General features: G+C 42.0%; 1 protein-coding gene and 1 long non-coding RNA gene across 2 annotated transcripts; one reads left to right on the forward strand and one right to left on the reverse strand.

Moving 5' to 3' along the window:
* The first annotated feature begins 4,745 nt into the window (after positions 1 to 4,745).
* Positions 4,746 to 41,715, forward strand: LOC140844248 (uncharacterized). Its single transcript, XR_012122395.1, has 3 exons — positions 4,746 to 4,969; positions 40,320 to 40,477; positions 41,607 to 41,715. It is a non-coding gene; the product is annotated as an uncharacterized lncRNA (long non-coding RNA).
* On the reverse strand, positions 38,918 to 42,900 carry LOC108409322 (calcitonin gene-related peptide 2-like). The gene is made up of 5 exons (XM_037026698.2): positions 42,793 to 42,900; positions 41,689 to 41,783; positions 40,841 to 40,972; positions 39,813 to 39,994; positions 38,918 to 39,266 (listed from the first exon to the last, which is right to left on the reverse strand). Exons 2-4 carry the CDS (start codon positions 41,772 to 41,774, stop codon positions 39,835 to 39,837), a joined length of 378 nt encoding a protein of 125 aa, XP_036882593.1. The 5' UTR covers positions 41,775 to 41,783; positions 42,793 to 42,900; the 3' UTR covers positions 38,918 to 39,266; positions 39,813 to 39,834.
* Positions 42,901 to 72,089: the final 29,189 nt, after the last annotated feature.

Here is a 72,089-nt window from a genome sequence, read left to right on the forward strand (position 1 = left end):
GACCCTACTTAGGGCAGCACAATCAGGTCAACTACCCTCCCGCGGTTTACTTACAGATTTCCACAGCCGCGGTCAGAGCTTGGAAGACCTTACAAGGCACAGGGGATCTACAGGGTCAGCTTTCTAAGGTGTTGCAGGGGCCTGATGAGCCCTATGCAGATTTTCTCGCGAGGTTGATGCAAACTGCCGGTAGGATCTTTGGAGATGCAGAAACAGCCATGCCCTTAGTCAAACAGTTAGCGTATGAGCAAGCAAACAAATGGTGTAAGGAAGCCATTTGGCCATGGAAAAATAAAGACTTAAACACCTATATTAAGGTATGTAGAGACATAAACGATAGTGTAGTTCAAGGGCAAGTGATGGCCGCTGCAATAACTCAAGGACTGCACAATGCGCGCGGCGGAGCCACCCCTCCAGGGGCATGCTTCTATTGTAAGCAGCCAGGTCACTTGAAGAGGGACTGCTCCAAGCTAGGAGGACCAGGAGGTAATGCCGCACCCATCAGGCAACCTCGACTGTGCCCTAGGTGCAGAAAAGGGAACCATTGGGCAAATGAGTGTAGATCAGTGGCCGATGTAGAAGGATGCCCACTGCCTCCACAGCAGCCAAAAAACGGGAGGCAGGGCCCCACACCTCAGGGCCCACAAATGTATGGGGTGATTCAGCAAATCCCCTGAACACATTATCACCTGACCGATCAGAGCACTCACAAGGAGGCGGAGAACCAAGGAGAGCCACAACAGGGAGTGCCAGACTGGACATCTGTGCCACCACCCACCTTGTACTGACCCCAGAAATGGGAGTTCAAGTAGTGGAGTCCGATTACAGGGGGCCCTTAAAGAGGGGGGTGGTGGGACTCCTTTTAGGCCGCAGTTCCACCACTAGAGCAGGCTTGATAGTCCATCCTGGAGTGATAGATCCAGATTTTGAGGGAATAGTAAAGGTGATGGTCTCCTCCCCGCGAGGCATTACCGCCATAAATCCAGGAGACCGCATCACTCAAATTCTCATGCTTCCCAGTAACCATGACAATTTTGACAGTAAGAAGGTCATAAGGGGGACCTCTGGCTTTGGGTCATCCGGGGCTCCACTAGCTTGTGTCACGCTAGAATTAGGGGACCGGCCTATGTATGTAATCCAAATTAGAGGCAGGGAGTTTGTGGAGCTGTTAGATACCGGGGCAGATCGCAGCATCATCAGGGAAGAAGAGTGGCCTAAAGACTGGCCTCTAAATCAAGCTGCACAAACACTGAGAGGTCTGGGGATAGCCCAGGCACCAATGTGCAGTGCAGCCACACTGCCATGGAAGGACTTAGAGGGGCATCACGGTGTTATTCAACCATACATCCTAAAAATGCCTATGTCCCTATGGGGATGAGATGTGTTAACACAAATGAATTTTAAACTAACCACAGAGACTTTTTACAGTGAGCAGTCTAATGCCATAATGAAAAAACAGGGGTACGTGGGCACTAGAGGACTAGGGAAGGATCTCCAAGGGAAAGAACAACCAATCCTTTTAGCAGGGAGACCACCCAAAGGGCCTGGAGGACCAGGATTGGGTTTTTCTTCGGGGCCACTGAGGGAAAACAGCCTATAGAAATAACATGGCAGTCAAAAAGGCCCGTGTGGGTACCTCAGTGGCCCCTCACCAAAGAAAAGAAGGAAGCAGCCCACACTTTAGTACAATAACAGATAGCAGCTGGTCACCTCCAGCCCTCTACCTCGCCATGGAACACACTTATTTTTGTAATTAGGAAAAAGTCTGGCAAGTGGAGATTACTCCATGATCTCAGGGCAGTGAACAGACAGATGGAGCTTATGGGACCTGTACAATTAGGCCTTCCTCTCCCTGTGGCCCTGCTCAGAGGATGGAATTCAATAGTGATAGATATCAAAGACTGTTTCTTCTCCATCCCGCTTCACCCCAGAGACTGTCAAAGGTTTGCCTTTACCGTGCCAGCAGTGAATCATAGTTGTCCCGATGAGCGATATGAGTGGATAGTATTGCCACAGGGCATGGCTAATAGCCCCACCATGTGTCAGATGTATGTAAAGAAGGCCTTACAAACTGTCAGGAAACAGTTTCCCCTGATAATCATCTATCACTATATGGATGACATTTTGCTGTGCAGTGAAGAGGAGAGACAACTGGAGTTGTCTCTCTGTTTCCTGCAGGAACATTTTGAGGAGTGGAACCTTAAAATAGCCCTTGAAAAGATCCAAACATCCAAAGTAAAGGAATATTTAGGAATGAGATTGGGAAACACAATGGCCAGGCCATTAAAGGTAACCATAAGGACGGATCACCTGAAAACTCTAAATGATTTTCAAAAACTGCTGGGATTCGTCCATAATTGGGTTCGTCCATATTTGAAACTCACCAATGAAGAGCTAAGTCCCTTATATAACCTCCTGAGGGGAGAACCTGATCTGGCCTCCCCTCGATGACTCACTGAAGAGGCGAGAAAAGCTATAACATTGGTTCAGTCACCCTTGCAGTTAGCGCAAGTCGAGCGGATTGATTACTCCAAACCAATTGCCTTCATAGTGCTCCCTAGCAATCATAGCCCCACAGGCGTACTGTGGCAAGAGGGCCCTATGCTATGGGTCTACTTGGCACATTCGCCCGGGAAGATCCTGGATTGGTATCCCCAGAGTGTGGCCGAGCTGATCTTGAAAAGTGTCAGGGTATCCACAGAGACGTTCGGTGCCCCTCCAAATACCATCATTACCCCATATACTGCAAAACAAATTGAATGTCTTACCGCCTGCTGTGATGCATGGGCTATCGCCTGCACCATATCTAGTGCCACCTTCGATAATCATTATCCAAAATCCCCCTGGCTCCAGTTTTGCCTAGCTAACCCGATCATTTTCCCTAAAACTACCAGGAGGGAACCCATTCCTAGGGCTAAGGTAATCTTTACCGATGGCTCTAAGGATGGCACCGCCGCAATAGTTACCAATGAACAATCATGGACCCTCACATTCCCGGCGACATCCGCCCAGCAGGTAGAGCTGCTGGCAGTGGTGCAGGCCTTTAAATTATTTCCCCACGAGACATTTAACCTCCTGTCAGACAGTCAATATGTAGTTAACTCAGTTACCATTATAGAAAATGCAGGGCACGTTAGACAGACATCGCCGGTCGCCGGAACACTTAGAAGCTTGCAGCACCTTATCTGGGATCGGGTCCATCCTTTCTTTATTGGACATATCAGGGCTCATACTCCACTCCCAGGCCCGCTTGCCGAAGGAAATAGGAGAGCGGAGTAGGGAGAGGGAGCAGGGCAGATTTGGTGACCCTTACATTTTTACTGAGATCCAAGATCCATTGGCCTATTTTTGGATGCAGTGGTGGGCAAGAGTCACCCCAGGTCTTTTGGTATGTGGAGCTGGGTGTCTAACTAGTTGTTAAGAAAAACTGAGAGAAAGGGGAAATGTCTTTTGTCACTATGAAGCTAATATACTTTTTCTTTTTTTAAATGTAAGCATTTACAGCTATAATTTGCCCCTAGGCACTGCTTTCACCAGGAGGCCAAACTCAGGGCCTGGCAGACAATGGCAGAAGCCGCCCTGGCTCCTGGCTCTGATTAATTTATGGCAGATAGTCTCCCTTTCCTCCACAGCCCAGGCTTCTTAGCCAAATGCAGGTGAGCAAGTGCTGCAGGAGCAGAAATGAGCTGCCCAACTGGAGCAGGGCTTGCAGCAGCCCCAGCAGCCACCGAATTGACAAAGCCTAACTAAGGCTTCAAGTCCTTGTAAACTAACTACTTCCGGTGGAGGAGCTGTGGCAAAAACCCCTGCAGACCTGAAGCTGCAGGCTTCTGGGTGAGTTCCTGGGGATAAAAATGAAGGTTCCTGTAGCCAGGAATCTCACCTAGCCCTGGACGGCTAGCTCAGTACACACGTGTGGGCAATGCATTGCTATTGACTCTATATAAAGAGCCTTGCCCAGTACTCTGGGCGACACGGTGGCAGGGCTGCAAGGCTGCAGGAGAGCAGAGCAGAGGCTGGAGTGGTGGCAATGCTGAGGCCAGAGGCCAGAGGGTGGCTGTGTGGGTAGAGAGGCCTGACTTTCTGCACACAGACTCTCTCTAAGTGAATTAGATTTTAGTGATTGACCTGCCACCATGGAAATAAAGTTGGGCATAACCCTTTCACCCAAGAATGTTCTACTGTCATTTCTTTGGTCACCTTGAATCCATAGTCAACTTGCCCAGGGTGGAAACCCATTGGCAAGACAGTTCCCAATTAGGAAGGGCCCCACAGGATGTGAAGGAGGGATTCCCTCTTCCCTGATCACTTCCTACATCCATTTTCTCCTCCCTTTCCCCCACCTTCCTTCCCCCATTCTCATTCCTGCTCTCCATTGTCTCCTAAAGATTCCTCAGAGAGTCATTCCTACTCAGTTTAAGGGAGAAATTCTCACCATTCCAAACTCTTGCTCTGAGCTTAGGTCTCTGCTGCACAAGCATATGGGGGATCTGAGGACTAAGATGCCTGACACCAACTCTCTGGTGCCTTCCTAGGATGCAGGACTCTGAGTGAAGAGAGGAGTCATCCACCTGGGAGCATTTTCCCACATCCCTGAACTTTTCCATCTGGAGGGGTGATGCACACACAGGACTAGCTTACTTATCCATTATTAATTTACTTCTTCAAATAATTTGATTTTCACCATAAACAATGTGTCTCTCATGTTTCTTTTACAGGTTGTGTCCAGCCCAGCAGCAGAAATAAAGATGTGCACATGGCAGGACACTCCCTGAAGCTGCTCAGAGGTCACAGAGATACCACCTCCACCTGTCATTATGAATGAGTTCCTGTTCATTTGGTCTTTGGAGGCCATATCCATTGCAGCTGCTTGGAGGAGACTGATGGGAAGAAAGAAAACTGAATGATGGCCGTTCCCCTAGTTATGTCCAAACACATTGCCTGGGACTTTCCTGGTCTATATCAGAAGGTAGGAAAACATTATGACAATGAAAATGGTGGTGGAAGTACCCAGAAATGGACTGGGCTCCAAAGATTTAACCAGCAACAAGAAACGTTGCTTCTGGGAATAGTGTGCTGCTGGAAATAGGATAATCTCAAACTAGCAGCATATGTGCACATGGGGGAAACGAAGGAGGAAGTGTGTGCACAGAACTCAGAGCTATTACAGGAGCATATTAAAACTGAATGTCAGAGCAGAAAATCCCCTAAGCACTGAGGAACAAGACACCAGTGGCTCTCCATTGCCTGGAACCATGAATTAAAAACGAGGCAGGCCCACTCCCCAAGAGGAAGGAGGGTTTCATTCAGCCCCCATAGGAAACATTACTCATGCCCACACTGCAGCTGAGAAAAACAGCTATGGTGACTCATGTTTACTAATGGGAATGCATCAGAATTATTAAATGTGTGCTCACAAAAAAGTTGAGATATTATCCACAGGTGTGGATAATAAAGTCCAACTAGAAAAGCACATAAGGCTCCTCACAACTAGCTTCGACCTACCTTTTATCCTCCTATCCAGCTCTAGCCAGTTTTCTCCCGGCGTCCATCCTGTTCAGGATCTATGTGCTTTGGGTGAACTGGGTCCCCCCAATTCCCTGGTAAGGGTGGTTGTGATAGATTATAAACCACCACAAATTCTTAGAGATCTTCCCCTCAAGAGTTGGGGACTTCCTTTGTCCAATATAACATGGTAGAAATTATTTCACACAAACCAGCAGCTGGGATGACAAGAGGCCTTACAGCTTCTGTCCTCACCCTCGTGGAAGGCTGTGTGCACGAGGACAGCCCCAACCAGCTTGCTGGAGAGGACACACAGAAGAGAACCGAGGCAGGCCAGATGCCAGCAGATCTGTGATTGACAACCTTCAGGGCCAGCCGCCCACAGCTGATATGCCAAGTAACCTGAAATTCCTGAGTGAGCATGGCCAGTGCCCCATGGGAGGGAGGCAGCCATGCCAGCTGAACCCACAGAGTCATGAGCGAATGCACTGTTGTGATCTGAGCCACTATATTTTGGGAGCGTTTTGTTGTGTAGCAAAGGCTAATGGGAACAGTGGGCTACGGCAATCAGGGTAAACCCTGCCCTCCTGTCACAGTGGCTCCAGAACACAGGCCTAAGTCACCAGTGCAGGTCAGGGGCGGCCCAGTTGGTGATGACCGAGGCCTTGACTGGCATGACCTGGTCAAAGCTGTAGTTTCCCCTCTGCAGAGTGTGCTGTGAAGTAAAGCTGGAACTATGGCAGCCCCTTTGCTGCCTTCCATGGAGGAAACCTTCACATAAGAACTTCACAGGAAACTGTAGAGCAATGGGGTCGGAGCCTTGACCGAAGTCTCTGTCAAATTGTGCTGGAGTCTCACATCACCCCCAGATATGTATAATTATACAATCTGACAATCCTCACGGGTATTTAAGACATTTGGCCGAAGCTTTTGTTTATTTGCAACTGCAAGTGTTCAACTGATACGCTCTCAAAGCTCTATAACTGTGGCTTTCATGGTCATTTTATCAAATGAAAATGGTGGCGTGAGTACCCAGGAATGGACTGGGCTCCAAAGGTTTAACCAGCAACAAGAAATGTTGCTTCTGGGAATAGTGTGCTGCTGGAAATAGGATAATCTCAAACTAGCAGCATATGTGCACACGGGGGAAACAAAGGAGGGAGTGTGTGAACATAATTCAGTGCTGTTACAGGAACATATTAAGACTGAATGTCAGAGCAGAAAATCCCCTAAGCACTGAGGAACAAGACACCAGTGGTTATCATTTCTTTGATAAAATGATAAAATGCACTTTTCAAGAAAAACCTTAGGCAGAAGCATAAAATGAAGACTGTGTTTGACATAGGAGTGGGCAGTCCAGAATCCTAACAGCAACTTCTTAAATCCCTGTGTTAGATTCCCAGCGCTGCCATATCAAAGTACCACAAACTGGGTCACTTAAAACAACAGAAATTTATTGTCTCACAGTTCCAGAGGCTGGAACTCAGAAATCCACGTGTCCACAGTGCTACACTCCCTCGGAAAGCTGACGGGGAGCTCTCCCTGCCTCCTCCTGGCTTCTGCCGGTTGCTGGCATCTTGAGCGTTCCTTGGCTTGTAGCTCCATCAGTGCGTCCCCCATCCTCACATAAGGTAGTCCCTGCATCTCTCCTGTCCTCTCCCCTCTGTGTATGTCTGTCTGTATCCATATTTCTCCTTTTAGTAAGGACACCAATCACATTGGACGAGGGCCCATCCTACTGACCTCATTTTACCTTGATTACCTCTCTAAAGACCTTATTTCCAAATAAATAGCCTTCTGAGGCGGCTGGGAGACATCAACCTGTCTTTTTGGGTAACACAAACCAACCTACAGCGCTCCTTCTGGCAGCGGTGCCCAGGGCAGCCACACAGGGCATCAGAGCTCTGAGGTACACAGTGTGTTCATTCCTCTGTGCCATTTTACATTCTGAGCCTCTTCCCAAAATGTCCTTCCTGCTCTCAGATTTCAAGGCTCAGATTGGACAGCACCTACTCTTTGTGCTTCTCCCTCCAAAAGAAATAATTCTCCCCTCTTCAGTGTCTCATAGGATTTGCTTGTAAGTCAGACAAAACACTGTCAACACCTCTGAGCTGACATCTGCACATGTGTGCCGCACTGGACTGTGGGTGACCTGATGCAAGATTGTCACTTACAGTAGCTTAGTGACTAGCATATGGCACTCAGTTAAGTGTTGGATGAAATAAAATCATGTGCATTATTTTTTATTAGTTGTTAGAAGGCATTATTTACTAAATAGGAAAATAGGTTTTTTCACCTAGATCCCTGTAAAAGATAATGACTTGGCAAGAGACTCAGGATTTAAGGCTTCAGGCTTATGATATCAAAATGGTCTTGGGAATGTGTAGGAGGAGGGATTTGCAGGTCGACTTTAAGTCACCCTTGTCCCAGATTCTACCTCTCCATTCCACTTTCCTCCAGTGCTGGCAACTTCATCATTAGAACACTTAGTGCCTTATCTTATGTTTTGTTTTTTAGTCTTCTGTGGTACATAATTTTGGTCATTGGTGCTTCCCTACTATTCATGTAAGGATTGGTGTTAAAATGGTAAAATATCAAAGTCCCAATGAGCAAATACTCATTGTGTTAACGTCTGAATCAGCCACACTGCTTGCACCTGTGTTGGGTAAGGGGTGAGAGACAGGATTCAATAGTGACAGGAAGTAATCCTGAGAAAGGCCCACAGTTGACGAGTTGGATGGGGAAGGGGAAGGAGCATTCACATAGGAAGTTCTCTTCCAAGCCTTTCCATTTATTGGCTGCCCTGGGATCAGATTTGTGTTTTGCTTACAGGAGCTTAGGAAATAACTCCAGATCCCTCTTCATGCTTAATGGAGTCCTCCTGCTACCTTGTCTGCTCTCCAACCAACTAAATTTTAGGACTGATTTACATAGTAACTACTATGCATAGCCCAGTAGGCATGCAATGGTCAAACACTCATCAATCAAACAAATATTAATATCTCTCCCATGTAAATATCATGAAGGTTAATGGTATAAGTATTTTAAGAGCCTGGCAACTAATGAGTGCTAATGCATGGTGGATTTTAGATTGGAATATTGTTATCAAATCTTCCCCTGAACCCTGTAATAGATTTACATATTTGAGACCTTCACCATGTGATTGTTCAGTGTCTCATTTTTTTAGGTTGGAGTGTATAGCCTTGCTCCAGTAATAGTGAGCTTGGCTTACTGACTTGCTCTAACCAATGCAATGTGAATGGTTATGTCATGTCAGACTGAAGACTTTAAATGGGCTTGAATGGTTTTTCTGGCTTCTTGGAAGCTTCCACCCATGAAAAGAGCATGTACCAAGTGATCATTTTTCCTTCAACCTGGTGTGGGTAAAATTGCAAAATTTCCGGAATCTCTTGCCTGGCTTTAGTACATTCCATACATTAGGTGTTTCCATGGGGTGGAGAGGAGTAGTTCATCTCCATATGAATAGGTAATTGCAGGGCTTATCTGGACCTGAGAGGTTGAGGGGAGAATTCACTGCTTCTGCCACAGCAGGAGAGAGATGTGGGATGATTCCTTGTAAGCAATGAACAGGTTTTAAACTTTATTCGTCCCTTTGACTGATTTCGGTTTCAAAGGTATTTGCCTGGGATTTTCCCCCCCTGAGTTACACCTGGGTTCAGAATTGGACCCAATAAGTGAAGTATTCTGAGCCTAAGCCGAAGTCTGGATTTCAGTGTGGCCAGGCAAACCCGACTAAAATCAGCCAAACTCTGCAGTCATCAGTGTTAGGGTCCAGGCTTCCGAGGCTTCCCCAGAGAACAAACTACACAGGCATAGAGATGTAAATTCAAGCAAAGTCTTTATTCAGCCAACTAGTTGGGGTCCAAGTCAGCCCGACGCAGCGGGTCTCAACAAGGACCCTGAGCACTCAGAGCCAAGGGTTTATATAGCAATTTCAAAGCACTTAACTCATAGCAATTTTCTATAACTATACATTATTCTTGCAAGACATATATCCTGGGGTTAAGCAAGGGCAGGGTAAGACTACTCCTCAATGGTTAGGGAGGTTCTGCACGATAAGCTTGGTATGTAAGATTTACTGACCAAGGTTAGCTGACCAAGGGTCACAGCTGCCCACCACCCGGTGCTCATGATTAACTTGTTTTTCAAGGCCTTACCCAGTTCCAGTTTTTCTTTCTAAGTCACATACTCAGAAAATGGCTTCTAGGCCTTTAAGATGGCTATGCTTATGCTAACCTATTTCTATTCTTACATTCCCCTCTTCTTCTTGTATCTATTTCAATCATGAAATTAGGGGTCATCTGTTTGGTTAACACTCTGATAGTTCTGTCTCAACACTATGATTTGCACGGTGCTAATGCGTTCTTTGATAAAGGTAACACATGGAGTGACTCCGGTTTGGCGGGCCTACTACTTGTTAGAATAAGCTGGGGTGGTGCTGATTACTTCTGTCTTGTTGTAGAGGGAGGTGTAAGTTTTAGGAACTCTCTCAATGCAGGTTCTTTGCCTACTTGCAGAGGATAAAGTGAGTCTCGGTCTTTGTCTTCTACAGATAGGGACTCTAGCTGCTGCTAGGGAAAAGGGGCGATGACCGCTCTGGCTGCTTCGTGCTGAGAAGGGGGTGCAGTAAAGGGTGCAGCTAGGTCTCTATTACTGGTCAGTTGAGAGGGCTTCAGAAGGCTGGCGCTTCTATTACTATTTGCAGTTTTGTGGCTTCTAGGCAAGATAAAACAAATTGTGTTATTAGGTTATGTAGCAACATCTGGAGTTGGATTTTCTATTCTGGAGGCTGCAGTTATTGAAACAATACTTTTCTCTAAAATCACCCTCATTTTTATTAGAAGTAACCAGGTTAAGAAAATAATTAACAGCTGGCTTGATCATTTGCACAAGTGCAGCAAGAAGAGCAATTGATTACACAGGCTCTTTTAAATATGCTTTGCTGGAACTTTTTGTAAGGAATTTCAGATTGAACTTTTAAAGGCCTCTTGAGGCCAGACAGCCAAGCTAGACTTGCCATCAGGCTTTGCCTGCAGTACCTGTAGATTTGGATGAATTCTTCTCTTCTCGAGGTCTCTGAACCTGCCAGGAAGTGACCTTCTTTACTCACCTGGTAAGGCTGCTGGGAACTCTGTAAGCAAGGTACCAGGCCAGTTCTTCCAAGGGGCTTTGTTGGCTTTATAAAGTCAATCTTAGTTCCTTAAAGTTGTTCACATCTGAGTCCATGCACATGTCTCTCAGGTATGACATTCCAGTCAAAGCCCTGGCAGTATAACCAGTGTTCTTAAGTAGTCTTCTCACAAGGAAAGCAGATTCTTATTGAACTCATGCAAATAAACATACTGCCATGGAATACAAAAACAGTCACTGGAAGTTTTTAAACTCTGGAGGGATCAGGTAGAGAGAAGGAAGTTTCAATTCTGCTCATAAAGATAGTCATTTACTAAACTGTTGTCAGTTTAAGAGAACAAGGTTAAAACACTTTATCAGCAAGATTTGAAACAAAAAGACACAAAATCATTTTCTTTAGTTTATGTAATTTTATGTAACTAATACCTGTTCTGCTGAAATCTAGTTCTTTACCAGTTTAGGGATAATACTATAAAGACTTACAAATGACAATGGTTAAAGATCTGATGAGAGCTTACTGTAAGACAGTTGACATAAGGAAATTCTGATATTTCTGTAATACAAAACATTTAGTAACAAAGTTTAGCATCATTCTCTTTGACAGTGCTTTCCTGGTAAATAAATATATATATATCAGATAAATAAGCCAAATTAGTCAAATACTTTCTCTAATGAGAAAAAATTCTTCTGACATGTTCCAGGGGCCCTCTGGAAAATATCAGAGTTAACTAGAGGTAAAAGCACTTTTTTTTGAACTTAGCATAAGTGTCCAAGACCAGATACAAAAAAAGCAGAGAAAGTGCTTAAGTCTACAGGTCTTCTCTGAAAGCTTCAAGAATGCTTTACTCTTTAATAGTAGATATAAGCTGCTATGCAAATTCTATTAAAAGCTCTAAGATCATTTGCATTAAAAAAATATGAAGAGTCCTCTGAAGGACTACTACTAGTAAGATGGCAAACTTCCGGCTTCTCTTGGGGGGGGGGGTCCTTGGTTTCCGCCGGCGCCACCTGAAGCCCAATCACCTCTCGCTCCCCTCCCAATCCCAGCACCTAGCCAACAGCCACCAGCTCCGTAGAAGTGACACCTCAATCAATTCATGCCCCTTCCTATATAACCTAGCACCTTTCCCTAATAAAGCGGAACTCTCCGGTTAATTGCTGCTATGTGTCGCTCCTTTCCTTTCATCCCCCATGTTTTTTTTTTTTAAACATACAGCATATAAATTAAACAAGAAGACCTGGTGGTTGTCAAAAAAATCTATTACAACCTTTCTCAAAAGTGGTCACACGTTTGTCCATTTAAACTTTTACAGTGAAACTTGTTTTTCTGGGAGAAACATAATCTTGTCTAGATTCTAGTTTAATTTTTAAGAATAAATTTTGGTTTGTTAACTAAGTGCATTTAATCAGCTGAAAAAAGCTTTGTTACCATTCTGCTTAGGAGGATAAATTAAGAAAACAAATAATCAGTAACAACTTTAATCATTTGTTGGTTAGAGATTTTTCCACTTATAAAAATATATGGAATAAATAATTCAATTTCTCAGGCCATGCAATCGTTTTCAATAACAAAATATTTCAAAGGCAAATAAAGCTTATACAGTTGTTAACAAACTTTAGCTTTTAGTCTTTTTAATATTACGATTTCATTTTTTTTTTTTTAATCTGGCAACTCATTGAGACTTTAAGCATGAGAAACTGCTTTGATCTTTCAACATTAAGAGCAGACTAACAGTTAAAGAAAACTGTTTAACTAGAAACGAGATTCTAATTTTGCTGTGCACTTGATATCAAGACTCACTTGCTTTAATTTCACTAGGCACGACTATATCTGTAAGAATATAGTAATTTATTCTTCATTTGCCCTATGGTCCCAAGCACATAAGCCGGTGAGAATTAGCCTGGGCTTGCCTGCGGTTTGACTGGGTTTATCTCACTTAATCTCTAAACATCCTGACCCTCCCCCCCAAAGCAACAGGCTGAGAGGGTCTTCCACAACAAAAGGCACCACGCTGTTTTCTCTCTTTAAACAAATAGCTGTACTTTAGAACAAAGTTACTTTCTTTATCACAAAACACATTCTTTAGCATGCAGAAGACTTTTCATTCTTTATACTTTTTCTTATTAAAACATACATTTTTTTAGCATAGAGAAATGTTTTATTACTTTGAGTAGTTTTAATTAAAACGAAACCATTAGAAGAAACTTTAATTTCCAGTGAACACCGAGCAGGCCATTGTAAACTGTTAAACTAACATTCTTTAGATTGACAAATTTATGAACACATTTTATAATTTCTGTAACCATGAGCTTTACAGCACAATCTCTCATAGAGTATATCTTCTTAACTTAGCAAAACTTTAAGGTTTTAGGTTTCTACAAAGATTCTCAGGCAGTAGGTAGGTATACACACTGTAACACACAATTAAAAAGAGGTTCACTTGCTTCAGTCATTTAGTTCACTCATTCGTAACAACTATTCTAGATTACTTACAAGACCTTTACTGAATATTAGACAAAGCCAAGCCTTTAAGCATTTTATTTTTAAAAGATTTAGCAGATAACATGACTTAAATGACCTCAGGTAAATTTAGGCAGCTGATAACTACAAGCACATGCCCTCCTCAGGCAAACTCAAATTAGCATTAATGCTTAACACTTTTTATCAGGTTTTCTGGAAGTTTTAGAATACCCAATTTTCACAAGCGCTTGTCTTTAAATCAATTTCATTAATACCATCCGGAGGTAGAAAGATATATTCATTTACACACTTAGGGGGTCGTCTGAGTCTGTCTCATGGTGAGAAAGAAGGAAAAAGAATATGAGGGAGACAAAGGCAAAGGATGAAGATGCCACTTCAAACAAAATGACTGTTGTATGTGCTTGTGAACAAGTGCCTGTCGTTGCACAGTTTTCCTTCCATGGGGGACGCGAATTTACCTGGGATTCGCAGCTGTGACCCCCTTATCCTGTCATGGGAGTCTTCTAGCGGCGGGCGCCCTAATGGCTCTTAATTGCCCGACCCGTGCCCGCGGGGAATGATGTAGTGGCAGAAAGGAGGAACGGAGAGAGCAGGAGAACCTTAGAACAAGGAAACTTAAAATGAGAAGCGCAAAAAAATATAAACCGAAACCAAAACACAGTAAAACAGTCAATGATAACACTAAGCACACACACACCACATCTGATCGCACTCGTTCGGACCGGTCCTTCTCTCACTCTGGTGCGCACCACACTCACCACTTTCAGGGTCTTCAAAAACTCTCGTAATTCTCCTGAAGGGCGTCCACTCGGACTGCCGCAGGGTGACGAGCTCGATCTTTTCCTCCTCGGGCGCCAGTTTTCTGCCGATCGGATTTGCCTTCCTAAGGCCGAGTCACTCGGACCCTAGGGCCAGGATTGGTTACCTGGGCTTTTACCCAGGGTCGCTAACCTGGGGGCTGGGACTACCAGCCCGGACTTCCTCACTCGGGACCACTAACCCGAGACCATACACGGGATGGCGACTCCCGCTTTATAATGGATTTATGCAGACACGAGGGGGCGACCCTCGAATTACACTGCCCCGTCCGGACAATTAGACCTTGCCTCCAGCTGTCCTTTGTTCTCAGGGAAGCTGCTCGTATCCCGGACCAGCCCCCAAATGTTAGGGTCCAGGCTTCCGAGGCTTCCCCAGAGAACAAACTACACAGGCATAGAGATGTAAATTCAAGCAAAGTCTTTATTCAGCCAACTAGTTGGGGTCCAAGTCAGCCCGACGCAGCGGGTCTCAACAAGGACCCTGAGCACTCAGAGCCAAGGGTTTATATAGCAATTTCAGAGCACTTAACTCATAGCAATTTTCTATAACTATACATTATTCTTGCAAGACATATATCCTGGGGTTAAGCAAGGGCAGGGTAAGACTACTCCTCAATGGTTAGGGAGGTTCTGCACGATAAGCTTGGTATGTAAGATTTACTGACCAAGGTTAGCTGACCAAGGGTCACAGCTGCCCACCACCCGGTGCTCATGATTAACTTGTTTTTCAAGGCCTTACCCAGTTCCAGTTTTTCTTTCTAAGTCACATACTCAGAAAATGGCTTCTAGGCCTTTAAGATGGCTATGCTTATGCTAACCTATTTCTATTCTTACAATCAGCAAGAAAGATAAATATTGACGTCACCCACTGAGATTTCTGTGATTGTTTGTTATGTAGCATTATTGCAACCATAGCTTCGTAACAAATTGGCTATTAGTATTATCTCTGCTCTAAGGAACATTTCAGCCTTCTTACTCCCACTGCAGCAGGCAAATCAGCATAAAATTATAGACTAGGGAGAAATCACTTAGACTCACAGAATGTCATATTTCATTTCACATATCAAAAAACTGGTATCCAGAGATCTGAGATTAATTGCCCAGTCTCACAGCTTATTTCCTGACAAAACTGAAACTAACATGTCCTGGTGGTAGAGTGACCACACATCTCAGTCTGTCCAGGGTGGTCCCAGGTCCCAATAAGTATCTGTTGCCCCAAATAATTATTAATAGTTCCTTTTTTCTCTGAAAAAGGTTCTGAATTTAATGGCAAATTATATGGTTACCCTACTCACTGGCTGGCAGTCACAAAATTTAGTTTGGAGTTTCCAGTTAAGAAGATTTCAGTTGTAAATAAGAGAAAAACAATCTATTAGAAAACAATTCAGCTGAGTAAATTTGAAGACCTAATTGGCTTTATTCATAAATCAGGCAGCATTCCATCTAGCAAGAGAAATGCTCCAAGGAGTTATACAAAACTGAAGGTTTTTATAGAAAGGAGAGTAGGGCAAAAAGCTATTAGCAAAAGGAAAGGGATTGTTTCCAGCAAGGTCATCCTTCCTTAAGGAGAATAGCAGGGGGTTTATGAAGATTGTTTCACTAGTGATCAGGAAATCCTGCTCATTGGTTTAAAATTCCACTCTAGGGAGAGGCTGCAACTGCAGTTAGTCTGGGCATTAACTGGTTGGTGACCTCTCCCGGCACCATGTCTTGGGCCCTTGCCATTCCTTTTTAACACAACTCACTGGATAAAATAATGTTAAGTTCAGGGAAAGGAAATCCTGGGGCAACATACCTCTAAAAACCGAAATCAGTCGAAGGGAGAAATAAAGTCTAAAACCCATTTATTGCTTACAAACTGCAGTCCAGGGCCTTCTCTCTCCTCTGCTCTGGAAGAAGCAATACTGGCCCTCCCCATCACCTCTCAGGTACAGATAAGCCCTCCATTGCGCAGTGTAATTACCCATTGATATGGAGATGACTTCTCTCCACCCCTGAGGAATGACACAAATGCCTAGTTCTTTCTATCTCTGAATGCCTATTGATATGCAGAGGTACTAAAGCCAGGTGAGATATTCTGGAAATATTACAACTGTACCCACAAATAGTAAGAGATTTATTAGCTTATGAGGGAGGTGGGAACACCAACGGTTTGGTGTGTTTTCACTGATCTGATCCACATGTCACTTTCCCCAAGGCTGACTCCACTTCATTGTGGCAAAGCAATTAGCTGCAACCTGCTTCCTCATTCATACTGTGCTACATGCTTCCTCATTCGACTATGGAAAAGGGGAAAGAACATCTCTGAAATTCCCTCAGAAGGGCAAAGAGCTATTTCCTAGAGGCTCCCATCAAATAAACCCTGGGGCCTGATGGGGAGGAAGAAATTTCCTCTATCCCTTGAGGTTCTTTTAGCTGGTCTGTGAATCATACTGTCTTGAGACAGATTAACAGGAGAAAAAAAACCAAAATTAATTACCCATGTAAGGAGAATCCATAGACAGATTTCAAAGACAGCCGGGAGAATGAAGTATACAGTCATCCTGAACCAAGGAGAAGGGGATTAGAGGTCTGAGACTTCAAAGGAAAAGGGAAGCAATTCTCAGGACTATGAAACAGTAAATGTTTGGTGAACAATATTTGTGGGCCACACAGAAGCAATGGGGCACAGAGTGGGACTTTAACAGATTTACCACATCCCTTCCTATCACACCTAGTTTATACTACAGTTATCTTTGGTGATGGCTCTCCTCCTGGAGCAGTTCCTATACCTAAATTCCTTTTATGCAGTTCTAGGGGGAGGGAGGATCTAAGTGCCTTTCTGAGTCCTGGGCCTTGATTGTGTTTCAGCTCACATGTCACAGTGCACATCTTGGGGCAGCCTGCCCTTGGCTTTTACCAGTTTTGTTGCTTAACCTCTGTATAGGTCTCTGATTCCCATATGTAACCTGGGGGCAATAATGCCTAATTCATAGTGTTTTGAAAGAATTAAAAAACTTAAAGCTTTTAAATTATCTGACACAGGGTGCTGAGTGTATAGGTAATCAATGTCCTTTTTCTTCCTTAATTACTAGTTTAGAGAGAACAGAACCATAACAAAGGAAATATAGTAGCCTGAGTCATTATCTTTACCAAGGAGAAGATCCCATGGACCCGGCTTATGAAGTACAGCTAAGATCCCTACCTCCCCACTCCCCCCCCCCCCCCAGAAAAAACATGCTGACACATTCAGTCTTTGGAGATTCATTTTTCTGGACTTGGTTGCCACCTTGGTCTGATTATTTCTTTAATGTGTTAATTAATGATGTTACAGTCTTCCTGCAGACTGGTTTCTTTCAGAGTCCACACCTTGATCTCTACAGATGCCTAATCTAAAATATTAAATGTGAGATTACTTATTCTAACCTCAGGTCCTGGAGAAGCTCATTCTCTTCCCCTGACCCTCTTTGGGAGAGGGTCAAATGAGTTTAAGGGTGTGAAATCCTTCCATGAAACTGAAAACACTATGCAGATAAGGCAGTATTATATATACTGCTAGATGGCCAGGATTTCATGGTCCACAAATCAGACAAGTCTCCCTCCTTCTCCACTTGTACTCCCACTAATGGACACTGTAGCTAAGGCTTGTGTGGCATATATTTTTTAATGTTTTTATTTTGAAATTAGTTTTGTTATACAGAAAACTTGCAAAGCTGTACAAACAGTTCCCATATGCCCCACCCCACCTCCAACCTTTCCCAGTATTTACATCTTTTATAACCATAGTCCATTTATCAAAACTAAGAAATCAACATTGGTACAGTAATATTAACCAAACTATAGACTTCATTTGGATTTCACCAGTTCCTCCACTGATCTCTTTTCTGTTCTGCGGTGCCACATTGCATATAGTTGTCATGTCTCCACAGTGTACTTTGATTCTTTAAGAGCTTCTCAGCATTTCCTTGTTTTTAATGCCTTTCCCTTGACATTTTTTAATACACCAGTTGGTTATTCCTTACACTGCCCCCCCACCCCAATTTAGGTCATCTGATATTTCAATGTGATTAAATAGAAGTTATGGTCTTGGGGAATAATATCCCAGAGGAGAGTTGCCTTTTGTATTGACCATATTAGGGAGTCCATGGTGCCAGTATATATTTCTAGTGATGTTAACCTTGATCACTTGGCTAAGTAGTGTCTTCCAGGTTTCCCCTGTTAGTAAACTTAATCTAATTATCTTTCCATATTCTGTCTGTTAGATGAGTCCCTAAATTCAGCGCATACTTATGTCCACTTGGGCCCTTCCCTATATTCTGGCACTACATGATCCTCCAGACTCATCTTGTGTTTTCCCAGCCCTAGAATCAGCCATTTCTCCAAGGATTTCTGCTTCATTTTACTGGAGAACAGTGTTTAGAAACCAAGATTGGCATGCTAGCATGCTGCATCTCTTTTGATCAACTTAAATGCCAAAAAACCACAACATTGTATTTTTTTTGACAGCTTATGATTGATTCCCTCATCTTTTTAAAATTATTATTATTATTTTAATTCATTTTGTTATCATTAATCTACAATTACATGAAGAACATTATGTTTACTAGATTCCCCCCTTCACCAAGTCCCCCCCACAAACCCCTTTACAGTCACTGTCCATCAGCGTAGTAAGATGCTGTAGAATCACTACTTGTCTTCTCTGGGTTGCACATCCCTCCCTATGCCCCCTGCCCCACATTATACATGCTAATTGTAAGGTCCCCTTTCTTTTTCCCTGCCCATATCCCTCCCTTCCCATCCCTCCTGCCCAGTCCCTTTCCCTTTGCTAACCGTTAGTCCATTCTTGGGTTCTGTGATTCTGCTGCTGTTTTGTTCCTTCAGTTTTTCTTTGTTCTTATACTCCACATATGAGTGAAATCATTTGGTACTTGTCTTTCTCCACCTGGCTTATTTCACTGAGCATAATACCCTCTAGCTCCATCCATGTTGTTGCAAATGGTAGGATTTGTTTTCTTCTTATGGCTGAATAATATTCCATTGTGTATATGTACCACATCTTCTTTATCCATTCATCTACTGATGGACACTTAGGTTGCTTCCATTTCTTGGCTGTTGTAAATAGTGCTGTGATATACGTAGGGGTGCATATGTGTTTTTCAAACTGGACTGCTGCATTCTTAGGGTAAACTCCTAAAAGTGGAATTCCTGGGTCAAATGGTATGTCTATTTTGAGCTTTTTGACGAACCTTCATACTGCTTTCCACAATGGTTGAACTAATTTACATTCCCACCAGCAGTGTAGGAGGGTTCCCCTTTCTCCACAACCTCGCCAACACTTGTTGTTTTTCTTTTGGATGGTGGCAATCCTTACTGGTGTGAGGTGATATCTCATTGTGGTTTTAATTTGCATTTCTCTGATGACTAGTGATATGGAGCATCTTTTCATGTGTCTGTTGGCCATCTGAATTTCTTCTTTAGAGAACTGCCTGTTCAGTTCCTCTGCCCATTTTTTAATTGGATTATTTGTTTTTTGTTTGTTGAGGTGTGTGAGCTCTTTATATATTTTGGATGTCAACCCTTTATAAGATCTGTCATTTATGAATACAGTCTCCCATACTGTAGGGTCCCTCATCTTTTTACTCCTGACCTTTCCCCTGAATAAGATCCTACCTTAAATCTCTCCAGAATCCCTTCATTCATTTAGCAACTCATTCATTCAACAACACTTACTGAGCTCCTACCATGCATCAAGTATCATTGTGCTTGTCCTTTGGAATGATGTTGTTTAGATAGCCTAGGTGCAAAATGTCTGAGGTGATTAGCCCTGCTGAAATGGAAAAGATGAGTAAGAATTAATCAGGCAAAGGGAGAAGGGACAAGGGGAGAGGTAAAAGAATGAATGTTTCACTGAACATCCCAATCATGATAAAATACATAGACAAACATTACTGCCCATTTTCTATCACTCCAGGTGCAGACGCAGGGAGGAAGAACAAAGGGAACTATTGTGCTTTTCTGAGTATATTCTGAAGAATATAATAAATGGTGACAGTGTAGGATCTGTGTTCTTTCAGATGTTTAGTGATTCCTGCATCACTTCTAATCTCCAAGGAGAAACCCCCTCCTGCATCCCACTAATCTCCAAGGAGCAGTGGGGTGGAGAACAAGGTATCTCATCAGTATCATTAGGCAGGCAGGCTCCAGGCTCCTATCAGGACTCCAGCTCTCCTTTGCTAATAAAGCAGGGGGAGAAGACCAAAGAAAGAATGCTCCTTCAGTGAATAGGGTGATATTTTTTGAATGATGAAAGGGGGTGACTCCTGAACCAAGTACCAATACCACATAACAGTTGTGGCCATTCTAGACATTGCAAGCCTGATGATGTTGGGAAGGCTGACCTCAGTCATCCCTTAGGTGATACTCCCCTATTCCTGGTGCCTCAGCATCTCTGTGCCCCATCTGCCATCCCAGTTTCCATCCTTGGTCTTCTCCACTGGTGTCTGGTAAAAAATTGAGGACTAACTAGCATGATCTCACAATTATTCTTCCATTTGACCAGAAGAACAGAGAGTGATATGGGGAAGTTGAGGTTCCTATGGCCAGGATCCTCACTGAATTTAAACCACCTGATGATGTACCGCTTCACATCTTTAGGCAATGAGCTATTATTGTGCTATATAGAGAGCTAGGCCCAGCGCTCTAGGTGGAGGAAGAGACACTAATGCTTGAGCTACTGCCGGGAGAACAAACTGGGTAATAAACCCTTTCACCTCAAAGAATGTTTTGCTGTCAATTTCTTTGGTCACATTGAATCCATAGTGAACTTGCCTGGGGCTGGAACCCATTGGCAAGGCAGTGAAAAGATAGGTAACATGAGTTAATCATATAAATATTGCTTAATCATCACAATTCATAAGGGATCACACACAAAAATGTCTTATAACATAATACACCAGATGAATAACTTCCTTTACCCTTATAGCTTTGGATGATCTATTAATTAAGTTGACATAAGACAGAGTAACAGAACAAAAACAAATTTAATTTCATATGTATGGGAGCCCCATACAAATACAGACCAAGGGCAAGTTGGGTAGTTGAAGCCTATATGCTATCCTAAGTTAAGGGATGGGACAATGGCCTGGGGCAGAGATGATCAGATAGGAATTTGAACAAACAGGCCTTGCCAAGCTCCTCCCAGTTTACTACACCTAGCCTATGTTCTTTGTAGTTATCGCTAGAGACAACTCTCTTCCTAGACCAGGACCTCAATCTAGATAAATTATTTCAGACAGTTAAGGGTGGGGTGGGGGATGTTAAAAAGCTTTTCCTGAGTATTTTGGGCCTTGATTGCCTTTGGCTCAAAATAACTGACATGCCAAAAGTGGTGCATCTTGGGTAGGCTCATTCTGCATGCTTTCAATAAGTGGGAAATATCGGATGAGTACAATATGCAAAATTGTAAGATTTTTTTTTTGTACGATAGGGTCATTTCTCTAATGGAGATTCTGAAAATTATGAGATTCAGCTAAAGACTACAGTGCTGATAATCTCCCCAATTTTCATATTCAGGAATAACAGGTTCTTAAAAAGATTATTTCAGAAAAGGCTGCAGAAAAGGACACATCTAGATGAGGCTCTGACATGTCCTCAAAGCCCTGGGTTCAACACCCTGAAAAAGGCCCCCAGGTTTGGTGCCCTGCTGGTGTAGAGCTGAGCCCATATCCAAGGGTTGCCCCCACCTCAGCACAGTGGAATCCGGCAGGGCAGTGCCAGTTGTTCATGTCCCTAGGAGCCTGAGGCCCCTACAATTACCCAGTCAATGGTATGTAACCGGGCTAATAGGCCACTGAGAGTGCAGTGGGGCTGGAGGGTGGGAGGGTGAGCTCAGGACCGGGACTGGGAGATTCTCAGCCACAGCCACAGCCCCAGGACAAGCGGGAACCTCGCGGTGCTGAGGTGTGAGCAGGGGCGCTCGGCGGCACCCTCTTCCTTCTGCTCTTCGGGCTGGGGATCCGCCAACTGCTGAAGCAGGGGCGGCCGTCGGGGGCCGCCGGAGCTGCCATTTGTCGGCAACATCTACACCCTGGCCGCCTCAGCAGAGCTCCCCCACGTCTACATGAGAAAGCAGAGCCAGGGGTATGGAGAGGTACAGCGCGACCTGCCACGGGCAGGGAGGGCGCGAGCGCTCCTCGGGGTGGGCTGGCAGCCGCCCCTGGGCCCGAGGGGTCGGGACCCCTCTCCGTGCTGATCCGTGTGCCTGTGGCTGGGAGGCAGACCCACGTCCGGGCCAGGCGGAGAAGCCCTGGACGGCACACCCCTGCCCAGAAGCCCTGCCCAGCAGGCAGCCTTACCCGATCCCCCCCACCCCCGGCGGGCGCCGTTTATGCTCCTGTAGTGGGCCCCAGGGCGCTTGAAGGTGCCAAGCACGGTGCTCCCGCCCTGCTCAGGGGGCTGCATCGGGCGTGATCGCCTTAAGCGCAAGAGCTCGCAACCCAGTTTCGAGACCGCCAGGCCCGCGTAGGTTAGGTTCCACCCCGGGGCCTCTAGGGAAAACGGGGAGTTCGAATTTAGGACCGAATTAATGGTTAATAGGACGTTCTTGGATATCTGCTTTTGAGGACTGTGGTCTAGGCGTCCGCTGTGAGGATTAGGAAGTGCGGGTGACCGCCCCAGGCGGAGAAGTGGGCTCTGGAAAATGGTTGTGAGAGCCAATGAATTAATGGCTGAAAACGGGTGCGGTGTCCTACAGCGCAGAGTGAGTAATGTCGTCTTGTCTGGCGGGGAGCATCCTCCAGTAAATAGACTGCTGTGGGCCCCCTGCCTTCCAGTATGGGCTCATTTAAACTCAGGCGCTCAGGCCGTAGATCCTTGGGTCTTGCCCATTGTACAGAGGAGGAAACGGCAGCACAGAAACGCTGAGTGACTTACAGACAGCCACACCACTGCTTGCCTGGCAGGGGAAAAGGCCAGAGCACAAGCCTGTGTGTGGAAGGGTGTCCTGACTCAGAAGGACGCAGAAGTTTCCAGAGCACTGGTCCTGGCCGGGATCACCTGTTTTGTTTTGAATCCATTCACTTACATGCAACAAGCCAGGTCCTTGCAGGAGCTGGGGATCAAGTGAAGAAGGCAGACACAGCCCGGTGTTAGGGAGTTGCAGCCTAGTGAGAGAGGAACTAATTATGGACCACAAATTGTGATGATGGTGTTTGGAGGGAAAAGTACAAAAGGGCTGTTTGGCAATTGTGGTATTTAGGTTGGCGCTTATGCCCTTACTTAAACTGGCTTTTATTATTCTAGGTTTTGGCAGCTTTCTAGAGGTTTACACTGTTAAAGGAAACTGGACTTAGGCAAAGCAAATATATATAATTCTTAAATTTTATTTTCCACCCTCTAGTTTACCAAGAGTTGAGTGTATTTCCATGGTTTCCACTGAATATATTTGATCTGTGGTATGTTGGTAGAAAGCATTGTAAGTCTAGAGAAATCATAAATGTGAAATCATGAGAGTAAAGTTTGAGTCCTTTTTCTACAGATAAAGCTTGACCTTTACTTCTCTGAATCTTAATTTTTCCTCATGTGGAATGAGAATAATTGAAAATAATAAAGTGCTATTCAAATGTTCTTGTTTATTAGAACAGATATATTAAGCCTACAAATTAATAAGTATTTTTTTTTTTGAGAGGGCATCTCTCATATTTATTGATCAAATGGTTGTTAACAACAATAAAATTCAGTATAGGGGGGTCAATGCGCAATGTACAATCATTAATCCATCTCAAGCCTAATTCTCGTCAGTCTCCAATCTTCTGAAGCATAACAAACAAGTTCTTACATGGTGAATGAATTCTTGCACAGTGAATAAATTCTTACATGGTGAACATTACAAGGGCATTCATCACAGAAACTTTCGGTTTTGATCATGCATTATGACCTATAAACAATCAGGTCAAATATGAATATTCGTTTGATTTTTGTACTTGATTTATATGTTGATCCCACATTTCTCCTATTATTATTATTATTTTTCTTTTTAATAAAATGCTGAAGTGGTAGGTAGATGCAAGATAAAGGTAGAAAACATAGTTTAGTGCTGTAAGAGGGCAAATGTAGATGATCAGATGATCAGGTGTGTGCCTATGGACCAAGTATTAATCCAGGCTAGACAAGGGCAGCAAGACATCCACGATGCAGAAGATTTCTCTCAAAGCAGGGGGGGTGAGGTTCTGAGCCTCACCTCTGTTGATCCCCAAATTCTCACCTCATGGCTCCCCTGCGACTGCGCCTGTCTTAGATTGTTCCTCCCTTGAGGAATCTTACCCGTCTCTGGCTAACTAGCCATCTTCCGGGGCCATACAGGGAAATGTAAAGTTGGTAAGTGAGAGAGAAGCCATATTGTTTGCAAAGGTTAGCTTTTTACTTCTTTGCAGATTTATGCCCTGTGGCTTCTATGCCCAGCACTTGTCTCGAGGTATCTTTACCACCTGGAGGAATTATGATACTCGGTAAATTCGATATGAGGCACGAATTCTATTTAAGGGTTGTAATTAGAAAGGAAGAAGAAAAGCTATAGATGTAGCATATGAAGGAAACATGGGAGGATTGATTATTTCTTTGACATATCTTCTTGTAGAGTACCTTAAGTATGTATAGGTTTTAAACTACTAACTAATTTGCACACACATATTAACATAATAGGAATACGGTGACATAAACAAAGCAAATCTATAATTACCATCCATCTCCAGTGAAGCCAAGAAAACCATTTAGGCACCCTAGGCATTTGTGAAAATTTATCTATGATATGATGGATATTGTCCAACTGTACTTGAACCATCAGACAAATTAAAGCAGCCCATTTCTGGTATCTGTTCACATCCCATATGTTCTTTTAACCATAGATAGTCTATAGTCATGAGATTTTGGAGTGCTACAACTTGCACCCCTCCCAACTCCTGGTTGAGTTCCAACAGTACAGATCCGGTCAAATTCGTTGTCTCACTGTATGCACATGCCAGCCTAGACATCTCCCTCCTCATTCCTATGTCCAGGAGATGGTGGGCTGGATGCAGCCACAACCGCAGCATCATCCGGATCCCTGTGGAGGCTTTTTGATGATCATCCCCTGGCACAAGTCCCCCAGAGAGTGCTGATGCCGGAAGCTCCTCCTCATATCGTATCTTAGTTCATTTTCTGGGTATCCAAGCTAGGCCTTGATCTTCTGCATAGAAACAAACAGACCCTTTGCCCACACTTTGACATGCCCTCTATACCACTGTGCAGAACTCATTGGAGGTCAGCACACAATAACTGCTTTTTTTTTTTAATTAAGAGAAAGGAATATTATCAGAAAAAAGTACCTCCATAGCTGATCATCTGACACCCTTTAAGTGATCAACATTAAGGATATTTAAAGCATGCGTTGATCTTTGATTTACCAATAGTTTTATCCTGTTAAGGAGTAATCCCCCTTTTCTTTCTTTCTTTCTTTCTTTCTTTTTTTTTTTAATTTTTAATCTACACTTACATGAAGAATACTATGTTTACTATGCTCTCCCCTATATCAGGTCCCCCCCTAACAACCACATTACGGTTACTGTCCATCAGCTTAGCAAAATGTTGTAGAGTCACTACTTGTCCTCTCTGTGTTGTGCAGCCCACCCTCCCCTTTCTCCCTCCCCCCCATGCATGCTAATCTTAATACCCCTCTTCTTCTTCCCCCCTCTTATCCCTCCCTGCCCACCCATCCTCCCCAGTTCCTTTCCCTTTGGTACCTGTTAGTCCATTTTTGGGTTCTGTAATTCCACTGCTGTTTTGTTCCTTCAGTTTTTCCTTTGTTCCTATACTCCTCAGATGAGTGAAATCATTTGGTATTTCTCTTTCTCCGCTTGGCTTATTTCACTGAGCATAATACTCTCCAGCTCCATCCATGTTGCTGCAAATGGTTGGATTTTTCCACTTCTTATGGCTGAGTAGTATTCCATTGTGTATATGTACCACATCTTCTTTATCCATTCATCTACCGATGGACATTTAGGTTGCTTCCAATTCTTGGCTATTGTAAATAGTGCTGCGATAAACATAGGAGTGCATCTGTCTTTCTCAAACTTGATTGCTGCGTTCTTAGGGTAAATTCCTAGGAGTGGAATTCCTGGGTCAAATGGTAGGTCTGTTTTGAGCATTTTGACACACCTCCATACTGCTTTCCACAATGGTTGAACTAATTTACATTCCCACCAGCAGTGTAGGAGGGTTCCCCTTTCTCCACAGCCTCGCCAACATTTGTTGTTGTTTGTCTTTTGGATGGCAGCTATCCTTACTGGTGTGAGGTGATACCTCATTGTAGTTTTAATTTAAATTTCTCTGATAATTAGTGATGTGGAGCATCTTTTCATGTGTCTCTTGGCCATCTGTATTTCTTTTTTGGAGAACTGTCTGTTCAGTTCCTCTGCCCATTTTTTAATTGGGTTATTTGTTTTTTGTTTGTTGAGGTGTGTGAGCTCTTTATATATTCTGGACGTCAAGCCTTTATCGGATCTGTCATTTTCAAATATATTCTCCCATACTGTAGGGTTCCTTTTTGTTCTATTGATGGTGTCTTTCGCTGTACAGAAGCTTTTCAGCTTAATGTAGTCCCACTTGCTCATTTTTGCTGTTGTTTTCCTTGCTCGGGGAGATATGTTCAAGAAGAGATCACTCATGTTTATGTCTAAGAGGTTTTTGCCTATGTTTTTTTCCAAGAGTTTAATGGTTTCATGACTTACATTCAGGTCTTTGATCCATTTTGAGTTTACCTTTGTATATGGGGTTAGACAATGGTCCAGTTTCATTCTCCTACATGTAGCTGTCCAGTTTTGCCAGCACCATCTGTTGAAGAGACTGTCATTTTGCCATTGTATGTACATGGCTCCTTTATCAAATATTAATTGACCATATATGTTTGGGTTAATTTCTGGGGTCTCTAATCTGTTCCACTGGTCTGTGGCTCTGTTCTTGTGCCAGTACCAAATTGTCTTGATTACTATGGCTTTGTAGTAGAGCTTGAAGTTGGGGAGTGAGATCCCCCCCCCCCACTTTATTCTTCCTTCTCAGTATTGCTTTGGCTATTCGGGGTCTTTGGTGTTTCCATATGAATTTTTGAATTATTTGTTCCAATTCATTGAAGAATGTTGCTGGTAATTTGAGAGGGATTGCATCAAATCTGTATATTGTTTTGGGCAGGATGGCCATTTTGACTATATTAATTCTTCCTAGCCATGAGCATGGGATGAGTTTCCATTTATTAGTGTCCCCTTTAATTTCTCTTAAGAGTGACTTGTAGTTTTCAGAGTATAAGTCTTTCACTTCTTTGGTTAGGTTTATTCCTAGGTATTTTATTCTTTTTGATGCAATGGTGAATGGAATTGTTTTCCTGATTTCTCTTTCTATTGATTCGTTGTTAGTGTATAGGAAAGCTACAGATTTCTGTGTGTTAATTTTGTATCCTGCAACTTTGCTGTATTCCGATATCAGTTCTAGTAGTTTTGGAGTGGAGTCTTTAGGGTTTTTTATGTACAGTATCATATCATCTGCAAATAGTGACAGTTTAACTTCTTCTTTACCAATCTGGATTCCTTGTATTTCTTTGTTTTGTCTGATTGCCGTGGCTAGGACCTCCAGTACTATGTTAAATAACAGTGGGGAGAGTGGGCATCCCTGTCTTGTTCCCGATCTCAGAGGAAATGCTTTCAGCTTCTCGCTGTTCAGTATAATGCTGGCTGTGCGTTTATCATATATGGCCTTTATTATGTTGAGGTACTTGCCCTCTATTCCCATTTTGCTTAGAGTTTTTATCATGAATGGATGTTGAATTTTGTCAAATGTTTTTTCAGCATCTATGGAGATGATCATGTGGTTTTTGTCTTTCTTTTTGTTGATGTGGTGGATGATGTTGATGGATTTTCGAATGTTGTACCATCCTTGCATCCCTGGGATGAACCCCACTTGGTCATGGTGTATGATCCTTTTGATATACTGTTGAATTCTGTTTGCTAATATTTTATTGAGTATTTTTGCATCTACATTCATCAGGGATATTGGTCTGTAATTTTCTTTTTTGGAGGGGTCTTTGTCTGGTTTTGGTATTAGGGTGATGTTGGCCTCATAGAATGAGTTTGGGAGTATTCCCTCTTCTTCTATTTTGTGGAACACTTTAAGGAGAATGGGTATTATATCTTCTCTGTGTGTCTGATAAAATTCCGAGGTAAATTCGTCCGGCCCCGGGGTTTTGTTCTTGGGTAGTTTTTTGATTACTGTTTCAATTTCTTTGCTCGTAATTGGTTTGTTTAACTTTTGTGTTTCTTCCTTGGTCAGTCTTGGGAGGTTGTATTTTTCTAGGAAGTTGTCCATTTCTTCTAGGTTTTCCAGCTTGTTGGCATATAGGTTTTCATAGTAGTCTTTAATAATTCTTTGTATTTCTGTGGAGTCTGTCGTGATTTTTCCATTCTCATTTCTGATTATGTTGATTTGTGGTGACTCTCTTTTTCTCTTAATAAGTTGGGCTAGAGGCTTATCTATTTTGTTTATTTTCTCAAAGAACCAGCTCTTGGTTTCGTTGATTTTTGCTATTGTTTTATTCTTTTCAATTTTGTTTATTTCTTCTCTGATCTTTATTATGTCCCTCCTTCTGCTGACTTTAGGCCTCATTTGTTCTTCTTTTTTCCAGTTTTAATAATTGTGATGTTAGACTATTCATTTGGGATTGTTCTTCCTTCTTCAAGTGTGCCTGGATTGCTATATACTTTCCTCTTAAGACTGCTTTCGCTGCATCCCACAGAAGTTGGGGCTTGGTGTTGTTGTTGTCATTTGTTTCTATATATTCCTTGATCTCTATTTTGATTTGTTCATTGATCCATTGATTATTTAGTAGTGTGTTGTTAAGCCTCCATGTGTTTGTGAGCCTTTTTGTTTTCTTTGTAGAATTTATTTCTACTTTCATACCTTTGTGTTCTGAAAAATTGGTTGGTAGAATTTCAATATTTTGGAATTTACTGAGGCTCTTTTTGTGAGCTAGTATGTGGTCTATTCTGGAGAATGTTCCATGTGCACTTGAGAAGAATGTATATCCTGTTGCTTTTGGATGTAGAGTTCTATAGATGTCTATTAGGTCCATCTGTTCTAGTGTGTTGTTCAGTGCCTGTGTGTCTTTACTTATTTTCTGCCCGGTGGATCTATCCTTTGGGGTGAGTGGTGTGTTGAAGTCTCCTACAATGAATGCATTGCAGTCTATTTCCATCTTTAGTTCTGTTAGTATTTGCTTCACATATGCTGGTGCTCCTGTATTGGGTGCATATATATTTAGAATGGTTATATCCTCTTGTTGGACTGAGCCCTTTATCATTATGTAGTATCCTTCTTTATCTCTTGTTACTTTCCTTGTTTTGAAGTCTATTTTGTCTGATATTAGTACTGCAACCCCTGCTTTCTTCTCACTGTTGTTTGCCTGAAATATGTTTTTCCATCCCTTGACTTTTAGTCTATGCTTATCTTTGGGTTTAAGGTGAGTTTTTTGTAAGCAGCATATAGATGGGTCTTGCTTTTTTATCCATTCTATTACTCTATGTCTTTTGATTGGTGCATTAAGTCCATTTACATTTAGGGTGACTATTGAGAGATATGTACTTATTGCCATTGCAGGCTTTAGATTCGTGGTTACCAAAGGTTCAAGGTTAGCTTCTTTAGTATCTTACTGCCTACCTTAGCTCGCTTATTGAGCTGTTATATACACTGTCTGGAGATTCTTTTCTTCTCTCCCTTCTTATTCCTCCTCCTCCATTCTTCATATGTTGTGTGTTTTGTTCTGTGCTCTTTTTAGGGGTGCTCCCATCTAGAGCAGTCCCTGTAGGATGCCCTGTAGAGGTGGTTTGTGGGATGCAAATTCCCTCAGCTTTTGCTTGTCTGGGAATTGTTTAATCCCACCATCATATTTAAATGATAGTCGTGCTGGATACAGTATCCTTGGTTCAAGGCCCTTCTGTTTCATTGCATTAAGTATATCATGCCATTCTCTTCTGGCCTGTAGGGTTTCTGTAGAGAAGTCTGATCTTAGCCTGATGGGTTTTCCTTTATAGGTGACCTTTTTCTCTCTAGCTGCCTTTAAAACTCTTTCCTTGTCCTTGATCCTTGCCATTTTAATTACTATGTGTCTTGGTGTTGTCCTCCTTGGATCCTTTCTGTTGGGAGTTCTGTGTAATTCCATGGTCTGTTCGATTATTTCCTCCCCGAGTTTGGGGAAGTTTTCAGCAATTATTTCTTCAAAGAGACTTTCTATCCCTTTTCCTCTTTCTTCCTCTTCTGGTATCCCTATAATACAAATATTATTCCTTTTGTATTGGTCACATATTTCTCTTAGTGTTGTTTCATTCCTGGAGATCCTTTTATCTCTCTCTATGTCAGCTTCTATACGTTCCTGTTCTCTGGCTTCTATTCCTTCAATGGCCTCTTGCATCTTATCCATTCTGCTTATAAATCCTTCCAGGGATTGTTTCACTTCTGTGATCTCCTTCCTGACATCTGTGATCTCCTTCCGGACTTCATCCCACTGCTCTTCCATTTTTCTCTGCATGTCATCCCACTGCTCTTGCATTTTTCTCTGCATCTCATCCCATTGCTCTTGCATTTTTCTCTGCATCTCCGTCAGCATGTTCATGATTTTTATTTTGAATTATTTTTCAGGAGGACTGGTTAGGTCTGTCTCCCTCTCAGGTGTTGTCTCTGTGATCTTTGTCTGCCTGTAGTTTTGCCTTTTCATGGTGATAGAGATAGTGTGCAGAGCTGGTACAAGTGATGGCTGGAAGAGCTTCCCTTCTTGTTGGTTTGTGGCCTTCTCCTGGGAGAATAGCGACCTCTAGTGGCTTGTGCTGGGCAGCTGTGCGCAGACAGGGCTTCTGCTTCCTGCCCAGTTGCTTTGGGGTTTATCTCCACTGTTGCTGTGGGCTTGGCCTGGCTGGGGCTGTTCCTCCAAAATGGTGGAGCCCCGTTGGAGGGGGCGCGGCCGGGAGGCTATTTATCTCCGTAAGGGGCCTCTGTGCTCCCTGCTGCCCAGGGGGTTAGAGTGCCCAGAGATCCCCAGATTCCTTGCCTCTGGTCTAAGTGACCTGTCCTGCCCCTTTAAGACTTCCAAAAAGCACTCTCCAAACCAAAACAACAACAGCAGCAATGAGAGAGGGAACAGAAAGGAAAAAAAAAGGAAAAAACACGCGATTTTTTTTTTTTTTTTTTTTTTTTTGTCCTCAGGTGCCAGTCCCAGGCACCCGCTCACTGGTCCTGCTGCCCTGTCTCCCTAGCACCAGGGTCCCTGTCCTTTCAAGGCTTCCAAAAAGCACCCACCCACCGGTCCCGCAGGGAAGGAACGCTCGATATTCTTTGTCCTCAGGCGCTGGTCCCAGGCACCCACTCACCAGTCCCGCCGCCCTGCCTCCCTAGCACCGGGGTCCCTGTCCCTTTTAGGCTTCCAAAAAGCACTCGCAAAAAAGAGAAAAAAAAAAGGGGGAAAAACGCGCGATTTCCTCTGTCCTCAAGCGCCGGTCTCAGGCACCCGCCCCCCGGTCCTGCAGGGAAAAACGTGGGATATCTTTGTCCTCAGGCGCCAGTCCCAGGCACCCGCTCACCAGTCCCGCCACCCTGCCTCCATAGCACCGGGGTCCCTGTCCCTTTAAGGCTTCCAAAAAGCGCTCGCCAAAAAGAGAAAAAAAAAAGGGGAAAAACGCGCGATTTCCTCTGTCCTCAAGCGCCGGTCTCAGGCACCCGCCCGCCGGTCCTGCAGGGAGAAACGCGGGATATTCTTTGTCCTCAGGCGCTGGTCCCAGGCACCTGCTCACCGGTCCCGCCACCCTGCCTCCCTAGCAACGGGTGCCCGTCCCTTTAAGGCTTCCAAAAAGCACTTGCCAAAAAAAAACCGCTCCGGTTTCTTTCCACCTGCCGGGAGTCGGGGGGAGGGGCGCTCGGGTCCCGCCGGGCCGGGGCTTGTATCTTAGCCCCTTCGCAAGGCGCTGGGTTCTTGCAGGTGTGGATGTGGTCTGGATGTTGTCCTGTGTCCTGTGGTCTCTATTTTAGGAAGATTTTTCTTTGGTATATTTTCATAGCTCTATGTGTTTTTGGGAGGAGATTTCCACTGCTCTACTCATGCCGCCATCCTGGCTCCACCCTCAATAAGTATTTTTAAAGCAATGATTTGAAATAGTTTCTTGCAGGGTCAGAAATTAATTTTTTCATACATAAATATTTGAACTTCAAGGAGCTCTATTTACTAAGAACATTCTTTTGGGGAAAGGGGTAATCTAAGTCTATCATAATAGATTACAAATTATTAATTTTCTTGAAGAATGTCATCTTGAGATAGGTAGATTTGGTACAATGGATAAGAATTTGACGTAAGTGTAGGGAAAACAGAAGTTCCTATGGACAGGATCCTCAGCTGATCCTAGTCTACCTGATGATGTAATTGGCCTACTGTATAGGTTAATGCTTACACACCTATTGGCAATGAGCCATTATTGTTGGTGTTACTATATAAAGAGCTCTGCCCAGTGCTCTGGAGGCAGAGATGGAGATGGATTGAGACCTTGCCAGAGGTAGACATGATTCTAGTGTGTGATAGGCCACTATGAGAATAAAACTTGGTATAAATCCTTTTACGCCCAACTTACTGTTGTTATTTGGTCTCACTGAATTGAGAGTGAACTTGCCCCAAGGGCAATCCCTTTCAGGTGAGACCATGAGTGACCAGTTTTATTGCTGGTACAACTATATGAGGTACAACCATGGTTCTTTACACAGAGGGCTTGTCTTGCCAATGATTTTCAGCCCTGGGCAAGTTCACTATGGATCCAGTGAGACTGAGGAATGACAATTGAATGTTCTTGGGGTAAAAGGGTTTGTTACCAGCTTTGTTCTCCTGGCAATAGGTCGAGCACTAGAATTACATCTGCATCCAACAGTCTGCAGATCTGTATTCTTTCTTCCTCTCTGCCTCTGCTCAGAGCAAGTAAGAGCTCTTTATATAGTGACTCAGTCAGTAATAGCTTATTGCCTACAGGTGTGAAAGCAGTAGCCTAGCAGGAGGCCAACTGCATCACCAAGTAGTTTTGGTTCAGGTGAGGATCCTGGCCATGGGAACCCTCACTTTGTCCACACTCCACCCCTCCAGGATTCTTGCCTCACAGTCTACATGCTCTCAATCTTCCACAATGGTTCCTGTGCGAGAAAGCTGAAGCATTGAAACCTGATTCCATAACAGCAACAGAGGATAACAACAACATAGAGATAATAAAAATTATGATAGAACAAAATTTTGATACAGGTAATAAAAATTATAATAATTCTCGAGCCTGAGTAGGTTATTTCAGCTATATTCAAAACCAGTTCTACTCAGATGAGTTCATGACTCACACTTAGTAGTAGTACAGATACGGAGCTCCATGCACCCCAGCGAGTAGCACTTTTTTGCTAGGGTGTGTACCTTATCCACAGAGACCTTATGGGTGATAAGACACATATTTTAATGACACCAACATAGGCAAATCTTGTCCATCAGGTAGGATACATGCAAGAGCATGGTGCTGTGATAGGACTGTGGCAGGAAGGAGGTCCCATCCAGGTCTAGTATAGCATACATTTACCCCTCTCCTCGTGGGGATTACTGAGAGGTCTATATATAGTGCTACTGGAGGTGCATGCACTGGCCATAATGATAAAACAAAACTCCCTGGTAAGATGCTCCTACCTTCTGGCTGTTTAGGATATACTACTGTGATCTTTGGGGTCATTCTGTTGTTTCTCCAGGAATACACAGGAGGCCAGCTTCCAGACCTTGTCCCCAAGGTGCCAGGAGAGCCAGACATCGCTGGTCCATGTGTTAAAATGTCCAAGGCCATGTCCACTCAATGGAGTCTCCAGGGTTTCATTCATTTGGTGCAGCAGCAAGATATTATTCTGGTGGCCAAATTGGCTTCAACGATTCTTCCTTGGTTTGTACTTGGAGTTGTATAGGGGAGGCAGCAATATGTGTTACATGTCTATGGGGCTCAGGGCTCCCTTTCAAGGTTTCTTGTTCAAACACCATAGCATTGTCCATAAGTGGACTGACCATCCCTATAGATTATTGGTGTCTGACTTCAGTTCATATTTTTAAAAAACCATTGTACCTCTCTATCATGCCTGCCACAGTCAGATTGTATGGCACATGAAACTTCCATTTGATTCCTACCTATTGTATTCTAACCCATTCTTGTAGTGCATGTCCAGTAAAGTGGGTGCCTTGGTTGGTCCTAGACTGCAAAGAGATGCTCCAGGCCTCTTTTGGTAATCCATTGGTCTGCACAATGTGTAGGAAAAGCAACCAGAAGTCCAGTAGCTGGGTCCACACAGGTCATGGCATACTGGTACCTTTCTGATACAGGCAGAGGCCCAATATAGTCTATCTGCCACCTGATGAGGTATATCAGCCCCTTAGTTTTTGTCCCATGTTGCTGTGGAACTCGGTGTAAGTCCCTTTTAGAGCATATGATGCACTCCTGCTGGGCTTTACTAATTTCTTCAAAGGTCAAAGGCAAGCCCCACTGATAGGCTACAGCCCACACTGTCTTTTGCCCTGCATGTAACAAATGATGTAACCACTGGGCCACATCAGAGGCAGGCTTTCCTTCTAGCCAATGTACCTGGGCCAATTCATCTGCTTGATGATTTCCTGGGGATGCCAGTGGCAAATGACCTGTCACATGATACACTGTAACTGTTTTGGTCTGACCACAGGCCCATAAGTCTTGCCACAATTCTTGCTCCCAAAGGGGTCAGTGACCAATCAATCAGTTGGCATGTTACCATGTCAGTACCACAGGGTCAAGCCCTGATAGACGGCCCAGCTGTCAGTGCAGACAACTATTGGGGAGGGCTCCTGGCTGATCACAAACCATACTGCCATCAGCCATCAACTCTGCCCATTGACTGCTCTTCCCCTCACCATCTTCCATCCATATTGTCTCAGTCTTAGGATGGAAAGCTACGGCCCTCCATTTTGGGGGCTGCCCACAGCTGGAGCTGTCTGTGTACTATGCATCTGTGGGTATAAGGGCTCTTCCCTCCTAATAAGGACTCTGCTACTAATGGCTCTAAAGCAAATTCTTCCTGCCTTTCACTAGTATATGTTACTGGCCCCAATAAGTGTTGGAGTTCTTTGCTCAAGGGCCTAGCAGAGATGGTGCTGCACTGCTGTAGGTAGGCACCCTACTTGGCCAGTGTGGGCATCTGTGTCACACTGCTCTGTGGCTTTCGGGTCCAGTCTCGTACCCACCCTGTGGTGGGACAGGTGATTATTACCTTTATCAGGGCTATTCCAGTGATGGGTTCTGCAGCCAGCAAGGTGTGATACATGGCAGTCTGTTGTGTTTTTATTAAGGTGTATTGTACCTCTGCTTCTTTACAGAGTTGCAGCCAGAATCCAATAGATTGGTGAGTTCATTCAAGCCGCTGCCAGAGACCCCAGCCATAACTGTCTTCAGTCACATGAACATCACAGGGCCTTGATGGGTTTATCACACTCAAGGCCTGCATAGCTTTGATTGCCCATTTTGCTGTAGTAAAGGCAAATGTACATGTCTCATCCTAGTCCCACCTGATGCCCTTTCATACCAAACGGTATAAGGGCTTCAGGATTTGTACCAAGTACAGGATAAGCACCCTCCAGTAGCCTAAAAGACACAAAAACTCCTGTAATGATTCCACAGTTGTAGGGATAGGAAAGGCCTGGACTTTGCAAATTTGCAAATTGCATCTTATTTTTCCACTGTCTTATGTTCAATCTGGAGATGTGTGCTCACAGAAAAAAAACCCCTGGACTTTAATATTGCTCATGAGAAATGATAGTCACTTCAAATGATACCTACTTTTATGTAGTCTGTGAATTCAGTTATCCCATGTAATTCTTGAAATAAGGACAGCCATCCCCTGGTTGCCAGGAGCTGGGAGCAGGAGGGAATGGAGAGTTAGTTTAATAGGCACAGTTTCTGTTTACAAGATGTGAAGAGTTAGATAGGTGGAAGTGGTGAGCTTTGTACAATATTATGAATGTGTGTAATACTATTAACTGTACATTTAAAAATAGTTAAGATGGTAAATTTTGTGAAATGAAAACATTGGGGGAAAAAGACATACTGGTGTTAGGTACTGAAGATGAGTTATCACTGATCTGAGTTTCTTTGGGGTAAAAAGGATTAAGATACTTGGATACAAAAGCAAAAAACAAAAGATGCTTCTTGATCTCCTTTTTAAATCTAGAATGCTCTTCTTAATAACTTTTGAGCCATAATGGAACTCAAAAGAAAAATTATAGACTATTTAAAGAATGAACTGTTTACAACTCCTAAAATGGCACATTGTTAAAGATAAACTTAAAGGTCAAAATGGGAGCCTTATAAAGTTTCATAGTTTATTTATAACTCAACAAGTGTTTTTTAAGGGCCTGTCATGTTAATTTTTCTAGGCTCCTAGTATGTATAGCCAAAGATACATGTAATATCCATATAGCGTTACATCCTAATGAGAGAATATAGACAAAATGGAAAACAAATATATAATATTTGTATAGTAAAACATAAAAAGTGGATATAATAGAACAATAAGGTGGATAGAGAGTGATCAGACAGTGATGCTATTTTGTATATAGTGGTCAGGGAAGAATTCTCTGAGGTGATATTTCAGCAATTCTGAGGGAAGGAAGGGAGTCAGTCATGTAGACATTGGCAAATAACATTCTAAGAAAATAGTACGTGCAAAGGCACTAAGGAAGCTGGGAATGGAACAAGCAATGAGTTAGTTGACAGGAAGGGAGATCAGAGAATAGATATTGGCATTTAGCACCCCTTAGGTTACTATAAGGACTTTGACTTTTACTCTGTGTAAGATGGGGAGCCTGTGAGATGAGGAAGGTTTTAAGCAAAGGATAGACACATATGACTCATGTTTTAAAGGGATCATTCCAGAATTGTTTATACAGTAAAAATGGTAGAATCAGGAAGATCAGGTGGGAGGTTGTTGTAATAATTTAGGTAAAATATGATCAAGGCTTGGATCAGGATGGAATCAGTAGAGGTGGTACAAATAATCAAGAAAAGAGAATATAAACAATTTAGCTCAGTAATCAACTCAGAAATCTAGAAAGAGACCAGCCAAATAAACTTTTCAACAATCATCTGGGAGAAGAGAATTAAATGGGCAGGGAAGAAATTAGTGAATTAGAAATGAGACAGATAGTAGAACTAAAAAATAAATATTAAATTCAGTACTTTGAAAAGTCCAATACAGTAGAAATTGTTGGTAATTTGAAGGAAAAGGAAAAGAGAAAATACATATACATCACATTATGAATGAACAGAGGATATAACCTTAAATATGAAGATTTAAAATGTACAGTGATGCTGGTACATAGAAAAATCTTTACAATTAAAAAGCTTTAGAAAAACATGTAGGCAGAAATAGTTGGAATAAAGTAAATAGAATAATAGAGTAGAATAACTGTGGCAGAAATTCAAAATCTTTTAAGAACTATGTTAGAAAAGGAACTCTGTGAGAAAGGTTTGTAGGTGAATTATATCAAGCTTAAGGCATATTTTCCATGCCATTTATTCAGACATGGAAAAAGAGCTCAAAAGTTTTTCAACCCATTTGATAACAGTGGCATAGCCCCAATGCCAAGTTTGACAAAGATAGACAAAATCCTAAATAAATCACAAGTAAATTGAATTTGCTTGTTGAAATTTAACACATATCTTCGACCATGTAGAGTTTATCAACCAAGAAGCAGTATAGTGACTTAAAAGAGTAGACTCTGGAGTCAGATAACCTTGGATCAGATTTGCATCTTGAGATGGATCTAATAGGGATGTGGTTTCAGTTAACATATTTAATCTTTCTGTGTCTCAGTTTCCTCATACTTAAAATGGGGCTTTTGTTAGTGCCTACCTTACCCAGTTGTTGTAAAGATTAAAAGAGTTAATATCTCTAATGTATTAGCATGTAGCAGCAAGTTTTGTACTCAAAAATGTTATATATTAATATTAGTTTCTACTTTTGGAAATATCAGACTCAGTAAGGTCAGAAGATAATTTTAGATAAGAAAAGATATTTTGATAAAACTCAATATTCATTTTTGATTTAAAAAATCTGTTAGTACATAATATGAAACATTATTATTTATATTTTCTTGAATATAGATATACTTGATACAATGAGAACAAAAAAAATAAGATCTATTATTATTTACAGATGATTCAACTGTCTACCTTGAAAGCCCAATGCAAATCAAAATCCAAGAATTTTTTAAAAATTGACAATTATCCTAACTTCCCTCTGGAAGAATAAATGTATACAAATCGTCAAGAGCACTTTGAAAAAGACAAGTATGAGGAAGCTTTTGCCCTACTAGTTATCAAACTGTGATACTAATGCATAAATATCAGTAGAAAAGAAATGCCGGAAGACTATTAGAACATGATAAGGGTGGTATGATTTGTTTAACAACTGGTATTGGGACAAGTAAATATAATCTGACCAGTAATAAAATCTATCATCCTTTTGTGGATATAACTACTGTATAGATACTGAAATTCATCATCCTGTTGGAGGGTAATTGCAGAGCCAACATGGAAAAACATACTGGTGAGGTGATAGCAGAAGACTTATTCAGAAGGTTACATTAATTCTCTAAAAACAATTATTATATTTGAACTTCTCCCTGTAGTTACAGTCTTACATAATTTGAGGCCATATTGTTGGATGCACATGTGTTCACGATAAATTGAACAAAGTGTTCAAAGAACCCTCAGACACTTCTGGGAAAAACTATAAATAGCAGAAAGGATACCATTTAAGTGTATAGAGTATACATTTTTAATGTTTGTTAAGTTCACAGAGGACAACATTAACATGTTTTAAACAAAGAGATCCATCGAGGCATAGATTTATTATGAGTCCCCAGGCACCCACAAGGCAGTGATTTCATGTTCTACTGAAGTTTAGCAGAATTGCCAATATCCACAAGTTAGCTAATGGGACCCAGATATGCAACCAGATAAGCCAATGAGACATGCTGTCATATTTTTGAATACAGAATCGAATATAAAAAACATGCACACTAGGTAACGGCAATGATTTTATTCTGCATCTAGTTTTAGTTTATTTCAAACAAAAAAGAGCATTTTTAATATCAAGGGAGATACACATATATATGTCTTGCACATTCCCATTCCTACAAGCACTTTTACTACAAATTAAAAGTAGAGGTGAGCTTCACGGTGACTCTGAGGGGGGAAAGAAAAATAATTAAGATCTAGTTACCACTTGTGAGGCTCTTAACATCTATTATCTCATTTAGTCTTTCTATCAATACTAGCATGTAGGTACTATTGTGGCCTTCTTTTACCCATGGGGAAACTGAGGCTGAGAGAGTGTCTAGCCCATAGTCATATAGGTAGCAGAAGGAAAAGACAGTTGAACTCAACTCTATGGTCTGAATTCATGCTATTTTAGTGTATACTCCAAAATGATAGTGTCATTCCCTCTCAAATTCAAATACTAGAATAATCAGTTATAACTGCAGAGAACAGTGTTTTAAATAAATAGAATCTATATTTCCTTAGAGATGATCTCAGTGTTACATGGAGACAAGGATATACATAGAAAAATGAACCCAAATTCTAGGCATTTCAGCTGTAGGGACTCTGTCTTTCTCAAAACACTGGGAATAGACATCATTCCCTGTAGATTTTTTTACTGTATAGGCACAGGGAAGTTAAGAATGTGATCTACCCATCCATCATCTCATCCAACAGTACAAGGGCAGTTACCTTCTCTGGAGTCATTTCATACTCAGGCCTGAAGGTCCCTCTGTTGCTGGCCAAAGGCTTTGGAACCCATGTTGGGGGGTACAAAGTTGCTCTTCACTGCACCGCCAGATTTGCTCATCAAGACTGTCAGATGATGGGTGACACAGGTGGCAGTGTTGCAGATTCTTCTCTGGGCAGTGATCCTGATTTGTGAGGAAGAAAAAGGGGCCTGTCAGAGGTTGAGAGTAGGTGCCTGTCGCATGGGACTACCATGGTGGCCCATGCATCCCCCATTAGGAGAACTCAGAGTTTGATGAGCTGGAGCAGTGTGGGGATAGGCTGCGGTGGGGAAGGGGTGACCTTGTTAGGCATTCCGCATGCAGCTTAGTCCTTCATGGTCTGCAAAGGGGTCCTCAGAGTTCAACATGTGCTTCTGTCCAGGCAGTGCCAGGGCCAAGCCAGGGACAGGTGTATGCTACAACCTCAGGGTACTGGAAAGTGGGGCTGAGGAAGGCTGCTCTGTCCAAGCCTAGGACAAGATTGCAGTCTCCACAGATACTACACATCTGAACACCCTGGACTACCTCAGTACTCCTCTACCTGATCTGCTTTCTGAAGGTCTTTGGCTTCACCTTGCAAATGCACAATGAAGACTCCTTGAAGCTGAGAAAGAATATCATATTCAGGTTAGTAAGGAGGAGCCAAATTTCTAAAATCTCAAGAGCTTTATGGGCTCTATCCCCTGGCTTCACACTTACCAGTCCTAACTCCTCCAATGCTGGGAGGCCTCCTCAGTACTGCCAGACCAATTTCCAGAGTGAGGGATTCCACACCTCTCCTAATTGCTTCAGAAATGGATCTTTAGCATGTGGTCTAACCATAGATTGTCCACCTGTCTATCTTCAGTGGAGCCTGAGAAAGGTTGGTCCCCAGACCAGAGTGAACAATGAAAGCCTTCTGTCCACCAGTCCAGCTGTGTTCTCTTCTACCTTCCTGGACATAACAGGAGGGAGGGGATGCCCTGTGCCGGCTGGGGGAGGAAACCTCACCTGGAGCCCTCCGTCTCCTGCCCCAGTTCATGAATCTTCATCAGGACATAGTCCTTCATCAGTCCAGCCAGTAAGACTCGTGATTCCTCCTCAGAGAGTGTAGCAGGGTAGGAGCAGATCTCCAAGGTAGCCCTGGGGGAGGAAAGCAGCCCCAGTACAAGCTCAGAATCCCTGCCTGCCTAAGCCCAGAATAAGCAGGAGGCTTCCTGGTTTCATGTGGCTGCCCCAACTCCCAGTGGACAGGGCATGAGGCCAGTGGCCTTCCACAAATGCTGTTTCCCACAAGTTAGGCTCTGATGTGATCTAGAGAAGTGGTGTAACCTCCTAAAGGCTTGTGAAAGCAGATGGTTAGGTTTTTGGGAATGCTATGAGCTTAGTGTTAAATACAGCCAATAAATATTAAATAATGAAGCTTATAATTCATTTGTTTCTGGAAAATATTTAATAAATAAATTTGTATGAGATGTGTGAATTTAGACTAAGAGATCACAGATTTAATAACAAATTTATTGGCAAAGTATAGTTGGCATATTCAGAAAACTCATTTCTCAAATTGGGTTGAATTAGATATATAGGTTTATTAAAGATGCAAATATTTGGTAAAAAGCAATGAAAACCTTCTGCAAGGCATGAGCTATATGAAATTTATTATAATTATTGCATGCTTTCTATTTGTAAGTTGTATATGACACATCTTTTGTCATAAAAAGTTTCTAACAAATTTACATGCAGGTTTACCTACATACATTTGTTTCCTTGGGCGCAGATTGTTAAACACTCAGCACACCACAATTAGAGCATGGAACTGTCTGATCCCAGGGGCTGTGGTGGGGAGCATGCTGTCTTACCTGAGTGGCGCTGCCTGGAGGAAGCCCATCTGGTACAGGACCAAGATGCTGAGAGCCAGGAAGGGAGAGAACTTCCAGAAACCCATGACGCCTCTCTGCAAGAGAAGAATGAAGTCACCCACCTGCAGCCGTTCAGAGTTCCCTGAGCCCAAGGACCTGGACTCTGGTCCTGCATCTGCCTGTAACTCCCTGGTATCAGGCTTCAGTCCGGTCACTTCATTTCCCTTCTGCGTCGTTTCCTCCTTAGCAAGTGACTGCTGGAGAATCTGGTGATCATGTAGCGCATGTAATTTAGCAAACAAACTGGATTTGTGGTAATAGCGCCAAGTGGGTGAGGACCATAAGCCCCGTCTACCTCCACCCCACTCCACCTTCTGTCACATAACGCCTGTTGGCCAGGTTGCTGAGTGTCCTGCTCACACCTGGCTCTGTGTGTTACGAGGCGAGGGCGGGGGGCCGGTAGGGAAGGGAATACCTCTACAGTGAGAATCTCTGAGGAACTACAGAACAGAATTTTACTCTTTATCTGCACTGCCCTCTGGCAGAGAGTCCCTGTAAGACCCAAGTTCGGAGGTCTTAATTGGGACTTAGGACTCTAACTGGGAAAAAAGCTATCAGAACCCGCAAGTGGGGCTTGCGTTTAATTGCACTTCAGTCATTGCGCCTATTTGCTACCTAATTGCGCTGGTCCAGATTCCCAACTGATATTCTGGGGACCACCCGGCACGCGCAGTGATCCATGTGCGCGCGGTCTGCAGAAGCTGTTTTTGTGTTCCGCACTGCGTGCGGTGCCTGGGGACCTCCAGCGGCCAGCAATCGGCCTAAGCATGTGCCCAGCGGGAGACAGTGAGACTGGAGCCCGCCTCAGAGAGGGCAGAGGGGCGCAGGAAGTCCCGCACTGAGACTGTCGAGAGTCACCTGAGTCAGGAGCCTGGGATGAATCGCAGAGTAACAGATATTGTATAAAAGACCCAGACAGAAGTGGACAGATACTCTGATTTGGTCATAGAGATTGACCGGGAGATAAACTAATGGGGAGAGAGAGGGAAGACAGGAAGAGAAAGAAATAGAATCACACAGCAAAACAGGCACCTCGGGGCTTACCTGGCAGCAGGTAGCAGGGGCTCTGGAGCAGAGGCGGCAGCGGCAGTGGCTCTGTTGGCGTCAGGCGATCACTCTGTGGAAGTGGCAGAGACACTTGAGATGGGCAGTGCCTCTGATGCCTCCCAGCACCAGCGGCTGCTTTTATTCCAGCCACTCTGGGGACCAGGGTGGTCCACGAGCTCTGGGCAACCAATGAAGGGAAGGATCCTGTTCCTAGGGGGATTGTGTCACCCACTTGCGTCCAGAAATGGAGCTTCCGGCAGGACCACTCCACTTGTATTCCCACTGATGTCATGAAGGAAATGCGTGTGTGTTTGGGGGGTGTGGGTATGTGGGAATAGGAGAAACACCCTAAAAGTGAACAGGTATTTAAGGGTAGTTTGACGTCATGTCATATTTCACCCATTCAGCTCCACAGGTTTTGAATGTTTGCCTCACTCAATCCACACTTGTGTCTTTTGAGGCAGCATCTGGGATTGCAGGGACGCCTGGCTCCCCCAAGTCTGACCCTAGACCACAGTCTCAGTGAGGCTTGAAGGGTTAATGCGCAGTGGGTCGGATTCTGGGCACAAACAAGGTTGTCTGATTCACACATCTGGAATCTTCCTTAGAGGCACGGAGCTCGTGGGAAACGAGGTGGAGGTGGGAGCAGGAACTCTGTCAGGTTAAACTCAATTCTAGGTGCTCAGTGAAGCAAGCAGGATGATAGGCAAGTCACTTCCCAGTTCCTCCGTGTACTCATCCTTGAAATGGGGACCGTCTTCCCGTCTTGAAGGAATGTTGGGATTAGCAGCTATGTGCCTGGCCCCAGGCTAGATAGAGACGTAGAAGAACTGATTGGCCCATGTAAGGGATTCCATAAAATCCGGATCCATGCTATCCAAATCTCCAGTTCGTGTGGAGCCTGAACTTGGGGTAGGGGTGGGGGTGGGAGTCCCTCAAGTGCCTAAGGTGGGGCTGATGCCCCTCTAGGCTAGAGTGGGAGGTCTAAGGCATGGATGCTTTTAAGCCTCCTTGTAGATCTCTAGCAATCCCCATTACCACCAACTGGGTGGGATGCGCCATACATCACCTCTGGGTTATCTGCCTGCCGGAGGCATTTACCCAGCTGTCCCTTGCTTCCGGCTGCTGTTTGCCAAGATGACCCGCTGCCATGCAGTTCCAGCCCTGCGCCCGCATCCCCCGCACTTGGGTTGCCCACTAGAGAGCCAAGTGCAGCACGGGCATGCAGCTGTAGAATAGTCTCTGTGGAGACTAGCGCTCACCCTCTTCCAGTCACACGTTTACACACACAGACTCATTACAGTCTCCCCGTGTGTGCACTCACACAGCCGCCCTGGCCTCGCGGCGACCTGGTGGGTTCACCTGCATCGCGCCCCACACCTGCCTGCAGTCTCTCGGGAGATGGCCGCACACACCGTGGTGACGACCTGCTCCCATTGTACCTGCGCTCAGCCTAAAGTCTAAGCGTGTTCCAGAACACCACATTCTCCAGTGCCTGGACTCTCCAACACTCTTGTGCAAGCGGTCTCAGACCCCACCGCCTGAGCTGTCTGCTCCGAACCCGCCTAGAAGGTCCGAGGTCCGTCCGGACTTGCTGTCTTCAGCGAGTGGACAGCAGGGAAACCTTCTCACTGTCTCACTGTCTCCTGGATCTCCGGGTCTGAGGACACAGCACGCAACCCGCACCCTCCTGGGCAGATGCTCCCAGCGCGGCAAGCACAGCAGTGGCGTCAGGGCACCCGGGGTCGGCACGGTAGGGGTAGGGATAGGGGCTCTCCCGGGCACAGCAGAGCACTCTGGTGCTCTCTAGTGGGGCACCTACGTGCGTGAGTGCCTTGCTTCAGGGAGTAGGCACACGTTTGGAGGCAGCATTGACTTTGCGTATGGGAAGTGTGACAGCAAGTGAGAGTTGAAGTGTCCCCAGGGACTCTCCAGTACCTACAAGCCTGCGCTGTAGTCTGCCCGCTAGTGGAGTGCCAACGCCTGCCGTGACTGCCCCCGGCCACGGTCTGCACCCGGTCCTCCGTCCCCACAAGCCTGAGCAGTTCCAAGCTCACACCTGCCTCGCTGCATCGCTCTTTTCCTCCCAGCTTGGTGGCATCCGTGTTCAGGGACACCTACCTTTCAAGGGCATCCTCCTACCTAACGCTGGGCGGCACTGCCGCAAGCAAATGACAGCCAGCTGGGGACTGAGGACCTGGGTGTCTGCAACTTGCTCTCCGCAGGGCAGAACTCGCTCTCTCGCAGGGTGGCTGGGAACCCGGGAAGGGAAGAAATGGTCGGTAGGACGCGGGCGCTTAGGCACAGAGCCCTGAAAGGCGAGCGCGGCAAAAGACGGGACGTGAGATGTCAGATCCCGGGCTCCGTGTGCGCTGGAGCCTAGAAGCAGACGGCCGCTGCTGCAACCCAGTCTTGGGCTTTGGGCTCAGCAGTTTCGGTTGGGGCTTTGGCCCAGGCTTTGTGCGCACAGGTGTGGGTGGACTGGGGAAGGCGGCCTGGTGGGTGCTGTGCGGCACGGAGAGCGGCCTCTGCAACTGGGGCTGTTGTAGCTCTGCCTTTGCTCCCAGGGACCACTAACTTTTTCTGAAGTGACTTCTATGTCCAAGACCTGATCTAATTTCTAATATATTTTCTATTATAGTTTCTAATAAAGGAATCTTCTAAAACCATGGGGAAACATACCTTCTGAAATCCTTTGAATGTATGTGTCCATCCACTGCATTTTCCTGAGGACGGAGTCGTAGCGTTCACAAGTGCAATGATTACTGTAAAATTGTACAAGAAGTGAGTACTCTGGAAGCCGATTTTGTGTCCATGTCACTTTGTGGCTCAGAGGTCTCCCTTGGCTGCCATATGTGCCTTTAGCCTTCAAAAGCAACGTTCACTCCCCACTATGAAATCTCTGTGGCTAAAAACTGTTGGCTTGTGTGTGTGTGGCAGGAACCAGTGGGGTCTGCACCTGGAGAGTGCTGGGGTCGCCTGCCCAATCTCAAGCTTTACTTTAAAGTTCAGTCTTTCTACATAGGGAGGAACTGAGGTTAACTGATACTCAAGCACTCTTGGATATTGCAAGTAGGTTAAAAAAAATAGGACCTTTTCTTTGTTACTTAGCACCATGTCTGGCACACTAGGAGCCACCCAGCCAATGTTTGCTGAGTGAGTGGAAATTAATTCTTGGGAATTCATAGCTAGTCTAAGTGGTATAATAAGACTCTAATCACTACCTTATGTCCCCAAATCACCTTCCTGGTAGCTACCATGGATGTGACTTTGGGAATGGCAAAGATGGCGACCTCTCTGATGTCAGTGCCTTGAGTATACACTTCCAAGGCTGTAGAATAAGCCCAAGTCCCATTCAACAAATTCATCATCTATAATGCCCCGACTCACTGCTGCCTGGCTGACAACGTAAACAAATTTCAAAAGAATCTGATTCTTAAGGAAATTGAAACAATCTTTTTTGGAAAAAAGTGTTTTACAACACTCCTATAAATTCTCCTTTAGTGTCTATTTCCATATGTTTACATGGAATGATTAAATCCCTGTACTCTTTGATTTAAAAATGGAAATAAAGATAATTTATCAGGGCTTGTCAGAGACGCACGTCTGGTTGAAAATTCTTGAGTTTCCATGGGCTGAAATGATTTACAACCAAATCCTTACTCCTTTAATTGAGGAAGCCTATTGTGAGGCAAAAACAAAAATAACCAAAAAAAGGAAAAAATTCACAAAGCACTTTCAAGTTCAGAGCTCAGGTTAAATCTCTTATGCCCAGAAATAAACCTATGATAGATGGTCAATTAATTTGCCACAAAGGAGCCAACAATAGACATAGAGTGGAGAAATGATAGTTCTTCAATAACTGCTGGTGGGAAAACTGGAAAGCCATATGCAAAACAATGAAACTGGACTATCTTATACCATATTCAAAAGAGATTAAATATTTGAACATTAAGATGTGAAAACAAAGCACTCCTAAAAGAAAACATAGGTAGTAACTTACTTGATGTTGGTTTGGCAATGATTTTTTAAAATTTGACACTAATATAGCAAAGGCATCAAAAGCAAAATAAACAAGTAGTTCTACATTAAACTAAAAAGCCTCTGCACAGCAAAGAAAACCATCAAACAAATGAAAAGGCCACCTACTGGGAGAATATACTTGCAAATCATATATTTGATAAGAAGGAACTCTTGCCATTTATGACAAACTGGATGGATTTTGAGGCACTAATATGTTGAGTGAAATAAGTCAGAGAAAGACAAACACTACATAACAACATTTATATGTGGCATCTGAAAAACAAAAACCTGAACTCATAGATACAGAGGGCAGATTGGTGGTTGTCAGAGGGGGAGGATGGTGGTGCGGGGAAGGAGGTGGGCAGAATGGGTAAAGGGAGTCTGAAGGTACCAGCTTCCATTATAAAATAAATAGGTCATGGGGATATGATGTATAGAATGTTGACTATAGTAAAACACTGAATTGTGTATTTGCAAGTTGATAAGAAAGTAGGTCTTAAAAGTTAAAAAATAAAGTTAAATTTACTCCTTATAATTTGTCTATTTTACAGACTCAACAACAACAGAATCAAAACTACCATAACTCAACTACAGGCACAGCAACATCGCCATTGCTATAAATACATTCTCATGAAATGGGGGGAACTTTAGAGCTACATAACTGGACAATTTCAACTGAATATTGTACTGGGTTCCGCATGTAAGGAGTTTGAAAAGTCATAACAAATAAAAAGGTGAACAGACTGAAAAATCATGAACTCTTCTAGGATTCTGAAGAGAGGTGAGGACAGAGGTCCAAACCCTGCCCTCAAGATTGGAGAGACAAGAGCAAATAGGAGGAGAAATGTCTTACCGGAGCAGAGTCGGAAGGGGAAACTCAGCAAGAGCCAGCACCTGGAACCTGTGATGGGGTAGGATAACCTGAATTGTAACAAACAAATTGCTGGGCAATTATGAGAGCTAAAAATTCCAGGAGACTCAGTCATGGGGAAGGGAGCGGGGGTTCCTACAATTCTGTGAGATTTAAGTACAGGAGTGTGACCAAGTTCTCACAGCAAATTATCAAAGGCAATCCCCCTTGTGCTTCTCTTGGGGAGGGGAATGGAATCATTCTGAAACCCACCAGAGAGCACTGTGTTTTTCTTAACAAGGTCTGTCCTCAGCAGAAACTAGTTAACCAGAGCCTAAACTTGCTGGGGTATTATCACAGCCTAACTAATCAGAGGGAAGAGAAATACCTAACTTCAGTCAGCTCTAGTCTTCCACATGGGAGAAGGGAATTATCCAACTTCAATGGATTCTAGGGAAAAACTAAGAAACATATTAAATTCACAGTCTTCATGACAGGAATAGGCTCATTAAAAGTTTGAGTCCTTACCATGGGACTATAGAATGTTTTTCATCCTCCTTTATTCATAATTGACAACACTTGGAAGCACCAAAATGTTCATCAGTAGGTGAAAGGATAAATGATGGTACATCTAGATGATGGAATATTATTCAGTGGTAAAAAGAAATGAGCTGTCAAGCCATGAAAAGGCATGGAGGAAACTTAAACGTATATTATGAAGTAAAAGAAGCCAATCTGAAAGGGCTACATACTGTGTGATCCCATCCATATGACATTCTGAAAAAGGTAAGACTATGGAGATAGTAAAAATATCAGAGGTTGACAGGGATGATGTTAGAGGGAGGGAAGAATAGGCAGAGTACAGTGGATTTTTAGGGCAGTGAAAGTACCGTATGTGAAAGTATATTATTGTGCCTTTGTCCAAACTCATAGAATGTACTATAGAGACCAAGGGCAGGCTGCTACAAAATGTGCCCATACTGATACCTTTGAATTGAAACAAGTGGAGAAACAGCAGAAGCAGGAGGGATTCTCTGATCCCCTGCTCTGTCCCCTCACCATGAAACCAGGAAATAAATCTCCCAGGTGAAAGGTACCCTCCCTGTACTTGGAACATAGAAGGCATCTGTATCACCAGAAATAGGGAATTTAGGATGGAAAAGGCTGCAGACAATCTTGTTGCTTTTTTTATTTTTAATTTACTATCCCCACCCAAATACTGTTTAGAATCCTTACTGATTGAAGCTCCCAAACCTGTTTTCTTTTTTTATTGAAGTATAGTTGATATACAGTAGTATATTTGTTTAAAGTATGCAACACAGTGATTCAACAGTTACACACATTATTAAGTCCTCACTCCAACTAGTGCAGTTACTATCTATTAATATAGAAAGATGTTACAGAACCATTGACTTACACTCCATAGTGCACTTTCATCCCTGTGACCAACTTATTTTATGATTGAGATTTTGTGCCTCTTTATTCCCCCTCACCCATCCAAACCATCCCCTGTGGTAACCACCAGGTACTTCTCAGTGTCTGTGAGTGTACTGCTATTTTGTTCATTTCGTTTTGTTTGGTTTTTAGATTCCACATGTAAGTGAAATCATATGATATTTGTCTTTGTCCACCTAGTTTATTTCACTGAGCATACTATCCTCTAGATCCATCCACTTTGTCCCAAATGGCAATATTTCTTTCTTTTTATGGCTGAATAATATTCCATGATGTATATGTACCAGCTCTTCTTTTCCATCTATCTATTGATGGACACTTTAGTTGCTTCTATGTTTTGGCTGTTGTAAATAATGCAACAGTGAACATAGGGGTGCATATATCTTTTCAAATCAGAGATTTTGTTTCCTTTGGGTAAATTCCTAGAAGCACAGTTACTGGTCATATGGTATTTCTACTTTTGGTCTTTTGAGGAACCTCTGTGCTGCTGTCCACATTGGCTGCACCAATTTACATTCCCACCAACAGTGTAGAAAAGTTCTCTTTTCTCCACATCCTCACCAACACTTATTTCTTGTCTTTGGGATAGTGGCCATTCTAAAAGGTGTGAGGTGATGTCTCATTGTGGTTTTGATTTGCATTTCCCTGATGATTAGTGATCTGGAGAATCTTTTCATTTGCCTGTTGGCCATCAGTATTTCTTCTTTGGAGAAAGGTCTGTTCAGGACCTCTGCTCATTTTTTAATTGGGTTATTTGTTTTTTGGGTGTTCAGGTGTGTGAGTTCTTTATATATTTTGGATATTAGCCCCTTAATGGATAAATCATTTACAAATATATTCTCCCATACTGTAGGTTGCCTTTTTGTTTTGTTGATGGAGTCCTTTGTTGTACAGAAGCTTTTTAGTTTGATGTAGTCCCACTTGTTCATTTTTTATTTTGTTTCCCTTGCCTGAGGAGATGTGTCTAAAAAAAAAAATTGCTCATGCTTATGTTCAAGAGATTTTTGCCTATGTTTTCTTCTCAGCGTTTTATGGTTTCATGACATACATTCAGGTCTTTGATCCATTTTGAGATTACTTTTGTGTATGGAGTTAGACAGTAATCCAGTTTCATTCTCTTGCATGTAGCTGTCCAGTATTCCCGACACCATTTATTGAAGAGACTTGTCTTTTCCCCATTTTATATTCATGGCTCCTTATCATATATTAATTGACCATATATATGTGGGTTTATATCTGGGCTCTCTATTCTATTATGTTGATATGTAGGTCTGTTCTTAAGACAGTACTGTACTGTTTTGATTACTGTAGCTTTGTAGTGTAGCTTGAAGTCAGGAGGCATTTTTTATTCTTAATTCTTTATCAGTATTTATTCTTTCTCAGTATTGCTTTGGCTATTCGGGGTCTTTTGTGTTTCCATATGACTTTTAGGATTATTTGCTTTAGTTAACCAAAAAGTACCACTGGTATTTTAATATCGATTGCATTGAATCTGTAAATTGCTTTGGGAAAGATGGCCATTTTGACAATATTAATTCTTCCCATCCACAAGCATGGGATAGATGATTTCCATTTAGTTGTGTCTTTTTAAACCTCCTTCATCAGTATCTAATAGTTTTTTGGTGGAGTCTTCAGGGTTTTCCATATATAGCAACATGTCATCTGCAAATAGTGACAGTTTTACTTTTTCCTTACCAATTAGGATGTGTTTTATCTCTTTTTTTTTGTCTGATTGCTGTGGGTAGGACTTCTGTTTTATTCTGTTGAATAAAAGTAGTGAGAGTGGGCATCCTGGTCTTGTTCCTGATTTTAGAGGAAAGGCTGTCAGCTTTATGCCATATAGTATGATGTCAGCTGTGAGTTGTGGTATATGGTCTTTATAATGTTGAGGCATGTTCCCTCTTTTTTGTTGAGAGTTTTTATCATGAATAGATGTTGAATTTAGTCAATGCTTTTTTAGCACCTATTGAGATGATTATATGGTTTTTGTCCTTCCTTTTGTTAATGTGTATCACATTGATTTATGAATATTGTACCATCCTTGCATCTGGAATACATCCCACTTGTCCTGCTGGATGATCATCTTGATACATTTTAAAAAATTTTTTATTAAGGTATGATTGATGATTGATATACACTCTTTTAAAGGTTTCACATTTGATGTATTTTTGAATTTGGTTTGCTAATATTTTGTTGACTTTTTTTTTTCATCTATGTTCATCAGAGATATAGGTCTAATTTTCTTTTTTTTTTGTAGTGTCTGATTTTGGTGTTAGAGTGATGTTGGCCTCATAGAATGAGTTAGAAAGTGTTCCCTTCTCTTCTATTTTTTGGAATAATTCAAGAAGGGTGAGTTTTAGGTCTTGTTTAAATGTTTGGTAGAATTAAGCTGTGAGGCCATGTGGTCCTGGACTTTTATTTCTTGGGAGTTTTTTGATTACCAGTTCAATTTCTTTATTGGTAATTGGTCTGTTCAGATTTTCTATTTCTTCCTGGGTCATTCTTGGAAGGCTGTTCTTTTCTAGGACTTTGTCCATTTCTTTTAGGTTGTCCAATTTATTGACATATAATTCTTCATAGAATTTTCTAATAATCCTTTTTATTTCTGTGGTGTCATTTGTAACTTTTCCCTTTTCATTTCTGATTTTGTATATTTGTGTCCTCTTTCTTTTTTTCTTGATAAGTCTGGCTATGGGTTTGTCTATTTTGTTTATCATTTCAAAGAACCAGCTCTTGGTTTCATTGATTTTTTCTATTGTTTTCCTATTCTCTATTTTATTTATTTCTGCTTGATCTTTAGTATATCCCTCCTTCTACTAACTTTGGGTTTCCTTTGTTCTTCTTTTTCTTGTTTCTTTGTTGTGAGTTTAGACTGTTAATTTGGGATTGTTGTTGTTTCTTGAGGTAGGCCTGTACTTCTGTCTTAGAACAACTTTTTCAGCACCCCACATATTTTGACTTGTTGTATTTTTGTTTTCATTTGTTTCTATGTATTGTTTGATTTCCTCTTTGATTTATTCCTTTATCTATGGATTATTAAGAACCATATTGTTTAGCCTCCATGTGTTTGTGGGTTTTTTGTTTTCCTCATGTGATTTCTAGTTTTATACCATTGTGTTCTGAAAAGATGCTTGATACAATTCCATGTTTCAGAATTAATTGAGGCTTTTTTGTGTGTCTTAATATGTTATCTATTATGAAGAACATTCCATGTGCAGTTGAGAAAAATACATACCCTACTGCTTTTGGGTAGAATGTGTTAAGTTTGTCTGGTCTAATGTGTGATCTAGCACCTCTGTTGCCTAATTTATTTTCTCTCTGGATAATCTGTTCATTGATGAAAGTTGGGTGTTAAAGTCTTCTAATATGATTGTGTTGTTATTTCCCCCTTTGGGTCTGTTAGTATTTGTTTTATATATTAAAATGCTCCTATGTTGGATGCATAGATATTACAATTGTTATATCCTCATGTAGGACTGATCCCTTTATCATTATGTAATGTCCTTCTTTGTCTCTTGTTACTTTCTTTGTTTTGAAGTCTGTTTTGTCTGATGAACTACTGCTATTCCTGCTTTTTACTCCCTTTTATTTATATGAAATATCTTTTCCTATTCCCTACCTTCAGTCTACTTATTATCATTTTATTAATTGTTTTCTGGTTGTTTCTGTAGTTATTTTCTGTTCCTTTCTTCCTCTTATGCTCTCCTCATGTTACTTGAAGCTTATTTTTAGTGTAATGCTTGGATTTCTTTATTTTTTGTGTGTGTGTCTATTATAGGTTTTAGTTTTGTGGTTACCATGAGGTTCATAGATAGTTTCTTGAATACATAATAGTCTATATTAAGTTATAGTCCATCTATCTCAAACTCAATCTAAGCGTACTACTTTTTCTTAATTTTATAATTTTTGTATCATTAATCTACAATTACAGGAAGAACATTATGTTTACTAGGCTCCCCCCTTCACCAAGTCGCCCCCACATACCCCTTCACAGTCACTGTCCATCAGCATAGTAAGATGCTGTAAAATCACTACTTGTCTGCTCTGTGTTGCACAGCCCTCCCTATGCCCCCTCACACACTATACATGCTAATCATAATGCCCCCTTTCTTTTTCCCCATCCCTGTCCCTCCATTCTCACCCATCCTCCCCAGTCCCTTTCCCTTTGGTAACTATTAGTCCATTCATGGGATCTGTGATTCTGCGGCTGTTTTGTTCCTTCAGTTTTCCATTGTTCTTATACTCCACATATGAGTGAAATCATTTGGTACTTGTCTTTCTCTGCCTGGCTTATTTGCCTGAGCATAATACACTCTAGCTCCATCCATGTTGTTGCAAATGGTATGATCTGTTTTTTTCTTATGGCTGAGGAATATTCCATTGTGTATATGTACCACATCTTCTTTATCCATTCATTTACTGATGGACATTTAGGTTGCTTCCATATCTTAGCTATTCTAAATACTGCAGTGATAAACATAGGGGTGCATCTATCTTTTTCAAACTGGAGTGCTGCATTCTTAGAGTAAATTCCTACAAGTGGAATTCCTGGGTCAAATGGTATGTCTATTTTGAGCATTTTGAGGAACCTCCATACTGCTTTCCACAATGGTTGAACTAATTTACATTCCCACCAGCAGTATAGGAGGGTTCCCCTTTCTCCACAACCTTGCCAACATTTGTTGTTGTTTGTCTCTTGGATGGTAGCCATCCTTACTGGTGTGAGGTGATATCTCATTGTGGTTTTAATTTGCATTTCTCTGATAACTAGCGATGTAGAGCAGCTTTTCATGTGTCTGTTGGCCATCTGAATTTCTTCTTTGGAGAACTGTCTGTTCAACTCCTCTGCCCATTTTTTAATTGGATTATTTGATTTTGTTTGTTGGGGGTGCATGAGCTCTTTATATATTTTGGATGTCCAGCCTTTATCACATCTGTCATTTACGAATATATTCTCCCATACTATAGGGAACCTTTTTGTTCTTTTGATGGTGTCCTTTGCTGTACAGAAACTTTTCAGCTTGATATAGTCCCACTTGTTCATTTTTGCATTTGTTTTCCTTGCCTGGGGAGATATGTTCATGAAGAAGTCACTAATGTTTATGTCCAAGAGATTTTTGCCTATGTTTTTTTCTAAGAGTTATATGGTTTCATGACTTACATTCAGGTCTTTGATCCATTTTGAATTTACTTTCGTGTATGGGGTTAGGCAATGATCCAGTTTCATTCTCTTACATGTAGCTGTCCAGTTTAGCCAGCACCATCTGTTGAAGAGATTGTCATTTCCCCATTGTATGTCCATGGCTCCTTTATCAAATATTAATTGACCATATATGTTTGGGTTAATGTCTGGAGTGTCTAATCTGTTCCACTGGTCTGTGGCTCTGCTCTTGTGCCAGTACCAAATTGTCTTGATTACTATGGCTTTGTAGTAGAACTTGAAGTTGGAGAGTGAGATCCCCCCACCCCCACTTTACTCTTCTTTCTCAGGATTTCTTTGGCTATTCGGGGTCTTTGGTGTTTCCATATGAATTTTTGAACTATTTGTTCCAGTTCGTTGAAGAATGTTGTTGGTAATTTGATAGGGATTCTGTAAGCATCAAATCTGTATATTGCTTTGGGCAGGCTGGCCATTTTGACTATATTAAGTCTTTGTAGCCGAGAGCATGGGATGAGTTTCCATTTGTTAGTGTCCTCTTTTATTTCTCCTAAAAGTGTCTTATAGTTTTCAGGGTATAGGTCTTTCACTTCCTTGGTTAGGTTTATTCCTAGGTATTTTATTCTTTTTGATGCTATTGTGAATGGAATTGTGTTCCTGCTTTCTCTTTCTATTAGTTCATTGTTAGTGTATAGGAAAGCCACAGATTTAATTTTGTTATTTAATTTTGTGTGTTAATTTTGTATCCTGCAACTTTGCTGAATTCCTATATTAGTTCTAGTAGTTTTGGAGTGGAGTCTTTAGGGTTTTTTATGTACAATATCATGTCATCTACAAACAGTGACAGTTTGACTTCTTCTTTACCAATCCGGATTCCTTGTATTTCTTTGTTTTTTCTAACTGCCGTGCCTAGGACCTCCAGTACTATGCTGAATAACAGTGTGAAGAGTGGGCATCCCTGTCTTGTTCCCGATCTCAGAGGAAAAGCTTTCAGCTTCTTGCTCTTCAGTATGATGTTGGCTGTGGGTTTATTATATATGGCCTTGTTATGTTGAGGTACTTGCCCTCTATACCCATTTTGCTGAGAGTTTTTATCATGAATGGATGTTGAATTTTGTCAAATGCTTTTTCAGAATCTATGGAGATGATCATGTGGTTTTTGTCTTTCTTTTTGTTGATGTGGTGGATGATGTTGATGGATTTTTGAATGCTGTACCATCCTTGCATCCCTGGGATGAATCTCACTTGGTCGTGGTGTATGATCCTTTTGATGTATTTTTGAATTCAGTTTGCTAATATTTTGTTGAGTATTTTTGCATCTACGTTCATCAGGAATATTGTTCTGTAGTTTTCTTTTTTGGTGTGGTCTTTGCCTGGTGTTGGTATTAGGGTGATGTTGGCTTCATAGAATGAGTTGGGAGTATTCCCTCCTCTTCTATTTTTTGGAAAACTTTAAGGAGAATGGTTATTATGTCTTCTCTGTATTTCTGATAAAAGTCCGAGGTAAATCCATCTGGTCCAGGAGTTTTGTTCTTGGGTAATTTTTTGATTACCGCTTCAATTTCGTTGCTGGTAATTGGTGTGTTTAGATTTTCTGTTTCTTTCTGAGTCAGTCTTGGAAGGTTGTATTTTTCTAGGAAGTTGTCCATTTCTCCTAGATTTTCCAGCTTGTTAGCATATAGGTTTTAATAGTATTCTCTAATAATTCTTTGTATTTCTGTGGGGTCCGTCGGGATTTTTCATTTCTCGTTTCTGATTCTGTTGATGTGTGTTGACTCTCTTTTCCTCTTAATAAGTCTGGCTAGGGGCTTATCTATTTTGTTTATTTTCTCGAAGAAGCAGCTCTTGGTTTCATTTATTTTTGCTATTCTTTTATTCTTCTCAATTTTATTAATTTGTTCTCTGATCTTTATTATGTCCATCCTTCTGCTGACCTTAGGAGTCATTTTTTCTTCTTTTTCTAATTTCCATAACTGTGACATTAGACCATACATTTGTGATTGTTCTTCGTTCTTCAAATATGCCTAGATTGCGATACACTTTCCTCTTATGACTGCTTTTGCTGCATCCCACAGAAGTTGGGGCTTTGTGTTGTTGTTGTCATTTGTTTCCATATATTGCTGGATCTCCATTTTAATTTGGTCATTGATCCGTTGATTATTTTGGAGCATGTGTTAAGCCTCCATGTGTTTGTGAGCCTTTTTCCTTTCTTTGTACAATTAATTTCTAGTTTTGAACCTTTATGGTCTGAAAAGTTGGTTGGTAGGATATCAATCTTTTGGAAATTACTGAGGTTCTTTTTGTGGCCTACTATGTGGTCTATTCTGGAGCATTTTCCATGTGCACTTGAGAAGAATGTGTATCCTGTTGCTTTTGGATGTAGAGTTCTATAGATGTCTGTTTGGTCCATCTGTTCTAGTGTGTTGTTCAGTGCCTATGTGTCCTTATTTATTTTCTGTCTGGTGGATCTGTCCTTTGGAGTGAGCGGTCTGTTACAGTCTCCCAAAATGAATGAATTGCATTCTATTTCCTCCTTTAGTTCTGTTAGTATTTGTTTCACATATATTGGTACTTCTGTATTGGGTGCATCTATGTTTATAATGGTTATATCCTCTTGTTAGACTGAGCCCTTTATCATTATGTAGTGTCCTTCTTTATCTCTTGTTTCTTTCTGTATTTTGAAGTCTATTTTGTCTGATACTAGTATTGCAACACCTGTGTTTTTCTCTCTGTTGTTTGCATGAAATATCTTTTTCCATCCCTTGACTTTTAGTCTGCACATGTCTTTGGGTTTGAGGCGAGTCTCTTGTAAGCAGCATATAGATGGGTCTTGTTTTTTATCCATTCAGTGACTCTATGTCTTTTGATTGGTGCATTCAGTCCATTTACATTTAGGGTGATTATTGAAAGATATGTACTTATTGCCATTGCAGGCTTTAGATTTGTGGTTACCAAAGGTTCAAGGTTAGCTTCTTTACTACCTGTTTAACTTAACTCACTGATTGAGCTATTATAAACACAGTCTGATGTTTATTTCTCTCCCTTCTTATTCCTCCTCCTCCATTATTCATATGTTGAGTTTTTTGTTCTGTGCTCTTTTTAGGAGTGCTCCCATCTAGAGCAGTTCCTCTAAAATACCCTGTAGAGGTGGTTTGTGGGATGGAAATTCCCTCAACTTTTGCTTGTCTGGGAATTGTTTAATCCCTCCTTCATATTTAAATGATAATCGTGCTGGATACAGTATCCTTGGTTCAAGGCCCTTCTGTTTCATTGCATTGAATATATCATGCCATTCTCTTCTGGCCTGTAAGGTTTCTGTTGAGAAGTCTGATGATAGCCTGATGGGTTTTCCTTTGTAGGTGACCTTTTTTTTCTCTCTGGCTGCCTTTAATACTCTGTCCTTGTCCTTGATCTTTGCCATTTTAATTTTTACGTGTCTAGGTGTTGTCCTCATTGGGTCCTTTCTGTTGAGAGTTCTGTGTATTTCCGTAGTCTGAGCAACTATTTCCTCCCCCAGTTTGGGGACGTTCTCAGCAATTATTTCTTCAAAGACACTTTCTATCCCTTTTTCTCTCTCTTCTTCTTCTGGTACCCCTATAATGCGGATATTGTTCCTTTTGGATTGGTCAAACCGTTCTCTTAATATTGTTTCATTCCTGGTGGTCCTTTTATCTCTTTCTGTGTCACCTTCTATGCGTTCCTGTTCTCCGGTTTCTATTCCATCAATGGCCTCTTTCATCTTATCCATTCTGCTTATAAATCCTTCCAGAGATTGTTTCATTTCTGTAATCTCCCTCTGGACATCTGTAATCTCCCTCTGGACTTCATCCCTTAGGTCTTGTATATTTCTCTGCATCTCCGTCAGCATATTTATGATTTTTATTTTGAGTTCTCTTTCAGCAAGACTGGTTAGGTCTGTCTCCTCACGGGTTGTGATTTTGGTCTGTATCAAATTTTTCTGCCTTTTCATGGTGATAGAGATAGTTTGCGGAGCTGGCACAAGTGATGGCTGGGTGAACGTTCTTTCTTGTTGGTTTATGGCCTTCTTCTCCTTGGAGAACAGCGCCCTCTAGCGGTTTGTGCTGGGCAGCTGGGCGCAGACGGGGCCTCTGATTCCTGCCTGGCCGCTATGGAGTTTAGCTCCGCTTTTGCTTTGGGCATGGCCTACCTTGGGCTGCTGCTAGGATATGGTGGAGCCGCATTTTAGGTGAGTCGGTTGGAAGCCTTTTTATCTCTATGAGGGGCCTCCATGCTCCCTGCTCCCCAGGGTGTTAGAGTGCCCAGAGTTCCCCAGGATTCCCAGCTGTTGGGCTAAGTGTCCGTTGATGCTTCCGTTCAGCTGTGGGTTATCTGTCCCTTTAAGACTTTCAAAAAGCACTTGCTTTTCTTTGTCCCAGGAGCACTGGCTGCAGGGACCCGCTCACATAGTTTGCTGCCCAGTTTACAGAACCCCACACATGCACTGTGTCTGCACTGTGATGCGGATGGCTAGGACTGAGTGTTTAAGAGTTCTGGGCTCCCTCTTCCTCCCCGCTCCGACTCCTCTCCTCCCACTGAGAGCTGGGGTGATGGGTTCTTGGGTCCCGCAGGCTGCGGCTTGTATCGTACCCCCTTCACCAGGCACTGGGTTCTCACTGGTGTGGATGTGGTCTCGCTGTTGTCCTGTATCTTCTGGTTTCTCTTTTAGGAATAGTTGTATTTGTTGTATTTTCAAAAATGTATGTGGTTGTGGGAGGAGATTTCTGCTGCTCTACTCACGTCACCATCTTGGCTCCCTTCTGCTAAACGTACTACTTTTTAAATTCTTCTTCCTCCAAACATTATATATGCCATAATCTACATCTTTTGTATATTCCTTGACTGATTTTCTATATAGCTAATTGTTGCTACTTTTTTTTTTGCTGATTCATATTTTTATTTTTCATTTCCGTAATTAGGTGTACGTTAATAATCTTTTCATTTATTTTTTGTTCACCTGTATTTCTGTTATGAATTATCCATCCATACCCTTTCCTCATTTTTTTTACTTTTTTAAATTTTGTTATCATTAATCTACAATTACATGAAGAATATTATGTTTACTAGGCTCTCCCCTACCCCAAGTCCCCCTCACAAACCCCATTACAGTCACTGTTCATCAGCATAGTAAGATGTTGTGGAATCACTACTTGTCTTCTCTGTGTTGCACAGCCCTCCCCATGCCCCCCCCCCCCACACTATACATGCTAATCGTAATGCCCCTTTCTTTTTCCCTGCCCTTATCCCTCCTTACTCTTCCATTCTCCCCAGTCTCTTTCGGTTTGTTAACTGTTAGTCCATTCTTGGGTTCTGTGATTCTGCTGCTGTTTTGTTCCTTCAGTTTTTCCTTTGTTCTTATACTCCACAGATGAGTGAAATCATTTGGTATTTGTCTTTCTCTGCTTGGTTTATTTCACTGAGCATAATACCCTCTAGCTCCATCCATGTTGTTGCAAACTGTAGGATTTGTTTTCTGCTTTTGGCTGAATAGTATTCAATTGTGTATATGTACCACACCTTCTTTATCCATTCATCTACTTATGGACACTTAGGTTGCTTCCATTTCTTGGCTATTGTAAATAGTGCTGTGAAAAACATAGAGGTGCATATGTCTTTTCCACACTGGAGTGCTGCATTTTTAGAGTAAATTCCTAGAAGTGGAATTCCTGGGTCAAATGGTATTTCTATTTTGAACTATTTGAGGAACCTGAAGAGTACTTTTCACAATGGTTGAGCTAATTTACATTCCCACCAGCAGTGTAGGAGGGTTCCCCTTTCTCCACAACCTTGCCAACATTTGTTGTTGTTTGTCTCTTGGATGGTAGCCATCCTTACTGGTGTGAGGTGATATCTCATTGTGGTTTTAATTTGCATTTCCCTGGTGATTAACAATGTGGAGCATCTTTTCATTGGTCTGTTGGCCATCTGAATTTCTTCTTTGGAGAACTGTCTGTTCAGCTCCTCTGCCCATTTTTTAATTGGATTATTTGTGTTTTGTTTGTTGAGGTGCGTGAGCTTTTTATATTTTGGATGTCAAGCCTTTATCGCATCTGTCATTTACGAATATATTCTCCCATACTGTAGGATAAATTTTTGTTGTATTGATGGTGTCCTTTGCTGTACAGAAACTTTTCAGCTTGATATAGTCTCACTTGTTCATGTTTGCATTTGTTTTCCTTGCCCAGGGAGATATGTTCATGAAGAAGTCGCTTATGTTTATGTCCAGGAGATTTTTGCGTATGTTTTTTTCTAAGAGTTTTATGGTTTCATGACTTATATTCAGGTATGTGATCCATTTTGAATTTACTTTCATGTATGTGGCTAGACAGTGATCCAGTTTCATTTTCTTACATGTAGCTGTCCAGTTTAGCCAGCACCATCTGTTGAAGAGACTGTTATTTCCCCATTGTATGACTGTGGCTCCTTTATTGAATATTAATTGGCCATATATGTTTGGATTAATGTCTGGAGTCTATATTGTATTCCACTGGTCTGTGGCTCTGTTCTTGTGCCAGTACCAAATTGTCTTGATTACCATGGCTTTGTAGTAGAGCTTGAAGTTTGGGAGTGAGATCCCCCCCACTTTATTCTTCTTTCTCAGAATTGCTTTGGCTATTCGGGGTCTTTGGTGTTTCCATATGAATTTTTGAACTATTTGTTCCAGTTCTTTGAAGAATATTGTTGGTAATTTGATAGGGATTTCATCCTATTTGTATATTGCTTTGGGCAGGCTGGCCATTTTGACTATATTAAGTCTTTGTAGCCGAGAGCATGGGATGAGTTTCCATTTGTTAGTGTCCTCTTTTATTTCTCCTAAAAGTGTCTTATAGTTTTCAGGGTATAGGTCTTTCACTTACTTGGTTAGGTTTATTCCTAGGTATTTTATTCTTTTTGATGCTATTGTGAATGGAATTGTGTTCCTGCTTTCTCTTTCTATTAGTTCATTGTTAGTGTATAGGAAAGCCACAGATTTCTGTGTGTTAATTTTGTATCCTGCAACTTTGCTGAATTCCGATATTAGTTCTAGTAGTTTTGGAGTGGAGTCTTTAGGGTTTTTTATGTACAATATCATGTCATCTGCAAACAGTGACAGTTTGACTTCTTCTTTACCAATCTGGATTCCTTGTATTTCTTTGTTTTTTCTAATTGCCGTGGCTAGGACCTCGAGTACTATGTTGAATAACAGTGTGGAGAGTGGGCATCCCTGTCTTGTTCCCGATCTCAGAGGAAAAGCTTTCAGCTTCTTGCTCTTCAGTATGATGTTGGCTGTGGGTTTATCATATATGGCCTTTGTTATGTTGAGGTACTTGCCCTCTGTACCCATTTTGCTGAGAGTTTTTATTATGAATGGCTGTTGAATTTTGTCAAATGCTTTTTCAGAATCTATGGAGATGATCATGTGGTTTTTGTCTTTCTTTTTGTTGATGTGGTGGATGATGTTGATGGATTTTCGAATGTTGTACCATCCTTGCATCCCTGGGATGAATCTCACTTGGTCATAGTGTATGATCCTTTTGATGCATTTTTGAATTCAGTTTGCTAATATTTTGTCGAGTATTTTTGCATCTACGTTCATCAGGGATATTGTTCTGTAGTTTTCTTTTTTGGTGTGGTCTTTGCCTGGTGTTGGTATTAGGGAGATGTTGGCTTCATAGAATGATTTTGGGAGTATTCCCTCCGCTTCTATTTTTGGAAAACTTTAAGGAGAATGAGTATTATGTCTTCTCTGTATGTCTGATAAAATTCCTATGTAAATCCATCTGGCCCAGGGGTTTTGTTCTTGGGTAGTTTTTTGATTACCGCTTCAATTTCTTTGCTGGTAATTGGTGTGTTTAGATTTTCTGTTTCTTTCTGAGTCAGTCTTGGAAGGTTGTATTTTTCTAGGAAGTTGTCCATTTCTCCTAGGTTTTCCAGCTTTTTAGCATATAGGTTTTCATAGTATTCTCTAATAATTCCTTCTATTTCTGTGGGGTCTGTCCTGATTTTTCCTTTGTCATTTCTGATTCTGTTGATGTCTGTTGACTCTCTTTTTCTCTTAATAAGTCTGGCTAGAGTCTTATCAGTTTTGTTTATCTTCTCAAAGTACCAGCTGTTGGTTTCATTGATTTTTTCTATTGTTTTATTCTTCTCAATTTTGTTAATTTGTTCTCTATTCTTTATTATGTTCCCTCCTTCTGCTGACCTTAGGCCTCATTTGTTCTTCTTTTTCCAATTTTGATAATTGTGACATTAGACTGTTCATTTAGGATTGTTCTTCCTTCTTTAAATATGCCTGGATTGCTATATACTTTCCTCTTAAGACTGCTTTTGCTGCGTCCCACAGAAGTTGGGGCTTTGTGTTGTTGTTGTCTTTTGTTTCCACGTATTTCTGGATCACCATTTTAATTTGGTCATTGATCCATTGATTATTTTGGAGCATGTTGTTAAGCCTCTATGTGTTTGTGAGCCTTTTTCCTTTCTTTGTACAATTTATTTCTAGTTTTGAACCTTTGTGGTCTGAAAAGTTCGTTGGTAGGATTTCAAACTTTTGGAATTTACTGAGGTTCTTTTTTTGGCCTATTATGTGGTCTATTCTGGAGCATGTTCCATGTGCACTTGAGAAGAATGTGTATCCTGTTGCTTTTGAATGTAGAGTTCTATGGATGTCTATTTGGTCCATCTGTTTTAGTGTGTTGTTCAATGCCTCTGTGTCATTACCTGTTTTCTTTCTTGTGGTTCTCTCCTTTGTAGTGATTGATGTGTTGATGTCTCCTAAAATGAATGCATTGCATTCTGTTTCCTCCTTTAATTCTGTTTCACATAGTCTGGTGCTCTTGTGTTGGATGCATATATATTTATAGTGTTCATATCCTCTTGTTGGACTGAGCCCTTTATCATTCTGTTAATGTCCTTCTTTACCACTTGTTACTTTTTTTTGTTTTGAAGTCTATTTTGTCTGATATTAGTACTGCAACACCTTCTTTTTTCTCCCTATTGTTTGCATGAAATATATTTTGATATCCCTTGATTTTTAGTCTCTACATGTCTTTGGGTTTGAGATGAATCTCCTGTAAGCAGCATATAGATGGTTCTTGTTTTTTTTTTTTATCCATTCAGTGACTCTATGACTTTTGATTGGTGCATTCAGTCCATTTACATTTAGGGTGACTATCGATAGGTATGTACTTACTGCCATTTCAGGCTTTAGATTTGTGGTTACCAAAGTATATATAGGTTACTTTCCTTACTCTCTCAGAGTCTAAGTTAACTCACTTAGTATGCTGTTACAAACAATCTAAATTTTCTTTTCTATTTGTCCTCCTTTTTTTTCCTCCTTCATTCTTTGTATATTAGGTATCACATTCTGTACTTTTTGTCCATCCCTTGATTGACTTTGGGGATAGTCAATTTAATTTTTCATTTGCCTCACAATCAGCTATTCCGCCCTTCCTACCATGGTTTTACTACCTCTGGTGACATCTATCCAACCTTAGAAACACTTCTGTCTATGGCAGTCCCTCCAAAATAAACTGCAGAGATGGTTTGTGGGGGGGTAAACTCTCTCAGCTTTTGCTTATCTGGAAATTCTTTAATACCTCCTTCAAATTTAAATGATAATATTGCCGGATAAAGTAATCTTGGTTCCAGGTCCTTCTGCTTCATGGCATTAAATACATCATGCCACTCCCTTCTCGCCTGTAAGGTTTCTGCTGAATAGTCTGATGTTAGCCTGATGGGCTTTTGTTTGCATGTGATCTTATTTCTGCCACTGGCTGCTTTTAACAGTCTGTCCTTATCCTTGATCTTTCTCATTTTAATTACTATGTGTCTTGGTGTTGTCTTCCTTGGGTCCCTTGTGTTGGGAGATCCGTGGATCCCCATGGCCTGAAAGACTATCTCCTTCCCCAGATTGGGGAAGTTTTCAGCAACTACCTCCTCAAGGACACTTTCTATCCCTTTCTCTCTCTCTTCTTCTTCTGGTATCCCTATAATGCGAATATTGTTCAGCTTGGATTGGTCACACAGTTCTCTCAACATTCTTTCATTTTTAGAGATCCTTTTTTCTCTCTGTGCCTCAGCTTCTTTGTATTCCTCTTCTTTAGTTTCTATTTCATTTATTGTCTCCTCCACTGTATCCAACCTGCTTTTAATACCCTCCATCATGCTCATCAACGATTGGATATCCGACCTGAATTAATTCCTGAGTTCTTGTATGTCTTTTCATACCTCCATGAGAATGTTGATGATTTTTATTTTGAACCCCCTTTCAGGAAGAGTCATGAGGCCCATATCATTTATATCTTTCTCAGGAGTTGTATTAAGAATTTTACTCTGGACAAGGTTCCATTGGCATTTCCTGATTGTATATGGCGCCCTCTAGTGTCCAGAAGCTCTATTGTGGTGCTGCTGCTCAGCCCCTGAAGCAATATCGGGGGTTGCAGAGGAGCAGTACTCATGCCTGGGGGTAGGAAAGAGCTGTTCCCCACCTCCTGGCTCCTGTGCCTGTCTCCACTGCCTGAGCCTGTGTTCCGGTCCCACAGGTATGTTTTTGTCCCAGAGCAGCCAGATATGGATCCCTGCTTTCCACAGGTAGCCAGAATCCCAGTCTCCCCAGGACCTCTGCCTGTATTAACTCTCCAACCCGATAGTCATGCGAGTCTCATGGAAGCACCATGAAATGTAGGTTTGTGCTCCCAGAGCAGATCTCCAGAGCTAGGTATTCAGCAGTCCCAAGCCTTCCACTCCCTCCCTGCTCCATTTCTCTTCCTCCCACCAGTGAGCTGGGTTTGGGAGGGAGTCCGGTCCCATGGAGCCACAGCTCTGGTACGTTACCCCATTCGGTGAGGTCTGCTCTTTTCTCCAGGTGTGTGCAGTCTGATGCCATCTTCTTTCCTGTTGCTCTCTCAGGATTAGTTGTGCCAATTAAATTTTCTAATTGTATCCGATTTTAGGAGGAAGCCTCTGTCTCTCCTCTCACACTGCCATCTTTAATCCCATGCTCCTTTTGTTTTTAACTTCATACTTCCTTAGTAAATAATTAGTCTACTATGTTTACTGTAGGTTTATTTTCACTGATGAAAAGTACTTAGGTTTAAGAAACTTTCCATCTACAGAGTCCCTTTAACATATCTTGTAAGGCTGTTTTAGTGGTGGTGAATTCTTTTAACTATCATTTATCTGGGAATGTTTTAATCTCTCCTTCAAGTCTGAATTATAACATTGCCTTGTAGAGGATTCTTGGTTTAGGTTTTTCTTTTTCAATATGTTAAACATTTCATGCCACTCCCTTTTGGCCTATAAATGTCTGCTAAGAAATCTGCTGATAGCCTTATGGAATTTCCCTTATAGATAACGGTCTGCCTCTCACTTGTGGCTTTTAAAAGTGTATCCTTATCTTTAATCTTTACTATTTTAATTACCGTATGTCTTTGTGTAGTCTTTGTGGGGTTCCTTTTGTTTGGGGCTACCTGTGTTTCCAGGACCTGGGTATCTATTTCTTTTCATGGGTTGGTGAAATTTTCAGCCATTATTTCTTCAGAGACTTTCTACTCCTTTGTCTCTCTGTTCTCTTTCTGGAGCTCCTATTATGTAAATATTGTTTTATTTGGAGTTGTCACATAGCTCTCTTAGCATCTTCTCACTTTCAGCAATTCTTTTTTCTCTCTCTTCCTCAGTATAGTTGCTTTCCTGTTCTCTATTTCATCTTATTGATTCTTTTCTCTACTTCCAGCAATCTACTATTCATCCCTTCCATTGTATTTTTTATTGCAGTTACTGTATTCTTCAGCACTGAGTAGTTCTCTTTCAGAAAATCTCTTTGTTGAAATTCTCACTGAGATCATCAGTTCTTTTCCCCAGGTCAGTGAGCATCTTTCAACTGTTTTTATCAAGAAAATTGGTAATCTCCATTTCATTTAGCCCTATTTCTGGTGTCTTACTTTTGTTCTTTTGTTTGGAACATATTCCTCTGCCCCTCCATTTTGTCTAGGTTTCTGTGTTTCTTCCTTTGTATTAGATGAATCTGCTATGCTTCCTGATCTAGAAAATAATGGCTTTTTGAAAAAGGCTTCCTGTGGTGCTCAGAAGCTGAAGCCTCTTTGCTTACTGGTGCCTGATTGTCCTTTGTTTTGGAGCTGCAGTAGCTTTTGGTGGGATGTGGGAGGGGTTGCCTTTCTGTATGCCTGCATACAGTGGCTGTTGTCTGTCAGCAGATGCTGGCAGCTCACCTTAGATTGCCCTTTGTGTGCCAGGAAGTGCTTGTGCTGGGATCATTGTTGGTGGAGCCACACTCTGTCTGCTGGGTAGTAATGGCAGTGCTGCTGAGCCAGAGGGGATGGCAGTGCGGGTGTGCAGGGGACCACTATGCCAGGGAGATGGAGCATTTGGAGCTGGCTCCCACTGACTCCTGACCTGTTGGGCTGAGGGATGGCCAGGAAAGGTAGGCCTCCACCTGCCAGGCAGCAGTATCACCACTGCTGGGCTGAGCAGCTTGGGCAGGTGGGTGCACAGGGAGCAGATTCTGTATTTGGTAACTTGCCCTATGTATTCTGGCTATTAACTTTTATCCTTTACAATATTCTCTATTAAACTGGTAAACATAAGTGTTTTTTTGAGTTCTGTGAACTGCTCTAGTAAATTAATCAAACCTAAGAGGGAGGTCATTGGAGCCTCTAAACTGTAGCTGGTTAGTCAGAAGCACAAGTTAACAACCTGGGACTTCTGACTGGTGTCTGGAATTGGGGGTGGAGGAGAAGAAAGGACCCTTAAACTTGGGAACCTAGTGCTGTCTCTGGGCAAATAGTGTCAGAATTGAGTTGAATTCTTGGAGATCCTGCTGCGGTTCAGGATTGCTTGGTGTCATACATAGGAAAAACTCACTCTTACACACACATTGGAATTGGGTCCTGGAAACCACACAGAAAAATTAATCTGAAAGATGTTGCATGTACAGTGAGTATGAAAACTTAAAAAAAATCATATTGAAAAAAAGCAAAATAATTTTAACTATCCAAACAACTGACAATTTGTATGTGTATGTCAGGCACTATGTTCATGTACCTCTCATATTCTCAACAGTTTAATAAAATGGGTATTACTATCTTTTTTTATTATCATTCTTTTATAGGTGAAAGAATAGTAAGAGAATTTGACTTGAATTACTTCTATTTTCCAGGTGCCACTGGGGCTTTTAGATGCTGTGACATGGTTTATCTGTTGCATGTTCAGGTAAGAGATCTGGTCCTCTGGACACAGCCACCAAGTCAGAGGAGGATGTGGGCCTGCCTGCCTGCTTCAGGCTAATGTGATTTGTAGTGACAGGTTCAATTACCCGGCAGGAATCATTTGTAATTCCTGCACCAACATTTCAGAGACTGCCACTTAAGAAAAGTAAATTGCTAAAGAAAAAAACCAAAATCAGATCTATAACAACATTCATAAAATAAAAATTTTTAATGCTTCAAAGTTCAAACAAATGAAATCACAATAACTTGTCTCTTGGGAAGCAAGACTCACAAATGATGTAATTAAAGAATAATAAAAAATAAGGAATAAGTGCATTGGTTTCTAATTGGTGCTATAGCAAATTAATACTAGTTAGTGGCATAAAACAAGTAAAAATTTATTAACTTATCTTTCTGTGGCCAGAAGTCTGATGTCCAGTGTGGGTGTCATGGTGCTAAAATGTTGGCAGGTCTGTATTCTTTCTCGAAGTTCTTGAGGACAATCCATTTCCTTTCCATGTCCAGGTTCTAATGGCCACTCATACTCCTTTGCTCATGGCCAAGGAATATATTCAATGTTCAGGGATTAGGTTGTAAACATCTGGAGGTGAGGGACCAATTCTGCCTACCATCATAAGTAAATTCTAGGCTGGATGGCAAGGACTGTAAGTGCTGGGCACTTGGAGAAAGAGGCTGCTGTGGGAGTACTGAAGAAGCCTCCTGGGGAAGGTGGCCAGAGCCAGAAAGTGCCTAAACAGAGGGGAAGTTACAGAATCTCTGATAAGGGAACACATCTATGGGGATGTGGAGCAGGGAGTGAGGAGATAAGATAATACCTCTTTATATCAACTGCTATCCTTTGTTTCTATTCTACTGAGAAGGGAGCCCTTCTGAATATGACCTGGGCTATCTGCATTCACTCCCCAGGTACACTGTTTAGAAATCATGAAATCTCAAGTATAAGATATTGTTCCCTTACTAACTTCTAACTTATTATGAGTCCTTCCATATTCCTACTCAGATATGCTACAGGTCTGGTGTCACATTTGGTGAAACCCCAACAGGAAAGGGCGTGGATAGGAACACTTTGCCATCACATAACTCTAGGCCTTGCCAGGTTATTAAGATGCTATTAAATGCTAAAGTTGAGCCATGGACTTTGAGTCCCATGCCTTAGACCCTCTGATAGACTGCTTTGATAATCACAAAATGGCAAGGCATTTAATTAAATGAGCACTGGATTAAAATCCATCTGAAAAAACCTACTTTATTTTTTAACCTGTATCCAGGTTATTTTGAAGTTGCTTAGATTAAGCAGACAATAGGGGAGTGCGAAAATGTGGGAGGTGCTCATGAGCTCTGAGTCATTCACTACTAAGCTTGGGAAAACTTTCTAATGTGTTGCTATTCCCAGGAGTGAATGTGATTCTTCATACTCTGGAATGAGGGCTTGTGGAGCTTTGATGTATGAGTCCCTGTCTCCTCAGTGGGACACACCAACTGCCAGGGACACCATCTCAGTGGATTTGAGGGTAGAGAAAGAATGGAAGAGGCATTTATGGCAGAAGGAAGGAATGTGATTTTGTATTGGTGGACTTTTCCTGTCCTCTCATTTGTGGGAAATGAAAGGGTCTAACTGACTTTCCTATGGAGTTCTTCCAACCCCAGAGGCACCTTTGTTGCTTAGGCACCAGAAGAGGTTCCTTCCAAGGTCCAGAGGCTATTTTTAGGGTGACTTCAGCTGCCAGGGATAATAGTGAGTGTGGTGGAGAAGGGCCAGGATGGTCACTCTGAAAGGTGGATGAACTCAGCTGGCGATGTTAAGAAATTATTCTGGATAGTTCATCCCCTTAGATAATTAAAATTCTCCCTTGGCTCAGACTCATTGGATCCAGAATGGGTCTCCTGTCTCTGTGTGAGAAGAGTGTGCCGTGGAGAAAGATAGAATTTAGGAACCTTCCTATTGTACCAGAAGCTCCCTTCGGTCACTGTCCAGAAACCATGAGGTACATTTAAGGGGATTTTCTCTATAACTGGAGTCACTTGGAATTGGGAAGAGTATGGCTTTGGGATCTATGTAACTGAATTTGAGTGTTAGGTCTATGACTCACCTATTGTCCTTGAGAAAATAATTTCTCTGGGCCAAAGTTTCTCAGTGTGTAAAATGGGGATAATAATAAGTACCTGGAGGGAATAAAGATATTTTATGTTTAAGACCAGACACATTAGTTGGCATGTAGCAGATACTCAAGAGTGGTGGTTACTATTATTACTATTGTAACAAAATCTTATCCCACCAAGTGCCAAATTTCATCAGTTTCATATGACAGTCATTAAAAAATGAAATGGAATCATTACATATACCTCTGCTTTCTTAAGAAGAAGGCAATCTATAAGTATTTAATTCTCAAAATAAAAGAACTTGTCAAGGCCACAGTAGAATGAATCTGCTTTTTCCAAACCTCTGAGATCCACGCCTGGCCATACTACAGCGTCATTGCCCAGAAGGATTAATGACAATTTATAATGAACACCAGGAACATTGCTTGGCATGGAGCAGGAACTCAAGAGTGGTGGCTATTATCATCATTATAAGAAAAGCTTACCCCTTCAAGTGGCAAATTGTATCAGTTTGTATGGAAACCTAGAAAAATGCATTATGTATTCTACCTTTTTAACAAGAATATACTGACTATAATTTTAATCTTTTATTGATTTCATCCACCCTATCATAACAACATCATTTAATGTGTTGGACACTAATACTGTCTGCTCTCAGGGTCTATCAGACATGTAGGGCCAGTAGTCTCAAACTAGATGATATCTTGCTATCTTTCTTTTGGAGGTCTAAAATTAACATAATTTTATGGCTATTCTCTTTCTTTTCATCATGTTGCCAACTATCATTTCTTGCTTGGGTCATTGGAACTGTGTTTTACAACAGTCACCCACTCCCATGTTAATGTGGTATGCCGTGAAATAAACAACAAACAACAAAAACCAAACTTTGCAGAATGGCATGGGAGCAAGGAGCCTATAGGCACTGAGTGAGAACCTGTTAATACTGGTCAAGAAATATTAAAAGTGTCTTTTTGGGCATCTATTCAACTAATCTGCTATAGAGAACAGAAACAAAGCCTGTCAGTATTTTTTGTAAATACAGAGCAAGTAGATACTGAGTGAACATTTATGAGTAATGGTCGGGAAGTTCATGGTCTTTTGTAACAGTTTCAACTAACTTGTGCTCAGGAAAACAACAGAAAATGCCAAAGGAGTTAGAGCTGTGTTTCATGGAAGAGCCTAAGGTACCAAGTGAGAACTTAGCAATGGTCACTTAGTAATGGTCACAGTGGCAATAATGAATTGTTGTGACACCTATTTCAGTTATCCAGAGGCTGTTTTTGTGGTCTCCTCAGCTTTGTCTGGTGTAAGGGAGGTCTGCAGGCAAGGGACACCTGATGAGTGGGTGTTTTGTAGTTTCTTCTGGGCCGCACAGTTATAGTGAAGGCGACGTCCAGGATGTGGGAGGGGTTCAGAGATCCAGCTTGCACTCTTGTGAGGAGTGTGTCCCTGGATAATATAGAGGGCTCTGAGGATATGAGTAGTAATCATGTTTTCATTTTCAGGCAAATATGTAATTGGTCCTTGGAACTAGTGTGAGATCAGTCAGCTTTAAAATGTTCAGATCAATCACTCTTTGCCATTGAAGACTCAGAGGATCTGAAAGGCCCTTTGAAAACCCCTCAGCCCTGGACCAGTTGTTCTCAGCACACCATAAAGTAGTAGTCAAACATCCTTAAATAATCAATGCCTAACTTCCCTTCAGCACCAATAAGTGCCATCCCCAGAACACCTCTAGTTAAAATGAGAATGTGAAGAATGGGCTTTCGGAGGAGCCCGAGGGCTGAGCAAACACCACTGGTTAGAGAATAATTTTCTGCTTTTCATTGCTTTGCCTTGTGGTCTATCTGGGATGACTTGTTCCTTTTACATTTTTCTCAGGAGTTCAGCAATTTTCACTGGCCAAAATACTGCATGGATTTTGCTCTCATTATAGGTAGAAATGCCAGGTTTCTACAGGTGGTGAGGCAGGACAGGAAAAGGTTATTGAGAAAGTTTATTTCTACTTCTATTTATTGCAATTCCAACCCACATTATATAAGTACCTGTTTTCTTTCACATCAGACTGTAAGCACCATTCAAGCAGGAAAGATGTCTGAGGGGTTCAGCCTTGTATTTCTCATGCCTAGAATATAGTATGTATTCAAAAAGTTTTTGAATGAATGGATGGATTTCTACTGAGACTGAAGAATATAAGAAACCCATTATGAAAATATTCTTCATATGATTTTGAGGAACCCTGCTTAGTACACTACAGGATTGGAGAAAGAAGAGGCTAAAAGTCTTCTAGACGTTCCTGGGAAGTCCTGACAAATGCCAAATAGTAACACGTCAGCCCTTGGAGACAGTATCCATAATGTATTCAAAGTTGTAGCAAACTTTGAAAGAATGAAAGGTGACGTTGGAGGCAGCCATTTCTGTATTAAAAAGTAAGGTCCAACTGAATATTACTGCTGCAGTTCAGTGG

This window comes from Manis javanica, chromosome 11, assembly GCF_040802235.1.
Source record: "Manis javanica isolate MJ-LG chromosome 11, MJ_LKY, whole genome shotgun sequence".
In the NCBI taxonomy this organism is placed as follows: Eukaryota; Metazoa; Chordata; class Mammalia; order Pholidota; family Manidae; genus Manis; species Manis javanica.

Bases quoted from the DNA above. Each gene is read 5' to 3' on its own strand.
- LOC108409322 (XM_037026698.2), bottom strand. From the start codon at position 41,774: ATGGGTTTCTGGAAGTTCTCTCCCTTCCTGGCTCTCAGCATCTTGGTC. The intron at 40,973-41,688 runs GTAAGACAGCAT...TTCCTCCCCCAG, and splicing joins CTCCAGGCAGCGCCACTCAG to GGCTACCTTGGAGATCTGCT. The intron at 39,995-40,840 runs GTGAGGTTTCCT...CTCACAAATCAG, and splicing joins CAGGAGACGGAGGGCTCCAG to GATCACTGCCCAGAGAAGAA.